Source organism: Clupea harengus, chromosome 12, assembly GCF_900700415.2.
Source record: "Clupea harengus chromosome 12, Ch_v2.0.2, whole genome shotgun sequence".
In the NCBI taxonomy this organism is placed as follows: domain Eukaryota; kingdom Metazoa; phylum Chordata; class Actinopteri; order Clupeiformes; family Clupeidae; genus Clupea; species Clupea harengus.
The window spans coordinates 21,699,854-21,769,548 of NC_045163.1; the positions used below are offsets into that span (position 1 = coordinate 21,699,854).

At 46.4% G+C, this 69,695-nt stretch overlaps 5 protein-coding genes across 8 annotated transcripts in view; 2 read left to right on the plus strand and 3 right to left on the minus strand.

The window, feature by feature from the left end:
- Nucleotides 1–13,796, minus strand: part of LOC105902545 (myotubularin-related protein 3) — a 14,206-nt gene extending 410 nt beyond the window's left edge. Inside the window, exons 1-18 of one of the 2 annotated variants that reach the window (XM_031577525.2) lie at nt 13,671–13,796; nt 12,651–12,740; nt 12,340–12,456; nt 10,240–10,322; nt 9,842–9,996; nt 9,314–9,410; nt 8,512–8,625; nt 7,849–8,042; nt 7,486–7,626; nt 7,102–7,213; nt 6,582–6,777; nt 5,314–5,499; nt 4,517–4,687; nt 4,261–4,406; nt 2,739–3,894; nt 1,823–1,933; nt 1,560–1,648; nt 832–858 (exon numbers count right to left, since the gene is read on the minus strand). In XM_031577525.2, coding sequence (XP_031433385.1) covers nt 832–858; nt 1,560–1,648; nt 1,823–1,933; nt 2,739–3,894; nt 4,261–4,406; nt 4,517–4,687; nt 5,314–5,499; nt 6,582–6,777; nt 7,102–7,213; nt 7,486–7,626; nt 7,849–8,042; nt 8,512–8,625; nt 9,314–9,410; nt 9,842–9,996; nt 10,240–10,322; nt 12,340–12,456; nt 12,651–12,740; nt 13,671–13,673 — 3,188 coding nt within the window. In that variant the 5' untranslated portion in view covers nt 13,674–13,796. The remainder of the gene's footprint in view (nt 1–831; nt 859–1,559; nt 1,649–1,822; nt 1,934–2,738; nt 3,895–4,260; nt 4,407–4,516; nt 4,688–5,313; nt 5,500–6,581; nt 6,778–7,101; nt 7,214–7,485; nt 7,627–7,848; nt 8,043–8,511; nt 8,626–9,313; nt 9,411–9,841; nt 9,997–10,239; nt 10,323–12,339; nt 12,457–12,650; nt 12,741–13,670) is intronic. The other variant, XM_031577526.2, reaches the window with a different exon arrangement.
- Nucleotides 13,797–19,480: 5,684 nt separating this feature from the next.
- Nucleotides 19,481–38,949, minus strand: cux2a (cut-like homeobox 2a). Of its 2 annotated transcripts, none has more exons than XM_031577709.2 (20): nt 38,830–38,949; nt 29,239–29,293; nt 28,374–28,514; nt 27,860–27,974; nt 27,642–27,718; nt 27,448–27,514; nt 27,217–27,268; nt 26,983–27,087; nt 26,657–26,824; nt 26,252–26,310; nt 26,009–26,057; nt 25,698–25,782; nt 24,740–25,357; nt 24,543–24,638; nt 23,152–23,987; nt 22,707–22,872; nt 22,287–22,559; nt 21,513–21,701; nt 21,065–21,329; nt 19,481–20,847 (listed from the first exon to the last, which is right to left on the minus strand). In XM_031577709.2, exons 1-20 carry the CDS (start codon nt 38,944–38,946, stop codon nt 20,154–20,156), a joined length of 4,227 nt encoding a protein of 1,408 aa, XP_031433569.2. In that variant the 5' UTR covers nt 38,947–38,949; the 3' UTR covers nt 19,481–20,153. The 2 variants fall into 2 exon arrangements, with proteins under 2 accessions (XP_031433569.2, XP_031433570.1); XM_031577710.2 differs by having other exon boundaries at nt 38,475–38,949.
- A 3,821-nt stretch (nt 38,950–42,770) lies between these two features.
- myl2a (myosin, light chain 2a, regulatory, cardiac, slow) lies at nt 42,771–45,182 on the plus strand. Of its 2 annotated transcripts, XM_031577711.2 has the most exons (6): nt 42,771–42,941; nt 43,684–43,759; nt 43,996–44,100; nt 44,458–44,536; nt 44,620–44,668; nt 44,959–45,182. In XM_031577711.2, the coding sequence occupies exons 1-6, from the start codon at nt 42,828–42,830 to the stop codon at nt 45,061–45,063; spliced, it is 528 nt and encodes a 175-aa protein (XP_031433571.2). In that variant the 5' UTR covers nt 42,771–42,827; the 3' UTR covers nt 45,064–45,182. The 2 variants fall into 2 exon arrangements, with proteins under 2 accessions (XP_031433571.2, XP_042565389.1); XM_042709455.1 differs by having other exon boundaries at nt 44,620–45,045.
- Nucleotides 45,183–46,712: 1,530 nt separating this feature from the next.
- LOC105902457 (coiled-coil domain-containing protein 63-like) lies at nt 46,713–51,260 on the minus strand. The gene is made up of 10 exons (XM_031577827.2): nt 50,657–51,260; nt 50,407–50,534; nt 50,071–50,193; nt 49,651–49,832; nt 49,135–49,319; nt 48,823–49,040; nt 48,563–48,637; nt 48,109–48,301; nt 47,491–47,691; nt 46,713–46,907 (listed from the first exon to the last, which is right to left on the minus strand). The coding sequence occupies exons 2-10, from the start codon at nt 50,512–50,514 to the stop codon at nt 46,753–46,755; spliced, it is 1,440 nt and encodes a 479-aa protein (XP_031433687.1). The 5' UTR covers nt 50,515–50,534; nt 50,657–51,260; the 3' UTR covers nt 46,713–46,752.
- A 4,287-nt stretch (nt 51,261–55,547) lies between these two features.
- ppp1cc (protein phosphatase 1, catalytic subunit, gamma isozyme) overlaps nt 55,548–69,695 on the plus strand; it is a 14,477-nt gene continuing 329 nt past the window's right edge. Inside the window, exons 1-7 of the mRNA XM_012830119.3 lie at nt 55,548–55,805; nt 62,440–62,571; nt 63,430–63,660; nt 65,407–65,511; nt 66,244–66,467; nt 67,658–67,792; nt 68,289–69,695. The exon at nt 68,289–69,695 is cut by the window's right edge and continues 329 nt beyond it. Coding sequence (XP_012685573.1) covers nt 55,751–55,805; nt 62,440–62,571; nt 63,430–63,660; nt 65,407–65,511; nt 66,244–66,467; nt 67,658–67,792; nt 68,289–68,378 — 972 coding nt within the window. The 5' untranslated portion in view covers nt 55,548–55,750 and the 3' untranslated portion in view covers nt 68,379–69,695. The remainder of the gene's footprint in view (nt 55,806–62,439; nt 62,572–63,429; nt 63,661–65,406; nt 65,512–66,243; nt 66,468–67,657; nt 67,793–68,288) is intronic.

Genomic DNA, 69,695 nt, shown 5'->3' on the forward strand with positions numbered 1-69,695 from the left:
GGGAGAAGGACAGAGCAGCGGTTCGTTAGGCACATGCTATTAACAATCTCATACATCCATTTCAACAACTCTAATAATCCATGCTCTGTTACGCAAGGCTTCTGACTACATCATCTCATCAGCCCGAGCGGCACAATGAGATGCTGAGGAAGCGCAAAACGGATGCTGGATCAAATGTTCAAGCTTTCACATCAACGGGGCAGTTATTTTGTACAGCGAAGCACGCTCAAGTGTGGATAAAGCTATTCTGCGTGGAACAGTCGGAATCCTAAAAGCGTGAGAATCCTAGCTCCAGTTTCGGTGGGTGCAGCTTGGCTAAGGGATTGGCTGCTCTCGGGCCAGCCTGAGAGCCCAGTACTTGGCGCTCACTTGCTCATTCTCTCATTCCCTCTCTCCCTCTCTCTCTCTCCCAGACCGTGAGAACCAGCACTTTATCTCCACCCTCCCGCTTCCTCTCAGACCCTTCTTTTTTCGAAAATGAATCCCTGCGTCTGTGGCGGTAATTTTAACGAGAGATCGACATCTTAAAACCGTGCTGGCGAGACTGTCGTCATGACTTGGCCATATTTAGGGAAGCGTGGGGGAGGCAACAAATCCACCAGCGCCGGGATGGATGGGATAATGAGGAGATTAGTGTATTAGCCAGGCGTGTTGATTAAAGCAAGCAGAGTAATTCAACAGACAAAAAGAAACAGACCAAGCAGAGAGGAGGGTGTGAATAGGTTTAGGGATGGAGGGATGATGAGTGGGTGGGTGGAGGAGAAAGAATGGATGGATGGATGGAGAGGAGAGAGGGAGGAAAAGGGGGAGAGGGGGGGGGGGATCTCTCACCAGGCTTCTTCAACAGGCTCTCTGGCACTGCAGAGGAGAGAGGGAAAGACATGAGAGGAGGAGTCAGAAAAGAGGAATGAGATCTAAAGAAAAGCACACTGCCCTGTGTGACCATCCAACTACACTTCACAGACTAGCACACCCAGACTAGCACCACTCTGGCCATAACACGACCTGTCCGAGGGCCAACACACACACACACACCCTTCAAACATGATCAAATTACATGAATTACTCTTACAAGCCAATCAATGACCACTACTCCTCTTGTCTGAGCCACTTCACACTGGGCCTGTACCAGTACAGACGTCACAAGATGCCCCTTTCTGCCAAAAGCAACAGTGCCTCATCCACCTTCTCTTCTCTTCTGCGTGCAGCAGAGCCTCACCTCAACACAAATATAGCCGTTCCCCTTCCCCTTAAATTCCCATCTCCATGTTTGGGAGCTGGCCAGCTGATTGCAAATGGGGGCTGACAGTTGAAGCGATTCGTCTCAGTGCACGGGCATCTAAACTGAACTAGGAGTATCCGCTCACGGGACAATGTAGAGGAATGGTGCACAGAAATAAAAACACACACATACACAGACCGAAGACTTAATCAGGGATTTCTGATGACAAATTGTGTTCCTTTATGGGATAATTATATGGGCCTACGGTTATAGTTTTCCCCAAAGGCATTCACAGTGAACTAAGAGGAAATATATGAGTGTGTGTCCGTGCATTCACCTGCAGTGGTGTTTCCTAGCCGCCAGCCAGAACTTGGTCTCGCATCCATAGCAGTGTGTTGCTAAGTGATCTGGATACCACCTGGTGACCTTCACAGACCAGACAAACAGACTTCAACAACAAATTCACACAGACAATAAGGGCTGACTTCTTCACCCGTGAAGTTCAGGGGAAATGTCAGCAGTGCAAACTCAGACACACACACACATTCACACACACACACACACACACACACACACACACACATGGGGCAGTGCTCTCACCTCCGGTTCCCTCTGCTCCACCTGCTCCCAGCTGCCCTCGGAGAAGAACTCCGTGCTGCAGCGTGACAGACACACCGGCTCCAGATTATTCTCACCGTCTGGGAGAGACGTCTGACAGGACAAGAGGAAGAGGGGGGGGGGGGGTCAGTCAAATCATTCAAAACTTGATAATGCAGAAACTGGACTGGACATGTATGTAACCCAGGCATCACTGAATGGTGTTTAATCTGGTATAACTTGGTTCTTTCAGCCCAAACACTTCAATGTCATCCTACGGGAGACGCCCCTTGGCAGCATGTGTTCCTGAAAACCTACAACCATGGCTGAGTGTGCTGGGCCGGGCTCCGTCAAAGCAGACACCATCACACTGAACTGTTGAAGCAATATGTCTGGCACCATGGCGGAACCATCCTTTAATTGAGTGTGCTTGGTCAGTGGTGGTCTGATTGTGAACCAGGTTCCCACTTGCCACTGAGGTGCGGTGGTATCCATATACTCGAAGTGGCTTAAAGAGAACGTTGGGTAGCGCATGTAACCTCGGTTCTCTGCAGGAGAACGTTATGTACGCGGAGGCGGTGCTCCGTGACGGACAGCGCACTCAGCCATTCAGGCGACGGTTGTAGAGCGTTTTCAGGAATGCATGCCAGAATCGTGTTTTCCTTCAGAGAACTGCATGTGTTCACACATAGGGCATGTGTGACAGTATTCTCACAAGTCTGCAATGGTGTGTGTGTGAGGGTTCCCAGGGGAAACTAAAAACAAAATGATCTCAGCTTGACAATGGCGAACGCTAGCTAGGCAGAGAGAAGCTAATTTGGAAAGGCACATCCGTCTTTCAAATCCATTGTGTGGGAACATTTTGGATTCAGTGTTGATGAGGGTAGGAACAACAAACGTGTGTGTGTGTTAGTCTCACCAGCTCAGCGGGCAGCTCTCCGTTGACTCGTAGCCGGCTCCACAGTTGCTGCACCTGCCACTTGAGGTTCTCCACCTGCTGCTGGTGGCCTGCCTCCATCTGCTGCAGACGCACCTGCACCGCGTCGCTGTGCACGCTCAGCCCGTCCTCCTCCATGTGTCCAGCAGGGGGAGCCGCAGCCCCAGCTCCGCGAGGTACGACCCCCGAGGCCCTGCAGGGGGGAAGGAGGCCGCACGGGGAGGTTCCTGACGTCTGCCTGCTGAGGGGCCGGCGGGAGCCATTGGGCGTGGGGTGGGTCTCCCCGTTGCACACAGCAGGGGAGGGGGAGAGGGGATGCAAGGCACCGTGGGAAGGCAAGTGGAGGCCATTGAGAGTCCGGGGTGGCTCCGGCAGTGCAGGGCAGACCGGGAAGGCGGGCTGTGTTTGGGGCTCTTGAGGGGGAGTGTGGGGGTGTGCTGGAGCTTCTTCCTCTGTCTCAAGGGGGCTCTGCTCCTCAGGGTGCCCAGCACAAGGGTTTGCGGACGGGGGTTCACCGTCCTCCTCTGATTGGCCGTTGCAGTGGCCATTAATTATGTGACCGGCGGGCAAGGGCATGGTGTTGGTTGGCTCACTATTGGCGAACTCTAGAGCCTGCTCGACCATCTCCTCGCAGAGTTGGGTGATGGGGTCCTGAGGACCCTGTGCAGGCACTGCGGAGGACACCTCGGAAGGAGAGGGTGTGGAGAGGGTGGAGGGAGTGATGTCTTCACTGATGTCCTCGGAGAGAGGGGCGCTGGACAAAGCCCCGCCCTCTTCCCGGGCTTCCTGTAGGATGTGCTCCATCTGAGCTGCGACCACGCCCTCCGCCATGGACAGGCCCGCCTCCTGGGATGTCCCCGCCTCCTCAGTCTCGTCGTCGATTGGCTCGTCGCTCGTCTCTGCCCGGTCACTCGGCTCCTCTCCATCTAACCTCTCCTCCAGTCCCGTCTCAGAGTCCTGCTGCTCTGGGCTGGGACTGGCCTCGTGGTCCAGACCGTTCATACTCTCAGCATCATCTGGCGATGTTGCCATAGCAACCTCCAGGGCCCGGAGGTTGGGGTCGCTGGAGCGACGGCTAGGTGGAGGTCCTCCCTCACAGGCTAATGTCAGGTCATCAACAGAACGCGTCTTCGGAAGCCTACGCTCACAAAAGCACGCACACACACACACACACACACACACACACACACAGAGGGAGAAACAAATTAGAGTGATCCGCTCACAGCCTCTACTGTTTTAATGGATTCTCAGAAACTCAGTAAATGACTCCTAGTAAACTGGTACCAGAAATCAGCTCTGATTCAACTACCCAGAGTGTCTAAGTGCTAATCTTCCCCATTACCAGTGGTATAGATGACATAAAAGCCTTTATAATGGATGAGAGAGGTTTATATCACCCCTGTTGTAGTGCTAATGTGCCCCATTACCAGTGGTATAGATGACATATAAACCTCTCATCCATTATAAAGGCTTTTATCACCCCTGTTGTAGGGCGTGGCCTCACCTGCCGTTGGGCGTGTCCTCAGAGGACGCTTTGTGGGCGGGGTAAGGAGCACATGACTCCTCGCAGGGTGTGGAGGGGGAGGAGCTGGCCAGGTAGACGCCGCTCCACAGCATCAGGTTGCGCACGTGGCATACTGGATGCAGCACCTACACACACACACACACACACACACACACACAGAACATTATTTGTCTTGAAACCAAGAGCAAAACAAGCGCATGAAGCTGGGTCTGAGTGTGTGTGGAGAGGAGCTCACCGTCTCGGAGTGTGGTGAGTAGAGAATGTTCCGGAAGGCTCGGTGCGTGGGGCGCAGCAGTGACCACACGGAGCAGGTCCTCTGCTGCACACAGTTCTCCTCCCGCTCCTTCCCACTGTTGCACAGGAACGTCCCAAACAGACAGGAGTACACGTGCTGCGCCAACTTCACCTGGGCACACACACGCACACATACATACAAACAAGCACACATACACACATTTCAGCATTTAATGACAAAAGGACAGTGACATCTTCAAAGATTCCAAAACAGTTTAAAAATAGCTCCTCAAAAACGTGACCTGCACCCTCAGATCAGTCAACAACAAGACAGGTGCACTTCAAACTGAAGCTAAATTTCACACTGATAAGAGGAAACTACTTTCACATTCAAAATGAGAGGGATGTGAGTAGTACAAGTACAAAGAGAGAAAAACCAACCTGATAAGACGGTCAAGAAGTGTTCACAGAAAAGAACAAATGATCCATTACCTACTAAACGCAACAGACTGATACTCATCTGCATTAGACTTTAAGGCTTTCCTAAACAGGACTGATATGAAGAACTAAACCAGAACAAATGTACCTTCTCTCGCTTGCTCTCTTTCTTTCTCTCTCTCTGTCTTTCTTTTTTTCTCTCTTTCTCTCACACACATACACACAGGTGTCATGACACCATAGCACTAATAGAGGACTATCTCTAGACATCAACTTGGACCTTCATTTCATGTTAGGTGCAGGCATGACACTGACAGCAGTCACTGAGGCGCCACCTGCGGGTGGTGCTGTGTATCTCACCAGGAAGGCCTCGTTGAACTGGAAGGAGCAGGGGAACTGCCTATGCAGCTGGTGCACGCAGTCCAACCACTGCAGAAAGACGGGGCAGCGCTCGTTCACGTCGTCCGCCTTCTCGCCGTGGCCGCAGCGGTCGCCGAACTTGTGGCCGAAGTCCAGCCACTCCGTCTCCACCAGCACCTGGAAGCCCTGCCAATGGGAGCGGCCAGGACAGGAGGAGGCGGAGTTAAAGTTTGTGATGCAGCCTATCGAAGCAATATGGTTTGCATGAAATATACTAATTCCATTTTACGAAGTTCCACTCCTGTTTTTCTCTGTGACTAATAAGACAGGACTATAGGCAGCAGTAGGGAGTTCTGGTCTTAAACTACCGAGCAGACTACCTAATATGCATGCAAAAACCAACAGCTTTAAACACCTTAACGGAAAAAAAACAACCATAAAAACAATTAGCCTTCCTGACACATTTGGTATGTGGCTACGCATAGTTAGAATGTTCTGTGCATTTCTTTCTCTACCTTCCTGTGCACACAAGTCTCTACCTTCCTGTGCACACATTGTTGAGGTATGTCTGTCTGGTAAACATACATCACATGTCTCTCCAGCCCTTCACTGGAAATACGTGCACATTTCTGAGGCCATTCTGCAGGTGCGATAGGAGTGCCTGTCAATGTTCTGGTCTCCTTGTGCTCAGCCTTGTTTGCATGTCACACCCCCCTCTATTATAAGCTCTGTGTGGGTGGATATGCTGTGCGGCTGGTCAGGTGAGAAGGCATGCATTTACAAACAGCATACTTCTACTGCTGCCTGGTCTGATGCTAGGGGCGATAGTGGTTCAGGAGGTAGAGGAGTCGTTCGGCAATCAGAAAAGTTGCTCTTTCGATCCCGACTCCTCCTGACCGTGTTTCAAAGTGTCCTTGAGCTTGACACTGAACCCCCAAACGCTTGCGTGGTAGCCTCCGCCATCAGTGTGTGAATGAGTAGATGTGTGAGGCATTAACCTGTAAAGCACTTTGAGTGTTCTATGAGTAGAAAAGCGCTATATAAATGCAGTCCATTTACCATTTACCAGTCCACTAGAGGGGCCACCCTGCTAATGGAAGCTAACTGAGCGCTCACTGGTCACTGGTAAAAGACTGTTTGGACTTGATCACGGTTTCAATGTCATGTCTTTACTTTATCGGCAGACCTAGGCATTTAAATATGACCCCTCAGCACCATGTTCTAAGTCTATATATCCCCCCCTCCTCTCCTCTCCTCTCCTCTCTGACCTCTACGGTGCGGTAAAAGGGATCCAGCAGGAGTTTGGACAGCGCCACGATCTGGGGCGTGCGGTCCCAGCCGTCGGAGCAGTGCACCAGCACGGGCCTGCGGTCACGGTCCACCGCGTTCACCACCAACAGCGCCGCCTTCAGCAGCAGAGACAAGTGCTGCAGCCATTTAGTGCTCTCCAGAGCAGACAGCCAGCTGGGGACACAGGGGGAGACAGATAGAGATGGAGAGACAGATAGAGGAGAGGAGAGAGAGGGGGAGACAGATAGAGAGAGAGAGAGAGGGGGAGACAGATAGAGAGAGGAAGAGAGGAGAGACAGATAAGAGATAAAGAGAGGGAGAGGGGGAATGTGACATGACGGAGGTTATTCAGACAACCAGTCGTGATAAAGTGTCTTTAAAAAAAAGGTTTTGATCTAATTTTGTTCTTCCATGATGTGAATGTTGAATAGAGGTTAGCACAACCCAAGTGAAGCCCAGGGCTGGAATGTGGGTGTGTGTGGGGGAGTGGGGACTCACTTGGCTGGGTCAGGCACCTGGGCACAGAGCGAACGCAGGCACTGGAAGCTCTTCCTGATGGAGTGGATGTTGGCCATGCCCATGAACACCACCTCACAGTTGGGGTAATACTCTACAGTCAGACACACATGACGAGACCTCACATGAGAGTATGCCCACATGACGAGACCTCACATGAGAGTATGCCCACATGAGAGTATGCCCACATGCACACACTCACATACCACTCCACACAGTTGCAGCAGTACTCCAGACCAGACCTGATTGGTGCTCTTCTAAAGAATTAGAACTGCAGACTCATACACACAGGCACCCAATCTATTTCTCCTCCTGTCTGTAGAGCGCTGTAGAGCGCCACGTTCAAACCCTTCCATTAGCCTGTACCTGGACACTCGCAGCCACCTCCTTTCGCCCGATTGGCTACTGCCGCAGCGTATGACCTGGCGTCCAATATCAGCAGCTTCTCTGGAGGGGTGGCTGCTGGCTCCGCCTCCGCCTCCACATCACCATTGGCAACAACGGTATCTGTGATAGACAACAAAAAAAAAAAAAAAACATTTCTGCCGTGTGCCAGAAAAACAGATGTGCGATATAAAGGGTAACCCTTAATTCTACTGTAATGCACCTCATTCTGAAATAAAATGATTTCTTTTGTGAACCTGTGTTCTCAAACGGTAAACTCATCTTTGCCGACACACAGAGATGCACACACATGAAGAGAAAGTGCATTTCTGTGCAAGTACAGACCTGCATTGCCATTTGTGATGTTGGTGTGTGCGTGACCGCAGGAGCCGTTGCTAAGCGGGGTGAGCGCGTTGCCATTGGAGGAACAGGCCTTGGCGATGGCCTGCACCAGCTGCTCATCCTCCGCGTTCCGCCACCCCCACCAGCTCACCTCCGGCTGCCCGCACCGACCAATCACAGCGCCCGTGCTCTGGTGCCTGGATGGGCAGACAGAAAACATCATCAGGCCACACATCCACACTCACACATACCTTTACACATCCACACTCACACATACACTTACACATCCACATCCACACTCACACTTACACATCCACACTCACACATACACTCACACATCCACTTACACATCCACACTCACACATACACTTACACATCCACATCCACACTCACACTTACACTTACACATCCACACTCACACATACACTCACACATCTACACTCACACATCCACTTACACATCCACACTCACACTTTCACACTCACACTCACACATCCACACTCACATTTGGATTTCATAATGTCTGTTCATGGTCAACGCTCATATCACTCATTGCCAAACTGATTTATACTTCAGCATGTAGATCTATTGCGAACATCTCACACACTGTTTTGTTATCCTAACAAGGCCAATACTTATAATACACACACACGCACACACACACACCTGTATACCACCACAGGGAACCTCTTCCAGGAGCGGAAGGCAGCCACATTCTCCAGCTCCTTGTCGGTGACCCACGCTGGCACCAGAAGGAGCTCCGGGTAGCTGGAGCAGAGCCTAGACCAGACACACCAGAGCACAGCAGGGCAGGAGTCAAACACCATGGCCCGCCTCATCAACTCCTCATAACCCTGACCACACTCGCCTCATCAACTCCTCATAACCCTGACCCTAACCCTTAACCACACTCTATGAGTGAGAGACAGCCAAACATCAGATCAGAGGCCTCTGCCTGACATCTGGGACAGCCCTGTGTTTGTTTGGCAACAGTGTGGAAAGACATAACACTGTCTTAACATAACACTTATTGTTTGCGTGAGTGGCTAATCCTACTGAGGATTGTAACTGAATTACATACAATAATGTGTCCGCTTTGCCCATAAATCATTTGAAAAAACTTAATTCCACACATTTAAAGATCATAATAATAATAATAATTTATGGAGGTGTTGTCCTGTGTAGCATTCCTAACAAGCGTGACTAATATTCCATGGTTGCAGCACAAAGTTCTCTGTTCTGTAAATGCCTAAGACAAGACAAAATGGTCTGGTTTAGAGATCACATATAAAGCGCCTGAGTGCTCTGACATCCTAAGTGATCTGTGTCAGAAAAGTGTAGCTGTCTGTTCGGACTCTCTCGTTGGTTTCTTATGTGAGAATCTTTTCTCGAGTCTGAGTGCTGTAAGTGCCTGTCTAGTCCTTCACAGGGACACACTGTCTGAGGGGCAGAGGGAGGCAGATGTCACCTGAAGCCGCGGTTGATTTCAGATATCCTCCATGTGCCGTGCGTTTCAAATCCCATGCGCTCCACCTCGTTCTTGAAGCGAGACGTCACATGGTCACCTAAGCGATGACAGACGAGGGGGCGAGGGGATTATGAGTGCTGGAACGCCGGAGATGTTAATAATGTGAGTGGGGATTGAGGGTGATTTAGCTTTTGGTGTGACGAGGCGTGAACAGGTATGCAGGCATGACTCACACACTCGGAGCTGACATCCGAGCTATAAGCCAGGTGCGGGACAGTGTGAATGTGTGTGCAGCTCTGTGCAAAAGATTGGTGTGTGTGTGTGTGTGTGTGTGTGTGTGTGTGCGTGCGTGCGTGCGTGCGTTACCCACTCTGCAGATCTCATCATGAGGCTGCTGTTGCTCCTGATTGTGAGTGAATGCAAGAGTGTGTGTGTGTGTGTGTGTGTGTGTGTGTGAGCCTGCTGCTGCTCCTCAACCTCAGTGTGTGTGTGTGTGTGTGTGTGTGTGTGTGTGTGTGTGTGTGTTACCTGCTCTGCAGATGTCACTGTGAGGCTGCTGCTGCTCCTCCGTGTGAGCGTGGAAAGAGAAGGCGAAGAGCTGGTCCAGCCGCGGCGGCGGGCGAGCCACGGCCCCCAGACGCTTGACCCACTCCTGGCACTGCTCCGCCTGTGCAAACTGACACCTGCCCCCAGGGTCAGAGGTCAGAGGTCACGCACACAACTCAAACACATCATGACTGCTAGCTGTCATAAGTCACCAAGGAAATGCATCAAACCCATGGAGCAGCTATGCATCTTCATCTCATCACAATGTTGCTTTCCGTTACAATCCATCAAATATTTATTGATCCATTAAAGTAATACATAAAGCAACAACGATGGAACCGTCTATAAGGCCTTCTGATGTCGCAGTGTTGGTTCCGTACCTGATGACCTTGCAGTCCTTGCAGATGACCTGCAGCTGGAACATGTCCCGGCACTCCACGCTCTCGATCAGCTGCAGGGGAACCTGAGAGAGAGAGAGAGAGAGAGAGAGAGAGAGAGAGAAAAAAAAAGAGAGGGTGGAAGGTGAGGGCTGGAAGCTGGAGGTGGTGCTTTATCAGAGCTGCGGCCCCTCTGGAGAACAGGGCAGACAGGCCTGCGTGAGAAGCCCCAGGCACAGTCTAGCAGACGCATTGGTGGCTCCACTGAGACCGCGCTAACCAATCAGCACCCAGCGGTCCAGACAGACAGCGGTCCAGAGCGAGCCGTGCAACACTGCTTGTCTGGGTGATACATTCTTCTGGGGGTTTTAATAGCAGGTTGAGCTAAATTCAACATAGACAGTCTTGCTGACAACAACCTGATGAGGAAGTGCCTTAACAAACTGTCAACTTGAGACAATCTCAATCTTACACCAGTGCCATCCCCATTCATTCCGAGCAGACCAAAATAGCCCTGAACACTCAAATGTCCCCCATGGGTGAGCTCATGTTGAATTGCTGAGATAGCTTCCACAAAAGGCACACACAAAGGCAAGACGGCATGATGGAGCCTGAGGTTTACTCCGCTCTCCCCACTCAGACATTCAGGCTGGTCTGTCTGTCTGTCCCTGTGTGTGTGTGTGTGTGTGTGTGTGTGTGTGTGTGTGTGTGTGTGTGTGTGTGTGTGTGTGTGGTCTGTGTGTCTGTGCGTTGTTGGCGCGGGCTCGACTGCTGTCTCTCTTGTCCCTGACACGCAGGCACGTGTGATGGCAGTCGCCTCTGGCTCAGCTGCCTGGCCATATCATGCACGTTGCACATGCACAGCCTCTCCTGTTCACACTGTCCAACTGTTGACTGTCTGACGCACAGCATGAGAACAACCCGCCGCATTCACACATGTGTGCGGTCTGTCTGTCTGTCTGTGTGTGTGTGTGTGTGTGCGGTCTGTCTGTCTGTGTGTGTGTGTACAGACTGGATATCAGTGGGTTGGTGATAAGGGAGTCATATTGGTGCCAACCACACTGATAAAAGCCTCTACTGCTTCCTGCGAAAAGCTTGCAAAACCTGTGTGTTCATCGTGACCTTCACGCCACTGGTTTTTACTCTGGTCTGAACATGAGCCGTCAGTCTGGGTCTGTGCGACTGCTTGTTAGAAGCCTGTGCCCATCAACCTGGTCTCTGGAGAGCCTACACAAAATCCTCACCTGGTCTGTGGCTTCTGCAAAGTTTTAAGGAACAAGCATTCAGGCACTGTCATTTCGAGAGTGTATCTCAACTCCTGTCATACTGACCGACCACCTCTCTCCTGTCTGCTTGTCTAGAGGACTCTCCCTCTCCCTCTTTCCACCTCTGCTGCAGTGCCCTTCACTGGCTGAGGCGTGACTCAGTCTCTGCATGACTCGCCTATTCCCAGAGCCTTACATCAGGCTCCAGCCATCCCACAGGTCTTCCCTGCCACACCGCGCCACGCATGCTGACAGCAGTGAGACACGCAGTGAGACACGGGGCAGACACACGGGGCAGGGCTGCTGAAGCTATCTATATCACACCCTGTCACGGCAGGCCTGTCCCTTACGGCCGAGAGATGCCACTCACACAGTAGGAGCCACAGACATGCCTACTGTACTGTGTTCTAAACAGCTGATGTCAGCTATGTAAAGAAGGAATTTGTTTTGCAAAGTGAAAGACCATGTATGTATGTGAGTAAGAAAAGTATATGATGATACATCATCTAAAAATAAACACAGTCTCCCAGAGACAGAGAGTTGCCTTATTCATTATGGTTCAGAAATGATATTTATGGGTGTAATGCCATGGTTTTGCAACATGCAAATACTGCTGTCAGCAGTGTGGCAGTTAACAGCAGTGATGTTATGGGCTAAATGTGCTGTGTTTAAAATGCTCTCTGTCTCTGTGGTTTAGGTCTGGTTTCCTGTGGTGTATTCTAAGAGAGAGAGAAAGAGAGAGAGATAGAGAGAGGGGGAGGAAAAGAGGAACAGAGGGAGAGAGAGACAGACACAAAGAGAGAGAGAAAGAGGTTCCTCCCATAAAAACCACACTCACATTGATGACACTCTCTTTGAACTTGATGTGCAGCCGGTAGCTGGACATGGCGATGATGGCAACCTCCGCTCTGCCCACATACTCCACACACTCCTCATGAAGCTCCGAGAAGGGGACCTACATGTGTACACACACACACACACACACACACACACTTAGAGTCTATTCAATCATTGTCACATTTGCATGCCTGCTTTATGTAAAAGGAATATTGATATGATTATATGCTTGCTTGCATGTTTCTGTATGTGTGTGTGTGTGTGTGTGTGTGTGTGTGTGTGTGTGTGAAAGTGTGTGTCTTTCTCTCCCACCTGCAGGTTGTCTTCCTCCAGCACAGGGGTCTTCCTGGAGAGGGGCAGGCTGGCCCTGCCTGCCTCTGGACTCTGCTGGTCCTCCTCATCCTGACAAACAGGAAGAGCTAAGTCAGTTCCGACACCCCCTCACTGCTGCCACCAGTCCAGCCGCTGCAGCGGCATCCAGACCAGATCACTCAGTTAATGGCAGGTAACAGTGTTCCGTACACAACAGGGTACACCGCAGTGTCCCACATAGTTCAACTAACAATCAAATATTATTTTAAAATGCACACGGGTAAGTGAAAATCTATACACCACTACAAACTGTGCCTTGTCTTCTTTGATATGAACCGTTCAAGGGAGGATCCACGTTTTGTGCTGAGAGTTTTAAGTAAATATCAGGAGACCACTGGTTTTTTTTTTTTTTATTAAAGTGGCAGTAGGTAGAACGTTCATGCCATAACCCTGGGTGTAGAGGAGCTTTCTTTGAATGAGATGATATTTCAGACCTCAAGATAAAACGTCAAGTAAGCTTGAATGTTACACTAAACTCGCACGGATAACTGTTACGGTTGGTATTATTTGTGTACAGGGTGCTGTTACCAATAACATTGATCTGTTCAGCAATTCTGGCATTAGGTCCAAGTATTTTGTAGCTAATCACCTCCCCAGACGAATGAGACCATTGGTCAATGTATTGACCAATCACACAGATGTACAGATGCTGTTAACCCTTCAGACTGCTCCTCAGAGGTTACGGTCATATCCTCACTACAGTACCGCTGTAGAAACAAGGCTACATTCATCTAATATCTCTCTAGCTAGACATATACACAGTAGTTGAATGTAATGCCACATCATTTTTGTGTTGTCCTTATGACATGCTGAATAAAGTATTTCAGAACCAAATGGCGCACAGTTTGAGACTGCTATGGCGGAGTAAAGGGTTTAATAGCAGTAAAGGATGGGAACATGGCCGCGCAGGTCGACCTGTGACACAGTGAGGGTGTAAGCCATGGCAGGAACAAGCGTTACCATGGCTCCCGTGGTGGAGAGAGGGGTCACACTCGTGAGAACACCAGCCCTTTGTGTTGCAGGGAGCTCGAGGCTGGCAGAGAACACGGATCCCGAAACTCAGGCAGGAGGGGTCACACGGAGAACTGGAGCAGACAGAGAGAGAGAGAGAAAGAAAAGAGAGAGAGAGAGAGAGAGAACGGAACTGTAAGGAATACTTCAGCATTACATCATACACCATCGTTTCTTTTAAACACATAATAACTCCAAACTCCATCATTTGAACAGCACTTCCTATATTCTGTCTGCTTCATCTCTATCGGATGAACAGTGGCGTGCCTCTGTGCTCAGTCTTAGGCCCTTGGCGAGATGAGTGGCTGTACTTGTAAAACTGTAAGCAAACAAGTCACTTCAACATGCACACTGGGAGAGGCCATCTCTATTCCCAGCAGCAGATTTAGAGAAACATACACACAAACACCCACACAGACATACACACAAACATACACACAAACACCCACACAAACAAACATACACACAAACAAACAGGAGGAGGGTGTGATACAGCCACAGGCAAAAACGGCTTTCATATAGATTGATACCACACAAGAGTTCCATGGCCCCAAAGCCTTACCTACCAAACAAGCCCAAACACCCAAACACACACACACACACACACACACACACACACACACACACACACACACACACACACACACACACACACACACACACACACACACACACACACACACACACCCCCACCACGCAACCATGCAGAAATTAAATATGGGTTGTGTCTGAGTAATGATACAGTGAAGCCATCTGACAGTGAACAACTTCATGAAGCTCAGATGAATCTCTGATAAACTACAGAGACTCCAGTGTAAGGAGGCACAGCTTGAGGAGGAGTGGTGGCGGTGCTGGTGCTAACCAACCACCAGCTGAGTTCCAGCTCACCCCCAGGTCACCCTGCTCCCACGGCCTGGCCACACAGCCCCCTGGCTGGGCCACCGCCTCCAGGCCACCTGGGAGGGTCCCCACTCAACCACCGCCCAGGGGATGAAAGTCAAGGGCCTGAATGGCACAATTAAATAAAAGGTCCCTTTTTTTTTTTTTAAAGAAACCGTTAAGTCAGCATTCCTGTAGAAAAACAAAGCATTGTATGCTCTCCCTTCTAAAAATATGTTAGTCAGGAATAACCTTCGCTAGCGAAATAAGAATCTTGTAGCTATAAAACCTTGGTACATACCCACTCCAAAAAACATCAGGAAGCAAACCAGCAGCAAAGGGGAGATAGCGCTTCAACAAATATGTTGGTGCAAGCATGACACTGAGAGTGAGATTACGGCTGACGGTACATGACTAATGCAAGCGCCGCTGTGGCACTTCCATGGAAGCTGACACACCTCCGCGTCGTGCTCGAGGTCACTGTACCACACCACACCCTTGTCTCACCAGGGATGAACAGGGAGCAGGAGCTAAATGACTGTACCAAGGAAATCCCATGTGGGGGTTTAAAACTGTTTTACGGGTAACTTTGTCGTCCTGCTCAGGGAAATAGCCCCAGAGGTTCTTAGCATCCCTTTACAATGACCTGACCGTATGGTTTCCTATGCATTAAAGAGGGTATTTCCTGCAAATGTAATATGTGTGCTGCGTGCATTTCCTTTTTCCTGCAAATGTTTGCATTGCCAAACTTCTCCCATCCTCCTTATAGTGCTCATCCTTGCATAGAGCATTCAGGTTTGTGTGAGACCGGAGGGTGACTCTACAACGACCCATCTTGCATTCCTAGATTCAGGTAAAGACTCAAGCCTGATGTGTGAAATCTTAGTGGAGAGCCTGAGCGAGCCTCGCATACCCACAGTTCCCCTGTGTTTCAAGTGCTTCCACTGTCCTTTCACTGGGCTTTAAATAAGGTGTGACTGCGATTGGGGAGAAAGAGAGAGAATGCTGAATCAAGAAATACTGGAATTCAGCCTTCCTCTCACTCGACTGGTTAAGTAGGTGCTGGCAACACTCACATCACAGGATCAAACTCCACAGAGAATATGCACTGATAAAAACCTCTCCTTCCATTCCTCTGGGTCTGCCCGAACAGCCTTAGTCTTGATTGCCATCACTGGCTCTCCGGGTATGATGGTCCACCCTCTCCCTTTATCGCTTTATCTCTCTCTCTCTCTCTCTCTCTCTCTCTCTCTCTCTCTCTCTTTGCTGTTCATCGCCATGCCACACTATTCATTAACACCAGACCACAATAAGCTCATTCACATCTCAGTGGATCTGAAAATATCTCAGCTATGCCAAAAGAATCACAACAACCCCCACCTCCCTAACAACAGGTCGTTGCGGCAACAACGCCTGCTGTTCCAGTCACAAGGGTTTGCGTTCAGCATTCCAGGGTTTTTGTTTGTTTGTTTATTTGTTTTGTTGTTGTTGTTAATGTTTCATTGCAGCAGTCTCTAACAGCCCTGGTAAGTGCATTCCCAGAGAGAGAGCGAGAGAGAGAGAGAGAGAGTGTTTGGGGTCTGGCAAGGGCAAAGTGCAGACTGTTATATAATCTGAGATCAGTTGTAGTAATTGAGCGCACAGACAGCAATAAAGAGCGGAGAGAGTGACAGTTCAGATACCCCAGAGCGCCAGATGAGACGCTACCCTTCCTAACGATAAGGCCAAGTGAGGACAGTAAACACACACACACACACACACACACACACACACACACACACACACACTCGCATATATACAATAAACAGACCATGCCATATGGTTCATTGAACACTGAGCTTAACAGTTTTACCAGCACTTAAAGTGAACATCTCAGGCGAAGTGCATATGAAGCACTTCCCATAGTTACAGCTACAACAGCAAACCTATTAGTATCCCATACATGTGCTGCTACTGTTCTTACTACATATAATAGGCTCAATCTGATTCATGACTGAAATAGTGCAGCATATCTATTTGCAGATTTAAACTTGCAAAGGTAAGAAACAGGATCTAAATGTTTGATTTGATCTTTAGCACTTGACGAGACGCCGCCTACCCCTGACAGTCCTTTGACCTATTCCCTGTGCGTGCCCTGCCTTCTCACGTAAAGCTGGATTAGAAGGGAAATCTGCCCAAGTAGAGTTGGAGAAGTGGCAGCCGTGGCTCACCTATTTAGCAACACCACCTGACAAATTCACCTGTGTGAATGTCCAGTGCAAAGAAACTAACTAAAAAGACATTAATGGAGGTATTCAGTGCTGAATAAACAAGTTTTTTTCTTTTCCCCAGCCAAGCCAAAAGGCACTGAATTAACGTGAGCTGGGAGGAAGGCGAGGTGAAATCCAGGTCACGAAGTCTCTCGTCCAGGCTTCTTGGAGCTGCAGCCCGATCACTAAGTGCTGGACCATAGGTACAGCCCAGGCTGGATAACATCTCTGGCACTAAACTGTGCAAAAGATCAACCTCATCTGGGAGTCTAAAAAAAATAAACGCTTCCAGCCCTGAGAGAGCTGGCTCGGGTCCATGCTTCAATCTCGGCAACATGTTAACCTGTGGGTAAACCCAGACCTGGACACATCCTGACAGAGAGAGAGTGTGGGGGGGGGGTCGGAGCGCTCAGCCTAAGAGTGAGCAGTGAAATAAGCAGCTTGGTGTATCCAGCAGCCTTCAAATCACCCTCCTTCAGTGCGCAGTCACTTGACTGCTTGAAGTTTTACAGAGGGATCATAATATAAAAGGAGGGGTGGCAAAAGCAAAAACAACCTCCATGTCATATGACTCTCACATTACTGCATTCAAGGGCTTAAAATTAGTTGGAGAAATGACCTTTTCCAACGTAAACATACATCTATCGCACCACACTAAATACAGTTGTAAAGACTTGTTTCTGTTTTGTTCTTTTGATGGCTTTGCTAAAAGTAAATTGCATTCAACACTATAATTCAGTAACCACTGCCCGTTCAACTTCAAAACAAATTCAACTTTTTTTATGCAAAATGACCGCAAGCACTTTATGATAACATAAAACTACAACCAAGGACACTCATCCTCCTAAAGCGTTATTACCTGGAAAAAAATCGGATTCTTGCTTGGTTCAGAGTAGGACTTGTCCCATCTTGCAGAACTGTTAATCGATCATTGTAGTCAGGCAATGGTGTAAGATGATATCTGTGAAACAAAGGAATGAGAGGAATGAGTGAAAACACATTAAAAGTATCTCCTGTAGATGCGCAGCTATACGTAAGAAATAAATCCTTATAAAAACATATTCTTCCTGGATGCAGCTGAATTCTAGAGTGAGAACATTCCCAAACTAAGCCTTTTATCTTGTATGCAACGTATAACTTAGGAGAAGGAATGCAAGTTGGCTGGCTAAAGATGTGAAACATCTAGCTAGCCGACTAAGAAGATGTGAAACAGCCTTAACATAACTTGAGCATAATATGACTAAGGTAACTTAATATAAAATGAAGCACAAATTATAGCAAGTGAGCCGTCTTTAAAAATGTGTGCATTAATCACATACTCACATTTTCACACAGTGCTATTTTAACTTTACAACCACACGATATGCACTAGTCTACTAGCCAGCTAAATTAACGTCAGAAACACTGACTCTTGTTATTTTAATATTAGTTCAATGAAAATAGTCTGCAGGGCGAGATGCAGCCAGCGAGGCAATAGTACCACATCATAAACTGACAATGGTTTTAAATGTATGTCAATATTTCTTGTCAACAGGCTCACGATTCTCCTAGCTAAATGCTAACTAGATAGCGTTATCCGTTTGACTAACATTAGCTGGCAAGCTAACCGGGCCAGCTAACGTTGCCGTTAGTTGTCTAAACTAGCGATAGCCTGCTAAACGTTAACTTCTTCAATGCATATCTATTCAGCGAGAATAGGTTTACATATTATCGACAGCATAACATTAGCTTGCGTTACAATAAACAAATAAAAGACTCGCGCAAAGTAAAGCTAAACACAAAGATGCCAATTAAATTAAAGATTGTGAATTTTTCGAACTTACCAAATCTGTAGTTTCATATTTATCCAAGGTTATGAAGCTAGCTAAATGGTTTTCTACCGGTTGACACTGACAGCCTCGTTATTGTTGTTGTTGTGGTAGAGGGCGGAACCCAAAACGGAGGCCGCAGCTTTAACACATCGATGGCGAGAAACTCCTGACATACTCACCTAAGCTTGCATCCTGCAAAATAATCCCCTTTCTCCACGTATCTGTTGAAATTAGGTATGAATATTGCAACTAAGGTATAAACAGTACTTTCTTAATCCGTCCTGTTGGAGCTAAGCCGCCGCCATCGCTTTCCACCAACACTAAAACGAAATGACGTAATGACGTGAAGTACACTGCTCTGACGTATCTACGTACGAGTACGCTAAGAGCGAAATGTAAACAGTGTCTGAGCATCAGCTGATGTATCCCAGCTGTTTACTACAAACAAAACTAAATATTAATTTTAGAAAACATTAGACACCTACACTTTTACAGGATTGCAGATATGAGCTTTCTAAACATAAAGATACTGCGTTGAACAGACGACGAGTCATTTCCACCGACAGATCCTCAAAACTTCAGTAACATCTACCAGCGGTTCTAGTGGCTAATCACCTATGCCCACATTTCAACAAGACTGAGCCTATCATTACAGTCAAAAACATGTTTTTAAAACCAATGCCAAGCTGTAAACAATCGGATTAGAGCCGACATGTTTATCATAAATCCATCTTTTTGCTTGGCAGTTGAAAAAGATAAACAGTTGGCTTAGGCCTATGGAACGTTACAGTCTAGTTGAGTAAATAGGACTGACACCAAGTTGATATGAAGAATCATGATTTATTATGTTGCCCTCCACGTTATTGTAGCCTAGTCAAATCCATCATGGAACCTACCAAACTAAATAACCAGAATTATTCAGTTACCATACACAAAAAAACAATACATATATGAACTTAATCAAAATCCATTTGTATTCCCTTTAGAGTCTTACACGACTACTTTAATCTAGATATTATGGAATAAAAAAAAAAGCTAAAAGAAATTAAAAGTGGCTAGTTATAAATACATTTTATTCAGTCTTTTTAGACATAGTGCTCATGGCTTACGACAAACGTCCCCTATAATCTCAACAAGTGGCAAACAGTGAACCAGAAGTCATTACATTTGACCATTAATATTTTTCTCCCATATAAAATGGCTGCCCTATATGCATATAATATTTTTCAGTACAGTGATTATTACACCAGCCATGCATTCATACATTTCAAGAATCTTCCACTGGACTTTCTAAGCCTCTTTTCTCTGCTATAATCTTAAATCCTTTTAAAAAGAATTTTAGAGGAGCACAAGAAACGCACACAAAAATCAGCACGGTGACAAAGTATTTTCCAAACAAGAACTTCTTTCCTGGTCATTTCTTTTTTTTTTTTTTTTAAAGAAAAGTCTACATCTCATCAGTATGGTCACTATTGGGAGGCCATCAATTCATCCTAAAACTCCCACTCCAGCATTTCCTCCCTGTTGGCTGCCCGCTCCAGCCGATGGATGATGATGTCCAGATTGGCCTTCTTGGCGCTGCGCTGCTGGGTGCTGTGGCCAGCCACAGGGCTTTGCTGGACGCTGGTCTGCTCAGCACCTTCAGAGGTAAGTGGTGTTGGTGTGATGCATGAGGGAAGTGGGGAGAGCGGAGGTAGAATGTGTGTTGGCGATGAGGCAGCGGCATTGGCTTTAAGTTCAGTCCCCTCAGAGCTTTGAGAAAAAGTCTGGTTCTCTGATGCATGATGCATTGGCGGAGTTCCACGAAGTGTGTCTGGTTTTGGCGGGCTAGTTGATGTTTCTCCACAATCTCCACTGACCTCCTGCTTGACTCCTGAACATGGCCGTGGAGACCGAGGACAATCTTCCTTCATTTCCAGTCTGCCAGCAAACTGCACGCCTGTGGAGATGTATTTGGTTGGGTGCGCGTGGGTCTCTGATGGTTCCTCCTCTTCCTCCTCTTCCTCCCTTGATTCCCAGGGTTCCTGTTTGACAGTCACCAAGCCTACAGGCATGAAAGAGCAGTCACCCTTAGAGGGACTTTGGCTACAAAGCATCTGACTCGTCTCCTGGAGGTCACCGGAGAGCGGTTTCAAGGCGTCTGCTTTAAGCATCTCTCCTTCTTCCGAATCTCTTCTCATACGAGACCTGGAACAAAATCAACATTTAAAATGTAGAGTACAGTTTTGGTGTGAAAAACATATTACTTTCAATACAAACAGATTTCTCTGGATTTTGTCACATTCTTTCACATGGATTTTACAGGTGTTATTTATTTTAGGCACAAAATGCCCCATCTAAAAGGTGATTTCGAAGGTAATTTGGGTAGACATTTGAATCTCCAAGTAGTCAGAGGCATGCTGACCTGTAGTTATGGAACCAATTGATTACTGTACTGATCCTGAGGCCGAGCTGGGCGGCGAGTCTCTCTATAGTGCTTTGGGAGGGGTACGGCTCCAGCTGGTAAGCCCTCTTCAGTGCCTCCTTCTCCTGGGTGGCAAGCACCACTCTGGTCTTCTTGGCTTGGCCTGGGTGAGAAGACTCCAGACAGGGACCTATGTCTGAGGTGTTGGCAGGGGAGTCTCTGTCAAAGCCCGAGCTCAGTAAATGATGGGCCCGTTTGAGGTATGCTGGAAGAGGAAGGACATTCCTATGTCAGGAAGAGTCATCTTACTTGACATGATATACGAACCTATGGACACAAATAGACCTATGTGACGTAAAAGCAAGCTCTTTTTGTACGAATCCTTTTCCTGTTTCTCAGTTGTTGTTTTTTCACAGACACTGTTTGATATTCCTACACGCACACCAACCTCTGTTGTCCATCTTCTTCATTTCTCGCAGCTTCTCAACATTCTGGGGGTCTTTGAGCCACAGCTGCATGCGGATGAAGGGCTCCCTGCCCTTGAGGCTCAGCTTGTTCCAGGGTTTAGGCCGAGCTAGCAGGTCCGATACCGAGCCCTGGGTCAGGCCCAGGATCATCTCCCCAAACAGACGCTGCCCTGAGAACACACCCACACTCAGAGGTCAAACAGCAATACGGGTATAGGGATCTCCACTGGATTATCTGTAGTGTCAAGGTGGGCTTAGTCCAGAATTAAATTTGAAGAGACTGGAAAGGCTTTTAATCAATTATCATCGATGCTACGCTAGGGTCACTGATTTCCACAAAATGCTTCACTGTGATATTAATCACTTAAATCCACCCCATTAACTAATTGGTGGGCTAGGAAAACTTCAATACAAAACTCCTTTCACCTGAGGGATTCCAGACTATATCCCTGCAATAACTGGGCTGAGCTAGTATGGCAGCACCACACTTTATTAAATTCAATTTTATTTATATAGCGCCAAAACAATTAAATTGTCTCAAGGTGCTTTACAAAGGCCAGGGCCTGAATCCGCCTTATGAATTGCCCTGCTTAATAATACATAACCTACAGATCTATTACTCTGTGTTAAAAAATACTTGGTAGAACAAAGAAAGACAAAATAATGACATTTCATTAAAATCCAGTCCTGTGCATTGGTCAAAAAATATGAATACCGATGTATTGTTCAGCCCCAACTCCTCTCTTTCCCCTCACCGAGGTTATTGCTGTTGAGGACCTCCTTCACCCTCCTGGTGATGTTGAGCGTGTCCAGCTCGGGGGACAAGATGGCTAGCTGCTGGACGTCCAGCGCCGACAGGGCAGGGTGGGGCAGCTCAAAGGGACCCAGGTACACCTGCCCGTCCTGCTGTTGTGGAGGCTGCTGGTTCTCCTTGCTGCTCTCCAGGCTCAGGCTGCCCGGCTCACTCAGCGGGCCAGCCCGCTCCTCATCTGAGCTGGGGGAGGAGCTCACCATTGCTGGGTCCTGCTCTGGAAGCAGTTGGTAAAGAGGCACAAGCATCATAATTGTCAGTGTGATTCAATGACTTATTGCTGCGGTTATAGTGAGCTACACAAGAGAGGTAGCGGACAGCGTTCCTATGAGAAGCGAGCTTGCTATTGGTCTAGACTACATACCGAGGGAGGGGTTGTTTGGGGCACTGGAGCTCAGGTTTTGCCCCAGCTGACCCTGCATCCAGAGCTGCATGCGGATGAACGGCTCTCTGCCCTTCTGGGTCAGCTTGCTCCAGGACTTAGGCCGGGACAAGATGTCACTTACACTACCTTGAGACAGGCCCAGGACCTGCAAAGATGCCCCAAGCTTGAATCACAGCCAGTGTGGCAAAACTTTTGGTTTCTACGTTTACAGAGATAAGTACAGCAAAAATAGTTTACCATCAATACCATGAAAACAACAGTGAGAATACACAATACAATACAATTTTAAGGGTCCGGTCTTAATACGTTCTAAAAAGACCTCTTAAAAACTTCAAGGCACTGAGTAAAATATAAAGATATACTATCATGTATGATTTATGTGGTAATTAAGTAAAAGTGGCATTAGTATTTCAGAGACACACACCTTTTCTCCAAAGATGCGTTGGCAGATGCCCTTCTGCGCCAGCCTGTCTTTGACCTGCCGGGTCAGTAGGACTGTGTCCAGCTGCTGGTGCGTGAAGGCGTCATACTGATCCAGGGTCAGAGGAGGGACGATGGGCTTTGGTGGGCGGGTCACATAGGCAGAACACGGCGAAAGATGCTCCACTCCCTCGTCCGGTTCTTCCTCCTCGGTCTCCACCTTGACCTTCACCATGTGCCCACCTTCACCCTCGCTGGACAGGGCATCCTCTTGGCCCCGCTCTCTATTGAACGGCTGACGTGACCAAGGGTCCATCCACGATGAACTCTGACCCGCAAAGGCGGAGAAGGGGGAAGAGGACGAAGCGGTGGAGCACAGCGATGGCGACACAGAGGTCAACGGATGTGACGTGCTGGATGTGGCCGACCAGTGACTGCCCTGGTAGGAACCAGCATCGCCGATTTCACTCTTGACTTTGCGTATGATGTTCTGGACAAAGTCTTTGGGGGAGATCACGCTGAGGGGTGTCTGCTGGAGGAGCTGGGGGTGGGACACGCTGACGCTGGCCCCCTCTTGCTTCACCGCCGGGGGCCGGGGCTCCGTAGAGGCCGGGGGGCTGCAGGCGCTGCCGCTGCCGCTGGTGCCCCAGTGACACACCGCCATCTCCCGCAAGGCCTGATGCTTCTGCTGGGCCACCATCTCGCGGCGCGCCTGCTCCAGGATGGCCTTGATGGTGTTGTCGCTGTCGCCCATCCCACTGCTGCTGCCTCGCCCAGCAGAGACCCTCCCACTGGGGCCGGTGCTACACACGGAGCTTCTAGTGGTGGAGATCTCTTCACCTGAGACAGATCAAATCCCTTACATCAGAAGATTTTCAATTGGCCTGCATCAGTAGTTACAAGGTATATATATGTGGAGTGGCTGAGGTTAATGAAACTAGTCCGCAAATTAAATGAATTCTGTACTGTAATCCTGTACCTGTGTTATTACTTTTGAAAAACTGTACTATGCTATTGCTTTTACTAGGGGATAAGAACAGAGCTACAACAGCTACAAAGATAAAAGGACAATAAACTTTCATTTTTCGGGTTCAGTTTCAGTTTTGCAAAAGGTTGTTGATATTTGAGCTCAACAGGCAATCAAATTATATCCCTCCCTTTCGTGTTGATTGGCTGGGATTGTTTATGGCTTGATCCAAGTCACTATGTTTGTTTCCCATTTATAGAGCCAGGACTGTGTATGAATATGAGAGACACTGAACGGACAGCTAGAGGAGCATGATGAGCAATTCACTGAATCTGACAAAAAGTGCATGGGATTAGAATCGCAGACCCCACCTTTAATGGCATTATGCTTGACTACTAAAATGTCAGCTGAACATCCCATAAACGAACCTCCTCCCTGGATCTCCTTTTTAGCCCGTTCCAAAATGTTCCTGATGGCGTCATCTGAGCCCGTCTCTGGAGTGCGAATGCGCGGAGTAATATTTCCTGAGGAAAAAATCAATAAATGAATCAATCAATCAATCACATGAAGAGTTCAATTTCCTTGATGCAACTCTGCAAAACACACCTAAAAACATTGTCCTCACCTCTCTGTCGGACCTGAATGTTGCGAAGTGCTAGAATGTTCTGTTCGTTGGACAGGAAGTGCTTCATCTTCAGGAAGGGCTCCTTGCCCTTGACCGTGAGCTTGCTCCAGGGCTTGGGCCGGGCCAGGATCTCGCTGACCGACCCTTGAGAGAGCCCCAGCACGTAGTGGCCGAACACCCGCTGCCCAATGTTGTGCCTCAGCAGCTGCTCCTTCACCTGCAGGGCGATCTCCGACGTCCCCATCAGCTCGCCATCCCCTTCCCCTTCTTCCCTCGCGCTCCCTCCTCCGCCCTCCCACGGCTCTCCCGTAAGGCCTCCATCCCCGCTCCCGCCGCCCTCGGAGCAGTGGCTGGCACGCGACAGGCTCCGGCTGCCCTCGGACAGGGCGGCCTTGGCGGCGTAGAGGGCCTCGGGGAAGGGCCCGGGCGGGCTGGGCTCTGGTTTGATGAAGGGGGACAGCAGGGACCTGTCAGGGGACTGCGAGAGGGGGCTGAGAGGGAGCGTGCGGGGCGAACAGCCCTGGGAGGAGACGGGAGGTCGCGGGCTGCCGGACGGAGGCGTGTCCACGGCGACTGGGAACCCCACTGGCGTCTGCGCCTCCCTCTTTACCTCCATCTCTATGGTGACCACAAACATAAACACTGTCAAGCTGGGAATGTCAGGCCTTCACAGTCATTTTGACAGGAGTGATAGGGAGATCCCGTTTATAGCTATTGTCCAAAATAAACAAAAAGCAAAAAGATTCCCTTCAGAGTGGCTCTGCCAAAGCCTGTCACACACTCCCTACATCAACACAAAGCTGTTTTGAGAGTAAATACCTATGATATGCCAGCGATAATTTTTTTGACAAAATCCTGCATGCACACATGACTAATGCAATCACAGTAAATTGATGTGTCCATCACTTTCTCTCCCCTGTTCACAGGAAATAGTTCCCTCTCCATCCCCATTCTTTACCTCTTGTGACAGAGACGGCAGGACTCTCTGCTAAGGGCCTCACAGACATCAATGGAGCCAGTCTCTCGGAGAGGGGGGAGCACAGCTGGGTGATGGCCACAGAGGGAGAAAGAGTGAAGGAATGAGAGGGAGTGGGAAGGATTTAGAGAGTGAGTGAAAGAGGGAAGGCATGAGAGAAAAGAAAGAGAGTAAGAGAGAGAGAGAGAGAAAAAGAGTCAGCTGGAATATTTAAGAGCCATTTGATTATTGTTTATATGCGCTGGTATGCGGCCAGCCACCTCTAACATCTGGAGGCACACCTGGTCCCTCACCTGAGAAATGCGGCCGTTGAGCGAGGCTTCTTTCATGGCTCGGAAGATTCTGGAAACAGTAAGAAAAACACAAGATGAGACAAGGCTTGCAGCGCTTCGCCAGTATGCATGTCGAGTCACAAGAAGAATGTCTGCTCCTAGTTCCCTCCTTATCTTTTCAGTTTAGCGTGGTCTTGACCTCAAGTGCATTCAATCAATACAGCGCCGGGTAGCATGACTCAGTGTGGTGTCTGCGTCTCTCACCTGAGCTCTGTTTTGAGCTGATCGTAGTCCTGCTGGGATTTTAGTTTCACCTGAAGCGTCTGCAAAACAAACAATAAAACAAAAAGACATGTATCGTATCACTAGGACAAAACAAACATCTCAAATATGAGCATGGATTAAGATCATATTCCATAGAAACGAATACTTGCAGGCGCATTTTGTCTGTGATAGTCACATGGTTAGAGAGAGACCTAGTTCCCTAGTTTAGTCCAGATAAGCCACATGGCAGGTCAAAGATTAGGTTACGTGTTGAGCTTTGTAAGAATCCATAATCAATTATAGAACTTGGGGAGTCATTTAGCTTTAGTACCCAAATCATACTTGGCAACCAGCATACATGAGACATTAGCATTGGAATGTAGAATAATGAGTGGTTTTCATTACCTGTATGCTCTCAATCTTACGAGCCAGTTGGCCCTCAAGTTGTGCGATCTGATTGGCCGTGCTCTCCTGGGCTTCCTGTAACATCAGCTGGAGCCTCCGCACCTCCTCCCTCAGGCGGAGGATCTCCCTGTCCCGGTCAGCTATGACCAGCTCCAGCCCCGCCCTCTCCTGTGATTGGCCAAATCAAGAGGATGTCCAGGTAAGAGCCACAACAATTCCACTCTTAAAAAAAAGACTAATTGATAACAGTAGTCAGCAGAGCCCTTAACACTGTGTCACTTTTAGATCCCAAAACGTTAAGTTGAGTTCGGCTCAAATGCTCTCACCATTTCAACTCTCTCCACTGGACTGGAGCCATTTTGGGCAGAGATGCAGCCTCTGTCCACGTCTTCACTCACACTGTCTGCTCCAATCACTGCTGCCTCCACTTTCTGACAGAGTAAGAGACAGAGGAGAGAGATAGATAGAGAGAGAGAGAGACAAAGAGACATCTTAGTTAAAAGAAATCACCAAACAAAACATGAAAGTGGATGACTTCCAGAAGTCCAAGAAAATCTCACCTGGTTGGCCTTTTCAATATTAGCAACCATCAGGTCGACCGCTTCCTTCGCTCTGAAAGTAAAGGTTGAACAACATCTCATAAGCAACAGAAACTATTTGTACGCTTAACAGTGCACAGTCTAATAACAGCCTTTCTCTGTATATAATGTGTTAAAAATGACAAAAATGGCTGCCTTAAGACCCTTCTCATTAACGTAAAGAACAGCTGGAACAGCTGGAGGAGATCTTACCTAGAGGTCCTCTCTTCGTCATACTGCCGCTGCAGGTTGAGAACCTCACTTTGAGAAGACGTCAAGGCTGTGGGGAAAGGGACATTTCACCTCCGACCTTTCACCCTAAACCCTTTTAATCTAGCATTCAGAATATCAGAATAGGCTCTTCATGTAAAAATGCTTCATTCGGACGTCTGGTATCGCGTTCTCACCTGACTGGAGTGATCGGATCCTCTCCTCCGCTTTGGCCAGCCTGAGAGAAAACGTCATGTCTGTTTGACCCGGGCTTCTAGCAAAGATATCACAACACAGACACGTTTACTGTACATCCACACACAGACACAACTATACCAAAAACCACACAGTAATCCGAGTGTGCTTCACCCTTGAGTCGCTGGCAGAGGAGAACCACTGACACACACACACTCACCGCTCCGTCTGGCATTGATCCCTGTGCCCGCGGGCGCTCGGGTCAGCGGGTGAGGAGGGGGAGGCTGGGGGCTGCTGAGTGGGCACCATCCTCTCCTCTGTGCCCTGCGGAGGATCTACAGGACAAAAGAATGGCACAGGTGTTTCCCTTTAACACAGTCACAACAGAACAATCTTTTAGCACAGCAGCTCAATTTCATTTTATTATATTCATTTATTGGCCTTTTGCCCGTCGTTGTGGTAACCTGCAAGTTTAACCAGCCATCACAAGGTGTTTTTAAGATACTATAACAAAGCGATGCAGACTGTAGTTGGGAAGATGTCCTCATTTCCAGAGGACAGTTCTTCTCTAAGGATCTTTTCTGATATCTGATATCCTCTCCTTTTTCAGTCTTTATCTGTCCATATGACCTGACGTGTCACACATGTAACGGAGGTGTTCAGTTGCTGAAGAGTGGTCTGTGCTTGTCACAGAGAATTAAAGAGTAGGGCTTATGACAAAAAGGGGTCCTGACCTAGACAAGCTGACCCGTTGAGCTGTCCATCCAGCTGCCTGTCGAGAACTTTGCCTGGTGTGCTATCTGAGGGGAAGGATTCTTGAAGTTTCATCTGTCTCTTCTCCAACATGGGGGTGGGCCCTGTGTAAGCAAATACACCTAAATACACAAGCGGCACAGGAGAATGAGACGGTTAGAGAGCACAAGATACCCACCAGAAACACGTGAAAATACATACACATGCTGCAGTGCTAAAAAGCACCACCAGAGGGCACTTTCGCCTTGGTAATATATAAAGCCCACCTTTCCAAGAAATTGAACACAATAACATCAATGAAACAATCACTCAGAGCACCCCAAGATTAAACTGCTTCTTCTCAGCAAAAACAGCAAACAGGGCAGGCAAATGAGAAAGAGGGGGTGGACCCAGATCAAGCCCATTGAACTGTGTCTGTTAGACTTGGGGCTCTAATCAATGGCTCGTCGGCCTGAAATGTTATTGCTGGCCGATGACATATTGAGTATTGATAAGCGATAGGTTAGCGTGAGTGCTGACTGGCTCATGATTTCACTCAGCATTAGGTCATTGCCTGGATATGTAATGACTTCTCAGCAACTAGCCACAATAAACAGTGTGTGTATTGTGTAATGTGTTGTGTTGTGTTGTGTTGTATCTGTGTGTGTGTGTGAGAGAGAGAGAGAGTAAAGGGGCAATCTTAAGTAATCCCAAGTAGAGTGTTAGGTTTAAATCTCATATCTAATTGTGCCCATTATGGAGACTTCACCCTGGTGGTGACATAAAAAACCTCGACGTGTACAAAGATCGGAGGAGGTGAACTTGACCATTACTGAAGCCCTGTTCAGTACCTGGAGGCGGTCTCACCTGAGGCATCAACTAGCTGTTTGTACACCTCCAAGAGGGCAGCTTCTGCCTTGTCCTGCAAAGAGAAGAATTGAGAATCGAGAGGTTAAGACATGCATTGGGTAAGATGCCTGACTAAACGAGAAAGGATGTGAAGGAACAGAAAAGGCTCAGATATATAAGAGAGAATCTTTAGCCTCGTTTGAACAGAATACGTTGTTAAATTGCTAAAATGGAAACATTATATTCATTTAAGATAATACCTAAAGAAAGAGTAGCCTACTTGGCATGTGTTTCAAGCAGCACTCAACACTGCAAGGACACATTGCAGCTTTACAGGATATAAGCATGTACAGGATATAAGCATGTACAGGATATAAGCATTAGGGGTGGGAATCTCTTGGCACCTCACGATTCGATTCCGAGGTCAACGATTCGATTCAAAACCGATTCTCGATTCTAAACCGATTATCGATTATCAATTCTAAACCGATAAAACGATTATCGATGCATCTCAATTTTTAAAACATTTGAGTTTGCTACTCAGAGTCTCAAATCACTTCCTACTTTGTGTTTGATAATTAAAGAACAGATCTATTTTTTTATTAGAGAAAAAGTTTTTCCTTGTTACAATTATGACTTTCTATGAACAATGCAATAATCGATGCAGCTTGCATTTCAAAACAAAATTAATGTGTACAAAAAAAAAAAAAAAAATATATTAATTTTTTTTTTTTTTTTTTTTAATTAAAAAATCGATTATGAACTTTTCTGAATCGAGACAGAATCGTTCTAGAGAGAATCGAGAGAAATCGAAAAATCGATTTTTTTCCCCACCCCTAATAAGCATGTACAGGATATACGGATGACAGGATGTATTTACATCCAAAAAGGTTTCTACAGGATTTGAGCAGATAAACAATAGTGAACCTCTAAACGTTCTTATTTACATTTTACAATCTTGCACCTCCGATATGTCTGATTGCCCACGACCTTTGAAAATGACCTCAGCAGAGGCTTTTCAGGCATCAACCAACAACCAACGTACTTGAGTCTTTGAGGTGTGGCACAATTCATTTTAGCATCAACAGTGATCAGAAGAACCCTGCTCCTGATTGCAGGGTTGTGGGGGTCCATCACTTGAGCGATGAGCTAGTGCAATCAACGGAGCATTTTGCGAAATTGCACTAATCAATCAGAACTCTGATTCAGAAACAGAATCAGCTCTGCCCTCTGCCATGACTGACTACAGAGCTTCTCATGCTTGATGAGAACCAAGCATCCCGGTTCTGTCTGCTGATCTGAGATCATGGGTAATGCTAACGCCACAGCTTGGTCTTAGGGGTCACTGAAAGACGTCATGATTGCGGGTTAATGGCCTAAAGGAGTGGTGGCAGTACCGTGACACGTCTGTCTGTGGGTATCTCAACCTCCACCAGCTCAGCGAGAAAGGGCCTGTTCCAACCCAGTGAACTTGGAGTAACAGAGACAGTTGACCCAATTAGTAAGCTAGTTTGCATTGAGTTATGGGGTTAAGCTGTTTGAATTCCTTCCAGTCAGTCAGATTTGGTACAATTTGGAAAATGTTCACTGCTTCTTTCAGAGACTGTAGTAAGCCTATGCATAAGTGTGAATATTTGTCATGATGAAGTTGATTAATTCATTATATAGCCTATGTGTCTTGTGGTGGCATGAGCTTTTGTCCAGCGGTCACCAGTCCATTGTATCCTCTTGCATCTGGTGAAGGTAATCAATGAGTATCATTGTGATGCATCCCTGTGATAAATCATACGCAACTAGAACAATGAAAAAATCCATCTCAGCTACTGTTTCCAAATCAGACTAACCATCTAACAGGAAGCAGTTGAGGGTACAGGGTCTCGCCCAAGGACACCGCAAAATGAAGCCAGGGGGAGACAGATAAGAACCAAACGATTCTACTTCCTGGACCACCACCCATTGTTGTTCACTCATGCACTAACAACATGCAAGCACTCTCATGTTCTTATGACTGCCATGACAGAACCGTATCTATATTGGGGTCATGGATATGTCACCTAGGAAGCACACATAACATGCACCAGTGCTGCGAGTCGCTTCGTATGAAAGCATCTGCTAAATTAACAAATATGTCCATCTGACAAGGCTTGTTATCCTAATTAATATGCACACAGATGTACTTCCTTGTGTTACAGCACAGATCGAATTATTATGAGTCTGCAGTGACAAACCATGGCATGCTGAGGTAATCACAGCACCTACAGAAACCAGCCGGACAATCAGTGGCTGTTGAGACTGGGCCCTGTCTAGCTCCTCCTGTAAGTGAACACAATATGCTCAGCTTCATCACATTTCTCCACGTATTGATTTTTTAGCCTGAAAGAGGAGAGAAAATGACAGAATAACAAGAATCTGCTGAGAGCACTGATGAAGAAAATCTAATTATCTGACCCGGGGGGGGTGTAAAATATCGCCACGGCCGGCTTAAAACCCACACTAAAGGATGGAGAAACAATGGGAAGTGGTATTTCTCCTTCGATTGGAGACCTATTGTCTGATCAATCCGCATTCATCACCGCAGGCGCACGGCCCACGTAAGCAGTCTGGGCTTTAATGGAAATAAAATTGATACGGACATCGAGACATCAAATCCCTTCTGCTATAGGCTAACCAGGCCATTCTGCTATCAGTGAGCTCTCTCCCGCGGAACATCAATATTCGTTAGATATCTAGTAGGAGGATGTAGAGGCGCTAACAGAATATTCTCCATTTTTATTTGGAATGTTGGATCTGTGTTAAACCCAAATTCCATTGAACTTGTTATGTGCTCAGCGTATCTGCTTAGTTGTGAAAGACTGAAATTACGTGAAAATCAGCCAGCTAATTTAGGATAAACAATGCAGTCATTTCAGGATTGCAAACTCTACAATGTCAAGTTAGCAAGGACAAACACAGTAGTGATTTATCATGTTACCATATGTAGATATGTACAACAAAAAATTGCTGTTAGTTACTATAAGTGATATTCTTTTTGGGCATGGTAGGTTGTCTTCATGGTCTCTCCTTTTTCTGAAGCAGTTCCCACACGACCTGAGGGGCCCCCCAGTTCCCCAAGAGGCCCCACTCATTCAACCACAACGCCACCTTCCCCCCTCTAAATAATCCTAATCGATACAGGCTAGCCAGTGACCTTTGACTTCTAGCTGTCTGGGTCACAGGGTCAAGGCACAGATAGGGCTGTGAGCGAGCGAGCGACTAGTGGGAGGGAGAGACTGGGGGTGGGGCGGGCGTGGGGGTGGATGCGTCACATCAACATACTAATACTAACGGTCGGGGCCCCCTGACAGTGCCAGCACAGGATAGTAAGCATGGCATATAGAGGTGAAAATTGAACGACATGTATTTGAGTACGTAGCTATAAAATCAGACATTGTTTTTATGGATAACTTAAAAAGAAAAAAACAGTCGCTTTCTTGACAGACACACACACACACACACACACATACACTGCTACAGTTAGGTTGAAGAACAACAACCCATCTTCCACAACAAACCGAGATGAGATCTCTCTTTCCGGAAGCCTCTGTGTAACTCTAGTCCCCTTGCACGGCTGAGCGAGGACAAGCTGAACAGGGAAAGGGCTTTCAGACGGTCTGCATTTAAACCGATCAATAAACTCACGATCAATACACCCCCTCAGCCGGCTATGGGCCTTGAGGGAGGGGGTGGGGGGCAGGGAGAGGGTGAAGAGTGGAAGTGAGAGAAGGGTATGGAGAGAGAGAAAAAAAATCAATAGCAGCATAATCAATGATTCAATTCATCAGTCATTTCATGTGCACCCCCCTGCCAGCATGCCGCACAATCAATCAGATCAATGCGTCAATGCCCCACCTCAGAGGACAGCTGCGGGAAACGTCAATAAATCAAACCAAACTCTATCTGTACTGAATTCCAAACTCCTTCAACTACAAGACAGCAATACAGCATTAGCAGTGCATTGTATGGAAGCATAGGGATACCAAGTGCTTTCTTAAAGGGCTATGGATTTATCACAGAGAAGGATTCTTCCATTTTAGCTTAAGTGAGTGAAGCAATCCATGTTTTCCGATGTCTCCCAATCCTGACCCATTACATTTCTTTCTTGTCCATGATTATAGAAGTTATGGGAAACTACATACCTCATTGCTTGCTAATGAAGAACTGTCTCTTTTTAAAACACTTTTTTTGGTAGCAAATTCTATAACCTAATTCTATAACTTTGACCTACCGTCAATTTAAAGGTTTCTATATAACACTCTACATTTAGGCTGTTGCAGAACACCCTCAGGTCTTTCATTCTTAAACAACTGAAACCCACACATTTGTACAAGCTCAGATCTGCACCAGCTTCAGACTGCTGTCACTGGTAACCCATGCCATTAAATATGTCATTGGCTGACACATATAACTGACAGTATAGATTACCACAGAATCTACTGTGTGGATGAGTTTACCACTTTTATTGTCACTGTGGGAGCATCAAATGATGTGGATTTTCCCTTTCTTTCAGATAGTTTTGCTTTGATCTGGCACCGGTCACCAATGCTTTCCCCTGCATGTGCCTACATGAGCCTCCTCCTCTGGGCACTGATGAAACCAGAGTAAGAGTGTATCCTCTCAGACCCTTTGGTCTAATAATAATCAGACATTCTGTGCACTGAAGTCTGATGTGATGGAGGAGTAAATCGATGCTTTTGGTTTGATGTTGTGATGGAACAGTAATCAATGCTTTTGGCTTCGAGAGTCATCAATTTATAGACTGCCCTATTCCATCCTGTCCTGGTAAGAGCACACCATGACCAAAACACACACGCACACAGATAAGAATATTTGCTGAACGTAACACATGTATTACACATTTTACTCCCAACACATGCAGTCAGACGAGATTCCTGCTGAACTGTCTACTACAAAACACAAACCCATTAATTCCCCCCACCCCCCAACAAAACAAACCAACCACTACCAGCAGGTCTCCATGGCAACCAGACACGGTTAGTTATTGAGCACTAGGCCAGTAGCCGTCTGGACCCTCAAATTAAATGGGTTGCCTACAAAAAGCACTGATAAGTAGGTGCAGCCGCAGAATAATGAAAAACTGATTAACCAAATAGATTGAAAAGTAATTAATTTTACCTTTTTATACGATCAGTTCATCTGACGTATGAGAAGACACGTCCTAGTCAGAGAGACATCCATGCAACATTTGTTAGCTCAAATCTCCTCAGGTTCTTTGTGTCAGTAAAGAATGGAGATGGTGGGGGTGTTAACTCAGTCAGACTATTATCTCCTCAGACTAATCAACAGGAGATTGTATGCCATTACAAGAAGGAGACGCAGAGGTTGGGCGGGCTCCAATGGGAGCAAGGAGAGCAGGCTTCAGTCATGGCAAATAAGGCTTGCTTAACAAAAATGATGAAGACTGACTAACTGGGACATTGCAATTCACCCTCTCTGAAATGTCAGAAAAAAAAGAAACAGGGACTGACAGGATCGTTACATTTTTCCAATGGGACCAATATACTTGACCAATTTTCAACTGACCACACAGCAGCTTTTCTCAACTGCACATTTCCTGAAACGTCCTCTACATTTGTAAGCATTCTTGTGAAAAGGTATAAAGGTGCATATGCTTCCGGTTATGACGTGGATGTGAGAAGTCGCAGAACCCAAGTGCTCCGGTAAAATATATCATATATAAATGTAAACCCGTTCGTTTGATTTTGTAAAAAGTCTTAGTCGAGTGATAAAGGTGCATATACAAAAACACACTATAATTACTATATTTTGTCTAGCAAAGGCAATAATTCACTAAAACATAATAAACTCAACTCAAAATTAAATATCTGTATCAATGACCACAACATCCACTACAGTCACTCCCTCTTTGCAGAATTCAAAATAAGCCATTATTTTCCAGAATTATTGATTAAGCCACAAATAAATCAAACAGTACAAGGCATCACACTACAATATGCAAAAGATCTCAACACTCACATTTAAATATATATATATTGCCACAGAGTCGACTATACCATACTATCACAATATTTGGACCACGATACAATATCATTGCCATCCTTTACAGAATACTATACAGCAAGTATTGAGAATCGATTCTGCAATGCACTGCGATTTTGCACACTGGGAGTCTTCTGCACCCGTCTTGGGGCGGTACATTTGTTCTCGACTCTGGCTTCCTTTCAAACTTCTGCTGTGACGCAAGAGAAGAACGAGGTCTTCTCAATAAGCAGCAATGGTCAGAAGCAATGTTATCGGAGTATTGAAATACAATTAAAATCAGAATATTAAATAAATAAATATTGCTTATAAATATATACTTAGTGCTGCTGTATTGCAATCGATTTTTTTCTCTCACCTCTAATAACTGGATTTTTTAGCCCACTGTAAACCAGTGCATTAATAATTTACATTCAATGCTGAAAAACACTTGCCGTTTGTGTGGGGGGAAAATGAGCCCACTGTTCCGTTGTGAACAAGCAAGGTAACGGTGTGTGCAGATGTGCACTATTTATTTCAACATTAATCCCCATTTATGTGTTGTGCAAGACATACTGAGACAACTGGCGTTTGATGCTGTGTCTGATGTCACCTCAGAGACAGATAAATGAAGTCTGTCTTCTTTTCTCAACAAAATATAAGCAGCTGTACTAACATCTGTCAAGAAATCTCGGTACACTGGTTCGCCTACATTTTTCCATCTAGGCTCAAGTATGAAAACTGGATATGGTTACTGGTGTCTTGGAGAACAGAGTACATTTACAGAGAACATTGAATTCAGTGAATCTAATACATTTCTCATTATTTCATATATCTGTGTTTTGCAAGGATGTTGGGAAATGGGTATATTTGATTGCATTGATCCATTGATTCCATTGATTGTCCCTAAAAGATTGATCCCATACCACAGATGGATCTGATTGATTTTTGGCCTCAGCACTCAATCAAAAATAAGTCAAATGTGTCACCATGGCAACAAGGTCAAAAGTGACCTGGTGTGACCTATGGAGACTGAAGCAGTCCCAAACATACAGAATGACACACAAAGAAAAGCACTTATAGATACTTATAGGACACATATCCTGTGTCCCATCATCACTCAATTTGAAGCAGCAAAACTGATGGGCAGCCAGTCTTTGAATAGCAGGACTGTAGAATAGCATGTTGAAAACAGAGCAGACTACTTCCGTTGCTTGATTTGGGAAGCCCAGTAGGATCAAACACCACACTGCATTTGCAGAGAGGCCCATATCAGGTCACCATTTTACAAGCTTTTCAATCAGATTAGGGGTCATTCCTAGAACAACAAAAACGGCTGGCTATATTATCTTTTGAGAGAAGACGGCTAACTGTATCCTCTTAAACACTCTCCTCAAGGCCTACAATACATTGGGCTTCACAATGAATATAGAATTCATCATATTTTTATAATAAGTATATATTGTATCCTAAATACACTCATTGTGGTCAATTACATTGGACCAGACCTGTTCTCATGAAAACGCTTTCATATACCGTAAGCTATGTAGGCTAGATACATTTTACATTATGAAACAAATTCCCCACTCAAAATGCAGTTTGATTAATACCACACTAAATGACTGTATCAATTAATATGTATCAATAAGATAACCACTTCAGAAGCTTTTCTATACAATATGTTTAAGTCCTACAACAACCGGCACATCTTCACTGTCCATTCTATAATACAGAATTAATCAACAACAAAAAAGCCTATGAACATTGGCACACTCTTTGTAGGCGACATGTATACACTTTTGTTTGTTCCGTGTTCTCTCAAATGTAAAGATGTGACACAGGCCGATAGTTGGATGCAGAGTGACCATAGCAGACTTGGAGGCTGCAGTGATGATAAGAGATGTTGCTCTTGGTAAGCCGTAAATTGTGACAAGACGCTGAATTGAGACCTCACGCCCAATAAACTCCCGGGCTACGATTGCAGACTTTATGACAGACAATTCAATTGATAGTCTAGTCTAATAGGCTAATTGATCAGACAGACAGATACATTGCCATTATTCGATGTAAAATTGGATGGCTACTGTTGTTATGCGGTAGTCTATTACACCGAATTGCCATAACATTATGATCTAAATGCGGCACTAGTTACAGCATGGGATGCCAATTAAACCACCGAGGCACATAATGACCCAGCTGTCTCCAGGGGACCGCTATTAACAGCTAATGTAACAGATTATGACACAACGCCCTAGAGACAAGATGATTTTAAAAGTTCTTTGCACGAAGAAATGATGTAGCCTACAAGTAGCCTAGAAGTGCATTTTCTGTTGTCCTTGTGTCTTTAAACTTGACGAAATGTCAAAAGACGTTCACAACATTAGCCGTCGACTACAATTGGATGTGATGTAATGGATTGACACATGAAAGCTAAGCTCCTTCACACATTGAAACGCAGCTTTTTACACCATGGGGCTGTTACGATTTAGTTTACTTAAATGGCTCCGCGGGTTGTTTGCCAGCCTGCACAGCGATATCCGCTACTGTCCCCTTTCGTCTGAACACCTGTCAATCATACGCCGTGATGCCCACCCTGACTCTTTTTGATTGACATGTGAGGAGTTAAACACAATAGCTTCCCCATCTGCTCCGTTCGTCCGCCGGTGATTTTAAGAATGTTGACAAAACAACAGAGAGACAAGCTTGTTTGGTTGGTAGGTTGTGTCGAATGTTTTTTTTTAATTTAAGAGTGCCTAATTGACACTGTCAAAACAATGCATGTCACTGCTAGATTAGCCTACCTATAGCCTACAGTTCAAACTGAAATCATACGCATGCACCCTTATTAGGTGACCTCTGAAAAATTGCATCGTCTGTTGAAAGACCAAGATTTCGAAAATATTATCATTTGGAAAATGAATGACTTTCTGTGGCGCGAAATGGACATAGCTACTCGAGCAAGCTGTAGGTTGCCGAAGAGGGTGCCTCGTAGTTCCGAACGCAGGTGTTCGAAGAGTAAATTTAGTTACGCTACAATGTGTCATATACTGGTTACGTGAACATTAAATTCCCATCTGTGTAAAATAACTAGGCAATTTTAAACGTATAGAATTGGCATTTAATATGATCATGTTAAAGTTATGGATAGTCAATAAATAAAAACACACAATTTGACTGGCAAGCAATGCTATGTGAATGAATTTAGGAAAGACACTCACCGATATGCTCTCAAATCATTGTCGCGACAAAGAAAAGGTAGTCCTCACAGCAACACTGTTGAAAGTTGTAATACGTTTGCAGTAGCCTATATTACAAATAAGCTACACGCGGATCTCGATTATCGCCCTTCCATTACACTTCCAACGCAATAGTAGCCTATGGTAGAGCATCCTGGTGGGTGTGAGCGAGCTTCTCCAGTGCCGATCAATGATTGAACACAAAGGCAAGTGCGCCGGATCAATTTCTAATATCAGCGGAATATCCGACGCATACAAATCCTACACACGTTCTATACCAATCTCTACAAATATACACACGCGACATTGCCTCTGAGGTTGTTAAAGTTACACTGACCTGCAATTGTGTGTCCAAATTTTTCCTATATTGAAACATTGATCTGGCATCAGCGGCCATCTTGGGGAATAGCCTACAACCTTTCAAGTGGGCATGGTTGTCGGCTATACAAAACATCCGGTCCGGATTCTGCACGTCCTCCTGCAGTTGTCCTGTGGATTAGAGGATGCTACTTTTTATGTGTGCGAAAAGTTTATTTCAACACCAAAAGTTGGCTTAATGTGAGCTATATGGGCTATGCACAGGCCGGCCCTACAATGGTACAAAACATCAAAAGGGTGATTTGTTGTCTGTTAATGTTGATATGGGCATATTAACCTACTTTATTTTAATTCCCAGTACTATTCCACTATTTATTTATTAATAAACTTTATTGCCCCTTGTTTTCATCATATCACCTTTCAATCAAACTTGACAGAATTCGAAGAGGCCAAAGCAGAGGTTGTTTGAAAAGAAAATATCTCACAATCATATCCAGTAGGTAAGCTATACTCAATAGGCCTAAACTGACAAAACAAACAATAGAACAAACTGGACTGAAAGTGCAAAGCACATCCACCAGTGGCAAGGAAAGCGAGAGTGACATAGAATGTCTTGATTCACCGGGAAATCATAGACACCGTTGCAGGCTACATCAATACTCCTGCTCAGATAAATAAGCCTTGCTCTGAGCTATTGATTTTTACTGCAAAAAAAATCCATTTGTGTGTTTGGGTGGGTGTGGGGGAGAAAGTTTTTGATTGCACCGAAAATGTGTGTGTGTGTGTGTGTGTGTGAGTAGTCAGTCACATATGGATAGGTGTACGGCACTGAGGAAGTGTGTGTGTGTGCACTTGTCTCTTGTGGGCACAGAATTGTATAGGCCTATGAGACATGAGCTTCACAGGAAGAGAAGAGGTTTGTCCTTCTGTTCACATTTCATCTGAAAAGAAAACGATGAAAGAAAGACAGACGGAGATTATAATGACCTTGACAAAAGCCAGTGAGACAAGTTGAAACAGCCAATGGAGACTGTCATTTCACAGCCCTGTCTCTCTCGCTCTCCCTCTCTCTCTCTCCCTCCCTCCCCCCTCTCTCTCTCTCCCTCTCTCTCTCTCTCTCCCACTCTCTCTCTCTCCCACTCTCTTGCTCTTGCTTTCCCTCTCTCTCTCTCTCTCTCTCTCTCTATCTCTCTCTCTCTTTCTCTCTCTCTCCTTCTCTCTCTGGTTCCCACTCTCTCTCTCTTTCCATTCCTGTTTTAGGGTCTTGCAAGGTTATGGTGGTTTGACCTGAGACACTTCTATTATTTTCCCTATCCGCCCCACCACACAAGCCAACCAGATTCTTTTGTTGTGGTAATAATCATATTCTATATCTAATTATTGTATTGTTGAACAAACATCAGACTCATCTCTGCCGTTTGAATAAGGGGTGTTGGTAATACTTGATTTACAACTCTGTCAATGTTACCTCTTTATTTTGGAAGATAAGCAAACTCAAACACAAGCACACACGCACACACACACATACACACACACTCACTGTTCTTGGTCTGATATTTTAGACATGCCTGCTAGCCTGCGGTGTTTCCCAGAGACCTATTGGTCCTAGCAGGTGTGTTTATATGTAACAATGGCAGCATTTGTTTGGGTATTTATAGCAGTTTGATCCCCTCCATTCCGCATGCTATTCCCAGTATGCCCCACTGCGAGAACGCCTAAGCAGTAGATCCTCAGGCATCTGAAGCAGCAACAGTGGTGATGGCTATTTGGGTCGTACTGCAAGAATAACTACATAAAGCCAAGGTACCTCTGGAGGAGCTAACGAGTGAGGAGCATGACTGGATGGAGGCATTCAGAGAGAGTGATGAAGTGTTAAATGGTTCCAGTGAAAAGAAACGCTAAGGCATTCCACAGGCAGTGATAACGTTGAAGCATGTGAAACTTCATGACACAACCCTGCAGTTTAACAGTTAAGCATCTGCTGAGCCACAACCTTCAAAGGTTTTTTTGGGTTTGGCTGCAGTGTTTTTGACCATTGTGTTGAACCTTGAGCCAACACCCACTCAGATCTTTGGGCAGCTAGGAATGATGATAAGGTGGATATCGCCCCAGGTGAAAGTGAGAGTAGCTCAGACTGTGTCCCATCGCTGTCCACATCTTTCATAAATGTTTGTAAAAGCATATTAGTTACATCATCTGTCAGCAATAGTAGTACCTGCAATCATCAACCATGTATCTCATCATTACTGCAATTGTGACACACACGTGTCGTGACCTGGATATGTATTTGACATCACTGTGGTTGTGTTGTGGTACACTTTCATGCTTTCGCATTGTCATCCGACTCACAGATTTAGTCTTTAGTGTTTATTGCACTACAGCAATGTAGGACACATCACACATGGACTGGATGTTAAGTCAGTTCAGTTATGCGTGGAGGTGGTTGCCCCTCTAATTAGATTTGATATGTGTTAGCATCTATGGTAGCTGGTTGTTATACTGGCTGCCTTAATGTGTCTGCCTCTTGTTCCTATGACAGGGTAATAAATTGAGATAATAGGCAGCAATTTGACACAAGTCCTTGAGTAGCTGGGGAGCCACACCTCTCTGGAGTAATGGGCTAACCGCACATTCCAAACAGGACCTGGAGAGGCAGTGAGGCTTACGGGCAAGCAGCTGTTTTACTTGTTCCCTAACTTGAGAACTAGCACCTTCTGACTTCACACACATGGGAGTGTGCCTCTCATTCTCTAAGCGTTACATACCTAATGTGTTAACACAAGTTCATGGGTGGTGAACTTGATAGAATGACAACACATACAAAGCAGATGCTTAGCATCGTGATCAAATTCATTTACTTCTCATTACACGCGTCATTTCTTCCTGTATCGATACAATTGAAATGGCCTCATGCATAGGGACCTTTAAGTCAGAGCAAAGCTTCACCCGAACAATGGCTGATGATCCATCTTTATGTTTGCACCGTGTCGTCCACAATGAGGTTCTATAAGTAGAACCGTGGGGCTGTGATGACATGGACGGAGTCTCCCTCTGCCAGCTCGTCTGTCACCCAGGCCATAAGAGGAGGGAGGTGAGGGCCACGCTGAGGGAACAACGGCTAGTGAGTCTTCCAGAGGGATCAAGTCAGATCAAGTGCAGGGTTCATCTAACCGTCATGATGCAGGAGCCCTGTCACCCTTAACCACTGTTCTTTCATGGTGCTGCTGGCATGAACTCTAAGGCTAAGTGGCTAGTTTGGAGGGACGGGGAGAAGGAGGGGGGGGGGGGGGGTTGTGGCTTACCTGTGACTTCCAAAGAAGGCATGGGTTATTTATATCAGCCAGTAGATGGGGGGGGGGGCACTTGTGGGGTACATAAGGCCACCAAGGCGTGCCCCATTGTCTCTTTTGGCACTTTGGGAGCCCCACACTATTCTCTTCTGTGCCCCTATTGAGCATTGACTATGGTGAGTAGCTACGTGGCTGTGCCTCTTAATCTCTGTACTACTGGCACTTAGAAGGGCAGGGCGTGGTGTGACCAGGGAGGTTCACTGCTCTGGAGTTATAGTCACTTGATAGTTCGATAAAGAATGTATGAGGAAGTTAAGACATTGACACAGACATTGTACGGGTGCAAAATATTTAAGAAATAAATGTAGAATTTAAACAGAAATGGAAAATGATTCTGGATTTGTCAGAATCAAAAGGAACTCTGTTAATTAAGTCTTAAGACCAGAGATGTCTAGGTGTCGAGACAATGTCATGATGTACACACATTTCTCAAGTAATTGGACTAAAATGAATTGCTTTGAGACTGTAGGACTTACAGGTTTCCCTGGAAGAGCAATATTTTCCTCAGAGAAAAAAACAACAGCCTGTAAATCACAACTGCAATTAAGAGATGTCTCTTTTGTTTCCCTGTTTGTAAGGAAAGTGATTTGAGTTTGCTGTGGTCATTTAGTCACAAAAGGCCATAGCTGATCACAGGTGATGCCCCTTCCTGCTAATCTCCCACCCCATGTTCCCTCCTTCCCACCAGGCACCCAAAAAGGCAAAGAAGAGGTCAGCGGACGGAGCGAACTCCAATGTCTTCTCCATGTTTGAACAGACTCAGATCCAGGAGTTCAAAGAGGTAGAGAGAAAGAAAGAGAGAGTGTGTGTGTGTAAGAGAGAGAGAGAGAGAGAGAGAGCCTCATTAACTGTATCTGCCTGCCCATCTACTCATTTGACTTATTGTGTGTTTGAACTAACCTCCTATGTTCAAACTTGCAACATTTCAATCTGATCCATTTGATCTGTATATGTAATAATGATATATTTGTAAATCTGTCGAATACATACAGAAATATATCAGTGCAGTACATTAACTGTAGGATTTTAACCTTTACCTGTTAAACTGACAGCTCCATAGCCTTCAAGGGCCACCATCAACCGGTTTATGGGTATCTCATTGTCTCATCATTATTTGTCCATAGAACTGTCTTTGTGTCATTTATCTTTACTCTGTCAAGTGATGGCATGTTACTGTTATGGAGAACCGCAACATGCCATAAATCTTACACAGACTGTCATCAGTGATTACCACTGGAATGCTGGTATGGGCTATATGTGTGTGTGTGTGTGTATGTGTGTTGTGTGTACGCCTTTGTGCGGATACCTTCGTGGATCTCTTGGGATTAGGAGGCTAGGAGTTTTTCCCATCTGAGCCATCCTCCTTAAAATACACAAACAGAAAAAATAGTTGCACAAGGCCAAAGATCCAAAGCCCCCCATCACACACAGCCAAAACACATGCCAGTCTTGTGTCGTGATGCCACTGTGAGGCTTATGTCGATTTCCTATCAGCTGTTAATGAATATCTTCATTGTTGGCAGGCCTTCACCATCATGGACCAGAACCGAGATGGATTCATCGACAAAAATGACCTGAGGGACACGTTCGCTGCTTTAGGTTGGTTTAGGCAAGTCTCTACTCTATCTGAAGTAATTATAACAAAAAACACCAAGAAGGCGAGTTGTATCAGTAATGTTTTCTATTGATCATTCTGGGGGAGTCGAAATGACAAAATGGCCTGTCAATCACGCAGGGGAGGGGAGCAGTCAGAGGAGTGAGGACCTGTGCAATACACTGATGGAGCCCCACGTTCATTTTCACTGTCAGCTCCTCCGGCTCTTATTATGTTGCAGGTCGTGTCAACGTCAAGCAAGAGGAAATCGATGACATGCTGAAGGAGGCCCCTGGGCCAGTCAACTTCACCGTCTTCCTCACCATGTTTGGCGAGAAACTGAAGGGTAAAGCGAAATTTATGCTACTCCGATTTCACGGAGTCGGACACAGGGAACGCCTCTCCGCTCTCTCCGAACCCTCTCCGAGCACCTCGGAGAGGCTGTCGTGCACCTACTAATTTTTTCTAACTTCCCGTACGAGAGCCTCTCCGAGGTTTGCTCGGAGAGGGCTCGGAGTAGCATAAATTTAGCTTAAGACAGAGAAAATATGAAAGATATTGGACAGGAGTAGGACAGAGGCTGAATGCAGAAGTTTTTATTATTATTTGTATTGACTGCATATCCCATACTATGGACAAGACTTTATTAATATGTGTTGTACCTTCCATTCTGATGTTTCTTGCTGTGGTTTTCGTCCCATAGGTGCTGACCCCGAGGACACCATCCTTAATGCCTTTAAAGTCTTTGATCCGGAGGGGAAAGGACTGCTGAGGAAGGACTAGTGAGTCTCATTTGTTTTCCCACATGCCATTTGAATTCTTATTTTATAGTGAGACATCTAATGAACTCTCAATACTCCCCCAGTGTGACAGAGATGCTGACCACTCAAGCTGATAGATTCTCTGTGGAGGAGGTGAGGCCACAAATACACTCTCGTTCTTTCTTTCTATCTATTGATCTGTCCATCTTTCCATTTATCTGCCTCCACGTGTTTGTCTCCCCTGTGTTCTCTCAGAAACCCTCCCCACACACACACCACTCATACACACACACAACCACACATAAATTGCATGACGTGTCCATTAGGACCCTCCAAGGGTGGTTTGTATTGGTGGTTTGTAGTATTTACAGGGGTACCCATTAAACACACCGTCTGCGTTCAGACCCACATTTATGGTGTGATGATTGCTGCCTCCTGTTCAGATGGAGCAGATGTGGAATGCCTTCCCTCCGGATGTGACTGGTAACCTGGACTACAAGAACCTGGTGCACATCATCACACACGGAGAGGAGAAAGATCAGGAGTAAGAGAGGGCCATTGAGTCGTTGGCCTGTCGGTCTAAGCTGCCAGTCTCATCACTTCCAGTCCACATCATGTCCATGCATTTGCCCCCACCCATGGCAATGCTCTGCCTTACAACAAGCATTATGTGACTTGAAATTATGGGGTAAATCACCCTAAAGTTCTATGTTTGTTGCAAGTTAGGGTATGGCCCATAAACTCTCTGGTGTTCTCAAATCATAGTCAGTGACATGAATGAACTCATTCTTTGAGAGGTTTCCTCTGTTGTTGGTGTGGCTACAATGTCTCTGCTTGTGAATAATTTATTGTGTAAGAAAGCAGTGTTGCACACTCTACTGGTCTTTTTCCAATAAATAAATCAATCAATCTGAAGTTTCTGTTTTGCTTCTTATTAAAAGCGCAATACTGGTGTAGTACAGAGTGCGACCAGTCCCTCAGACCCAGTACTCAACATGGATCAAGAATCACTACTGCCACCAAGTGTTACAAGTAAATAAAGCAACCAACCAGTATGACGTCAGTTTAGATAGACATCCTCCTGCATACAGTTCTCACTCCTCTCCTTACTCTTACTCCTCTCTGTAATAAGGTTTAAGTGTAGGTATTGTAATAATACAATAAGATCTAATATATGATGAATAAAATAAGAAATTATAATTATAAAATTGTAATCATAAAAACTATAAATACATACATTTATACAATACTTATATATGTCATTTGTGTGTATGTGTGTGTGTGCGTGAGTGTGTGTATGAGTGTATGTGTGAGTGTGTGTGAGTGTGTATGTGTGTGTGCGTGTGCGTGTGTGTGTGCGTGTGCAAGTGTGTGTGTGAGTGTGTGTGTGCGTGCATGTGTGTGTGCGTGCATGTGTGTGTGCGTGTGCGTGCAAGTGTGTGTGAGTGTGTGTGAGTGTGTGTGTGTGCGTGTATGGGTGTGAGTGTATGTGTGTGTGTGTGAGTGTATGTGTGTGTGTATGTATGTGTGTGTGAGTGTATGTGTATATGAGTGGTAGAAAGACAAGAAGAGCACATGTTTCCTCAGCTGAGTGATGGTGCCAACAGGTTGGGGCAGAGCAGCACTGATGGCTGTTGGAGCGCGGGGGGGGTAAAGACAAAGCCCTCTGATGTTTGTGACGGCGAAGTGACTCGCGTACACCGAAACGAAACACTTCATAACACATCACACTGAGACAAGGACTCACCCAGGACTGATCCCCCTCAGCCAAAGAGGACTGGGAGGCGATGCCCGAATGCCTACTCCCGCAGGGGCACACTGAGGCACCGTGCCAAACCAAAGACACCCCACTGACCGCCTGGCAGCCTCTTCGTATCGAGAAGGGTGACCTTACAGTATGAGTAAAGCACACACTCTGGACAAGACTGGACATACAGTACACAACAGGACAAGACATTCAATGACATGTTACTGTATCTGTGGTCGAGCCGCCCTCAGCCGCCACCTTTGAGGAGGCAGCACTGGACGTGCTCCAGGGGCCAGGTGAGCATGCAAACACACACACACACACACACACACACACACACACACACACACACACACTAGAATGCACCGCAAACTCATTCACAGACATACACATTTGCAAACACACAGCAGATTCCACACAGAGCTGTTGGCACAACACAGATGCATGCAGTGTTTGTGTTTATTGGGGGAAGGGGAGAGATGGCCGGCGCTCAGGCAGATTTGGGGGCAGCGAAGGTCGTCTTCTTCTTGCCCTTCTGGGCACTCATGGCCGAGGTCGGCTTCTGGCCTTTGCCTTGCTCCGCCTGCACCACACGCTTCACCGCTAGCTCACACAAGCTCTTGTAGTCCAGGGTCTTCTCACTGCCTACATGGGACAGGGTGCACACAGCGTCACTACTGAGAACATTATTAATAATACAAATACAAATAATAATGATAACAATAATACATGACATTTATACAGCGCTTTTCAACGTTCTCAAAGACTCTGTGAAATGCACTTTTGGAAGAGTACTTACATGTGGCAGTGTGCACATGCAGTACATACAGGCAGCTATACCAACACACTCATAGTTGCAATTGTTTATGAATGAAATAAGTCATAACAGCTCAATGTTTACACTTCACTTTACAATTCTTGGATAGATATTCCCTATTATCCACATCAAATCAGCCAAGGTATGTCACATACAGTACATTGTAAAAATCTGAGTGTATGTGTGTGTGTGTATGAGTGTGTATGTCTCTATGTGTGTAAGTGTGTGTGTGTGTGTGTGTGTGTGTGTGTAAGTGTGTGTGTGTGTAAGTGTGTGTGTGTTTGTGTGTGTGTGTGTAAGTGTGTGTATGTCTGTTTGTATGTAAGTGTATGTGTTTGTGTGTGTGTGTGTTTGTGTGTGTGTGTGTTTGTGTGTGTGTGTGTGTGTGTGTGTGTGTGTTTGCATGCTCACCTGGCCCCTGGAGCACGTCCAGTGCTGCCTCCTCAAAGGAGGCGGCTGAGGGCGGCTCGACCACGGAGGTGGCGAGCGTGGGCAGCAGGCGGCAGCTGTCCAGCAGCATGTTGAAGGCAGGCAGCTCCAGGTCCTCGGCCCGATTCCAATTGCACTGCATCATATGCATCAGCTGCTCATGCAGACTCTCCTCCAAAATCCCTGAGAGCGGGAGAGGACATGAGGAGAGCAGGAGGAGGTGATATTAGGAGAGGAGAGGAGAGGAGAAGAGAAGAGAAGAGAAGAGAAGAGAAGAGAAGAGAAGAGAAGAGAACAGAACAGAACAGAACAGAACAGAACAGAACAGAACAGAACGGAACAGAACAGAACAGAGGAGATAAGAGGTGAGGTGAGGGGAGGAGCAGAGAGGAGAGACATAAGATTGTTTAATATTCTGTATTCTCCAGTTTGGCTGATTTGACAACACTGACACTTTTATCATGCACAGCATCACTTTAATTTCATTCTATTGGTAAATAAGAAATTGTGCCAGTTTATGAAAATTGACATATCCCATTGAATTAGTCTTACTAATAGTAGGCCTTCACTGTTGGTGAACTGCGGACCAAACTGGCGTACCTATGAACTGGGTGACGTTGTCATCAGTGACCTCAGCACTGCTGCCCAGCTTGCCGGTGATGGGTGAGGGGTCACACTTCATCTTGCTGAAGAGTTCAGCGATGGCTATCTTCATCTGGTCAAGGGACTTGCACACCAGTTTGTGCTGAGCCTCCATCTCATTGGCTTCAGAGCGTTTCTTCTCAAGCTCAGTCTGAGAAATGCAAACCACAGATAGAGCATAAGGTGTGAAACACATTTCTATTTCTTTAAGCATGTGTGCATTTCACCAAGAACACAGTATACTGAGAATATGTGCGTATCATGCCTCAAGTGTCCATTCAAGTCTTAATTCCAGAGGCATCTCAGTGAGGGGGACAATGAAAGTGACCAATCATAGCATCGACATTTATGTATAAGTATTTTGTTCTACAGGGGAGATGTGTAGATTTGGGGCCTAGCGGAGTTCTCTCACCTCCAGCTCTTTCAGTTGATCTTGCCACTGCTTGCCATGCTGATTATTCTGCAGCTCATAGTGCTCAATCTCACTCTGTTGATGCAGGACAAAGAAAATGTAAACACCAATCAAACCATTGATGTCCACTACCCACAAAACTAACCACCGTATATATAAAATACATTGCTTGAGAAACGTGACGCACACATACATGTCATTTCTGTCCTTTCTCACCAGAGAGTGCTTTTCTGTGACTGACCTTAGTGCCACTCGCTCACCTTCAGCTTGTTAACGTGACCCCTTAGCATGGTGCTCCTGTTGTTCAGCTCGTTGATGTAACTGAAGTAGCCGAAGCTCTTCTCCTCATTCACCTCAAACTTCTGGGCAATCTTGCGCAGGCTAAGCTCTCCGGTGACGTTCAAAATGTGTTTGTACACGGCCTGGTACACCTCTATACCCTCTCCTCCCATTCGCTCCCGTTGGGCCTGCTCTGCTTCTGCACCAATCACAGAACACCACCGTCAGTTTCAACGCGGCCATTGGGTTAACACAAGCTATGACATAGTAGAAGAAAAAAAAACATGTCGTACTCTTCCTCTTGCCCTCCTCATCCTCCATCAGGGGCACATACTCCTTTGACTTCTGGAACATGAAGTTGCGGAGCTTCGTCTCGTGGTCGATGACCCTCTGCAGCTCTGTCATCTCTGTCTGTGCCTGAGTGGTCTCTTTCTTACTGCGATCCCGCACAGCCAACATACGAGCCTGCGCCTGTGACCTGTCACACACACACACACACACACAGAGAGAGAGAGAGAGAGAGAGAGAGAGAGAGAGAGAGAAAGAAAGAAAGAAAGAGAGAGAGAGAGAGAGAGAGAAAGAAAGAAAGAAAGAAAGAGAGAAAGAGAGAGAAAGAGAGAGAGAAAGAGAGAGAGAGAGAGCGAGAGAAAGAAAATATAAAGGACAAACTTGAAACGAAAAAAGAGCTGTGAGGCCTCATTTCCAATAACCTGACAATCTGAGTCTGAAATAGGACCATATAGGATTGCACACACACAAAAACGGGCACACCCACACACACATGGGCACACACATGACTGTACACACACCTCTGGTCATAGGCGAGCATTGATTTCTCCACCAGCTCGTCCATGACCTGGTGCTGCATGGCCACCTCCTTGTTGAGGCGGCGGTAAATGCTGTCCAGCATTCTTCTCTGCTGGCGCAGGTGGTCGATGCCATCCCGTATGGTCTTGTTCTTAGTCAGCTGCTTGTCAAACCGTAGCGTGGCCTGTCATACACATAGCAAGCATGCCGAGATCATCAGTGCACCCTTGCTTGTTGAAAACTCTACCATCAAAATATGCCAGGATATGTGAAATATTCCAAAACTATTGGCTTTCACTTTCAGAATCATTTCAGTCTGCTAAATTGTGACCTTTTCACATCCACGTGTGCCATACACCTGGGTTGGAGTACTTGTGTGTTAGTTAGTATGTGTGCATACAAGCAGATGTATGTTGTATGACCTGGCTGAGACGGCCCTCCAGGAAGCGAATGTGTTTAATCTGTTGAAGAGGTTTGCTATGGGTGGAACTCAAGCGTCCCAACTGCTTCTTCTTCTCCCAGATCCTGCTTTGCATTGCCTTCATCTGCATGACCGGAAAGAAATGTTTTTGTCTAATTCCTCATCTGTCCAACTCGTATCTGGGTTCTCACATGTTCACCTTGATTCACTTCAAATGTATAGATGTGGGTCACACTGCAATGACTACAGTATTATGAAGACGAGATACTCTGGTCGTACTTTGGAACACAATAAGACAATAACGCAGTGTGATAAGAGTGAACTGTGTAAAACTAACCTTGGCCTCCACTTGGGCAACTTTCTCTTTCTCTTTGCGGTTGAGCTCCACATAACTGTCGGTCTCCAGCAGGAGGTGCTGGTGCTGCTCGACAAGCCTCTCCTTCATTTTCCTTATCTTTTTTTCTCCTGTATAACAATGATATGAGTTGCACCGTTAACATCGTCTGTGCAAGTATTTCCTACTTATTGTACACCAGGCCTACAATAATACTGAAAGCATGGCGTAGCGTTTCCATTGCGTTTCTCACCGTTTTACTTGACCTCGTCGGGGAAGAAAATATTTTCGGTATACGTCTGGAACGAGAATTAAATGCGCGCGTGTTCCAAAAATCCACTTCATTGTGATGCAATAGTCGAATTCACTCATAACGTAAAGGAATGACGTCACTAAATTCTAATCAGCGAGCCCGAGCAGACATTGCTTGGCCAAACTGTTCTGTATTCTGTTTCAAAGTGGTAAATATCTGTATAAAATACTGCTGTTTACCAGTAAAAGAAAGAAAGCATATACTCATTTATGAAATTCAAATAAATGACAAGCCTGCGTGTATACTGAAGGCTAAATGTTCCTTCATATATTTCTATGCCAAGGCTTATATGCACAACGCAACTCTCCCTTTTTGTGCAGAGAAAGATAATCCCCTTATATAAGAGTCTTTCTGTTGGTGCTGGGGCACTGGTGCTGCTGATCTGGCTATTGTTGGATGACACATTTGTGTACTGTACAGTACCGTGGCGCTATTGTTGCTGAGAGAGTGTGAAACATGAAAGTACACACCTAAAAACAAATTGGTTTTAAAAATGACTAATATTATTGGCTAAGGAAAGTGGTGGAGCTAACAAGGGTGGAGGTAACCAAATGTAAATGGTAAAGTGATGCATGTGAGTGGTGAACTTGATTTAATATGAAACAGCTCTGACAATCAACTCAACTGACATTTATCATTTACAGCAAACTATTTTATTACCTCTGCCCATTGACGAATTAATCGAGTTTCTTGAGATATTTCCTAGACATATATGGAACAGATAACCGTCAAAATGAATTTGAAAATTACTTTTGAAAAAAGACTAGTTACAAATAAGAACACACCTCAGAAAGAAGTTAAAATCTGCATATTTTTGCTCTTTCTCTGCAGCTCAGAGGCGATTCCTTGTGGCTGTTGTTCATGTTCATGCAGTCACTTAATGCATGCGATTGGCCTAGAGTGTCGAATGTCAAGGGGTATTGTTATGGCAACACCAAATCTTGACCGTGGGCCTTTGAAGGCTCCCCATCCCCCTGATGCTGAGTCTCAGAGCCCATACATGAAGAAGGTCTAGGCTTCCGTGAGTGCGGGTGAATGCGTGAGAATAGTTCATGGTTGTAGAGCCACCATATGTGAGCAAAAAATGTAGTGCCACATGTGTGACTCAGAGCTCGGCCACCTGCAAAGCCTGACAGTACAGAGGAAGGCTAAACATGGAAAAGGCAACAAGGAGCTTGGCCATGAACATCCCATCCTTTCCCCCCAAGCCCTGAAGTACTACTACCCCTTAGCATCCAGGACCTGGGTCTTGACATATCTGCTATTACCACACTCCCTTTCAGTTGCAGGTGTACAGGACAACGTCCAAGACTCAAGGGTCCACTGTGAGTTGACGCCACAGGCGTTTAAAGTTGTAAAAAAAACTGAATAGATCGACAGGCCCATTCCGGACACATCTCTTCTCTCCTCACCTGTTCACATCCCAGTAGTGCAGATGGTCTCAGAACATCATGACATCAGTGCGATTGGAAACTAGTTAAGTGAATGGCGAACAAACCGGTGATGCTGCGCCATCTGAAGCTGCGAGTGGATTCTCCCTTGCACTGTTGGGAAGACTCCTCAAGGCTTTTACCACCTGCCCTGACCTGAAGGTTTCCATCCTCACTAGATTAAGCAAGGCAGAGGATTCGCTCAATTGCCATTGTTGCCCCTCAGTGAACCTGATGTCAATGATGAGCGAGGCATGCCTGTCAGTTCTGAAACCTGCTGACCATTATAAATCTGATTCTGAATTCTGATTCTGATTCTGATCGCCAAAGGTCAACCAGCTGAGAAGGGGATGGGTCCAATGGCTGAGGAGAGGAAGGATCCAATGAAGGAGTGACAAACTGATGTTAGTTAACTGACATTAAGTCATTCATTCCATATCCAAAAGAGGGATTCATTGGTATTGTACACAATGATAGACAGTAATACAGTACACTGAATTATGTTTCTCTTCTCTTATTGCTTTTTAAGAGAAAAGGTTTATGTTGTGACCTAAGGAGACACTCCCAATTACGAGACCGGGACGGTCACATTTTAACTCCCATAAAGATGAGTTATGTTGCTCTGTTGTTCCAGTTCGGTTAGTATTCTAAAATCTTTGGTTGAACTTTTGTCCACTTTCTGCCGCAAGCAAAGTGACGCAACAGAACCACAATTCAGTTGGGCAACGCATGATGTCACCCCATTGAAAGTGAATGAGAAGCGTCTCTGTTGACGTGTGAGCATGAATAGGCCATATGATTGGCTAATGAGAGTGTGTCCAAAGGGACCATTCACATTTTGAGATGAACTCTGAAGGGGCTATCTGAGGCTGAGTTTCTGCGTTTGTTTGCGGTTTCAGTTTAATAGTATTTTCAATTACTGATATTTTATACTCTCCCTTCTAACTTTGTAAGTGTAAAGTTCGGTATCAGAGCACACATTTAATGATGTTACTGCAACATATGTACCCACCGTTTTACACAAACACACACACACTTCCATTGCCTAATGCAGGTTTCTTACTCCAAATAAATGGTACCTTTCTAAACTGTTATGGCATCCACTCAATATCCAGTGTGAATTTGTTAGATTCCATTCAGGTGGCAAAGGACGACAGAACTCAGGTAAGGTCATTGTAGTGACACTGGGAGCATTACAAGGGTTATTATAAAAAGTCATATGCAGTCAAGCACATATTACAGGTAGGCATGTGTGCAGTTTCAAACTTGCCCAACAACCCTTACTCATCGACTAGGATTCAATCCCCTGCCATACATATGACCTTTACAGTGACCTTTACCACCACCATCCAGCTATACTACTTTCGTATTTGTACTCAATATCACTTGCTTTGTGCACTTTTATTTCTGCTATGCCCGAGACAGTGGAAACAAACAAAGAGGAGAAGTCGTAGCACAATATTTATTATGTTGATAATGGTCAAGAGGATTACCTGATTTAGTGTCAAACCTGGGTAAGTTAACTTATAGTAAATGGTTAACCTAACAGAAGAGCTCTATGGCTTCATTCTTCAAGAAAAAAAGCCATAGGGCTCTTCTGTTAGGAGGTTTACCACTTACTTGGAGTTAACTTTAAGGTTAAGCCACATAACGTTACTTGGAACGCCTCCAGCTGTACTTCAAATATGCCAAAGCCATGAGTAAACACAGATAACTGTGTCTGAGTTTATGTAGACATACGGTACCTTTGAATGTACATCTGACTGACAGGCATTTTCAATCATGGGGTAGGAACATTGACAGCCATGTTTCAGGTCAAAGATTTCATATCTCTGTTGTGAAGCGTCAGCTAAAGGTTCATCAACAACGACTGCAATCTTGATAACGCAACAGAATCGACATGTCTACAAGTTGTAGTCAAAGTGTGTAGTACAGATTTTTGTTTTGTCAGTGGTTCACGTTCAACACAAATAACATTTACTGACACGACGGGCGTCTCTTGTTGTAGGCACCAGTTAATTAATCTAATTTAACATATTTGTTGCAGCTGTAGGCCCTATATGTCCATTCGTTTGATTGCAGGAAACATACGCAGTACCCATTCACTCAGTTAATTGGCCTCTCAGCGATTTGGCCCATTTCAGCGCACAACAAACATGTGGATGATGATGTCACCTTTTTTACATAAAATACACCACAATAAAACTTAGAAGAATAATGAAGCACAAATGTTTGTTTTGCGTGCACAAATTTGCACAAACGATGCACAAAAGAATCAGACCACTAGGGAGTAATTTGGGCGTTAATGCCAAATGTGGATTATGGTTGGCACCCCTGGTATTCCACTTCTGGACCACCATCATCTTTAGCTGGGCGGAAATGCCAGCGGAACGCTAGCTGCACCCAGTGGTCCGACAGTGGTCTACTGGCCTTCTGCTACCAGGGTGGGGTGCTGCTGAGTGACATCACTCCATTGTAAAAAACCTAATATTTCATTTCTCTTAAACGGTTTGAGCATAATTGTTTTATTTTACGTGCAAACGTGCACAAACGAACCACTTTGGAGTCAGTTAGGCCTTAATGGGGTGCTGAATAACGCCACTCGTCAAGTAAATAACGTTTAATAACTTAAGAAATAATTATGCACGTATGTTTATTTTCCGTGCACAAACGAATCGGACTACGTTGGACCTATTTGGACATTAATTGGGTGCTGGGTGACGTCACGTTTTTTTTTTTCATTTTGCGTGCACAAACGTGCAAAAAAATATTTTATTTTACATTCTCATCATATGGGGTGTCAACTTCATGGAGGTGCAGGACCTATATTGTAAGACCTTTCCTCCCCTGTACACACACTGAAATAAAATATAACAGGTCGATAAAAACACTTTATATAGGCTGTATGATCTTTTCAGAGAAGTTTATAAATTGACAGGATAATGATACTTCCTAGAAAGCCAAAACACCGGAGGAACAACAAACGGAGGCGCGAAGTGGGCACCCTGATAAATGAAGCATTCTCACAACAGTGGCTGCTATTTTTGTCGCTGCAAAGTTTTGGTAATAACATGACATTTCTGTCCATGACATTCATGCAACTTTGATGTGATTATGTGTGCTTTCACTGGGAGCAAAAGGAAGGTTTGATGGTCATCAACAATATTCTTAAAATAGGTCATAGACTACATTCACATACTATAAATACAACATGCAAAAACTTAAATAAGGTCTTAACATCTAAGAGAAATCTGCAACATGCTTTACCAGACGTCTCTACCTGAAATGCACAAGTACTATTTCTACGCAAGGAAAAACAGCGTACTTCGGTTTGCGTTTGCTTCCCCGCCCAATGCATATATCGCTCCGCCTGCCGGCATCACCCTGCAAGCTCATCCAGCACTGGCTAGTTGTTGTCACCGGTTATCACGGAGTCGGCTGTGCAGGAGTGGCACTGCGGAGTTATTTTAAAACAACATTACTTTGGTACAACCAATTTCTCTTGGTTTGTTTTATTTAGTAATATTGCTTGTGGATTTACAAATTGTAAAGTGTACCATTCAGGTAGCTAGCTTAAAAACTACAACGTTAGCAAGGTAACGTGATGGCCGACATCGACAAGCTCAACATAGACAGTATCATTCAGCGGCTCCTGGAAGGTAAGGAATTATTGACTAATACTTAGAGGGTTGGTTGGCAGGAACCGTTTTCCGTGTTGTATTATTACAGGTTATCCTCTACACACGTTTTGTATGTTTCGAAATATTCTTTTACACAACATTAGTAATACTGTGAAGCTAGCGGAATGGCACATAGCTAAATACACCGCTACAGTTGCAACATTGCTATCTAGCGTGCTAGTACATCTAGCACCCTGCCTGACAAGTAATATAGGAAGCCCCGAAAACAGCTAACCAGCTCGGGTTCTTTCCTGCCAGCTAACGTTAGTAGTTCAGTATTTATTTTATGTTGTGTCCTTTTAAAGTTTGTATGAAAAAAAGAGATCGATAAGTAAACGTTACAAAGCAACAAGTTATATGTGATACGTGATAGGGTTGACACAAAACACAATATTGATGTGAAACAGGATCTCCCAGTCATGACTTACGGTCGACTGGCTGTCTTCATGCTAGCCATAAAGCTAATGTTGGCTAAAAACGTGTTCGCCCTCCTTCCGACAACCAATATCGGCGCGCATTGAAGGTTGCTATCGTCAATAAGCGGGATTTTCCCCCTTGCAAATATCTAAAATATGTGCAGTTAAACGTCTAAGTTGTTAATCAATTTGCTCGTCTGCGCGGGTGACATTAAGCCTCAATCTTATTTGCCCCAATTCAAGGGTTCTTAAATCCCGCGAAATTCCCCACAGCTAACGCACCCTAAATGTGTTTACATTGTAGGTAGCATACCCGGCAATTGGAATTTGCCGTCTGACGTAAGATAGCTTGCAAGCCAATTTAGCTTTTATAGCTAGAATTGCAGAGAGGGTTAGCTTAGTCAGTTTTTCGCAAGGTTGTAGAATGACATCATCCCATCTGGAATGGGGAGAGGTAATTTCGATATATCTTTCGTCTTGGCTGCAAATCGGATATCGTTTTCTTGAGGCATGTCATACACGTCTGACAAAATGAACAGCTTTCTATGTGTAGGCTGCACTGCAGGGGGAAGCGACCCACTTCCACATTTGGTTTGCCCTCGTTTGGGTGCGTATGGGATGGGTGTGTGTTAAGCTCCTCTAATTTTCAATAACCATTTGCGTCCATATGACCTCAAATACACGTTTCTGTATATCCATTTATTGCACAGCTGTTAAAACACGGAGGCTGCGAATGTATGCACAACACTCCCCAACCTGATAATGAAATCCGCGGTATGTAGTTCACCTATTCATTATTGTGATCTTGACAGTACAACTGTTGTATACGTCATCGGGACGTTAGCGGGATCTGTTCCAAAACACCTGGATCACAGCACAGTCTATAACCGTGGTAATCAGTAGGTTACCTGTGTTTTACGACATGGGCCAGTATTGATTCCATTCGGATGGGGGGCCTTTTTGCCTCTAGCCAGTGTTGGAGTCATCAAAATCCAAAGGATTTTACGAACTCACTCCTGCTATTCAGAAAGCTTGAGTGGAATATCTGGTGGTTCTTCATAATGATTCAGTGTGTGCCTGCCTGGTGACCCTTTATAGATTTGCCTCCTTTAGGCTTATAGGCAAGTTATTGAATAATCTGTACAAAGGCCTTTTCAACCATTTTTTTTTAAAATGAGATGAGCTGGAGCACTATGTTGCTATATGATTTTGACTACACTGAATTTTGGGTACATGTAGCATATAGCCTATTGGTGAAAAGGTGATTAAAAGATAGCATATGTCTCGTCAGTGGATCACAGTGTAAACACTGCCTGTGGTTTTTGCATTCACAAAAGTAAACCAGTGTACAAGTTGGTACACCAAGTTATTAATTCTTGAAACAAATTGCAGACTAGCATTAGGTATCCATCTGTAAGTGCCATAGGAGTCTGATACAGTGTTACTGAGATCATGGCCTCAAGGCAGTGTGCGGCACACAGCACAGTGGTATTGACAGTCCATGAGCGGAATGTTTATTTCTTGTAAACTGTAATCAGTAACACACATATAAATTCAGACATTGTGGAATTTTGATTCTAGGCCTTCATAGCTCTTCATAAATCTCAGTTTCCCACTTATCATGTTTGTGGCCTATCTAGAAGCATTGTTATCTTGGTTTTGTAGTCATAATTTCATAGTGTACATTTCTGTAATCCACTGGAAAAGAGGACAGGCCTACACCCAGCTCATGGGAAGGAGGCTTTTAATCGAGCCGCTGTTCATTTTTATGGCCAGAGTTACAGTCAGCCATAACTCCTGGGGTCACTGAGCTGCTCACCTTATGTACTCTCGCTTTGACACGAGCTGTTCCCGCAGCAATCTGGTCATGTTGTATAACTGCACCCGCACGACGGCCCTTTGAGGTGGGCGGCAACAACAAGGCTGGCACCTGGCATATCTGTTGTTTTGGAGGTCGCAGATCCTCTCCCCAACCACAACCCTCTGCCTGCCATTTCCCGAAACCTGGGCCCATCCCTTTCCTCTCCTCTCCTTTCCAAACCTCACCTCACCCGTCCCTTATTGAGAATGGCAGGCGGGGGGACGTGCCAAGCCTGCACGTGGATTATGCATGTTTGTCTCCGGGACCAGCGCGTGCTGATTTCTATGGGCCAGGAGACGAGGGGATGGCACATAGGATTAAAGCGGAGGGCAGCAGGGGTTGCAGCAGCCGGGACAGTCCGACAAGGGCGAGGCTCACTAAGGCCTGGGCCGCCTGGTTGTCTCTCAAACGGTGACTATCCAGCACACCTCGTAAGGCTCCACCACAACCGGGGTTGCATCTTCATTTGATTCTGGTGAATTTGAGTGACACGATTGAAGAGTACAAAGTGCCATCCGTGTCGGATGAGGCTTGATGCAGTTTGAGAGCGAATCTTTTGAGTGATGTGGGTATACACCATGAGATTAGTCATATACACGCTCACACGCAGGCTGTGTCTCTCACATCGCTCATAAACACACACTCAAGACACCCCCAGGATGGACTTTTTTTTAGGACACGCTTACTTTAGGAACTCCTGCTGTTAAAAGAAGTGCTGGCAATCCTCAGTGGTCCACCCATCAGAGAGATGCATAATACAGTCCTCTTACATAAGAGAGCGGCCAGCCAGCACACACACACACACACACACATAAACACACACTTGGCGCCACACAAACACGGGTCATTCACTTGGATGCCGTCAAGTCCACCAAGACCGCAGAGACAGCCGTTAGTCGGGGCCAGTCTGCACGCATAGCAACTGGCAATAGCAGAGGAGAGTAAATATTTGACGCGGCTGAAGAGGAACAGCTGAATGAGGTGAGACAGGAAGTGAATTAGCAAGGCAGCGAGTCCACAGGTAACGGCTAACGGCCACACAGGGGGGGCAAAATAAAGAAATGGCCTGGCGGCAGCTTATCAAGACTTCTATTGTTGCGTAACACTGTGCCTCAGTTCTGTAATACAGTTATAACTTCATTAGCACTGCATTTGTTTACGCCAGAGAACAGGCCCTTAAGGCTTTACTCTCTCCATGGAGAACAGTGTGCTGTTGTTGTTGTGGTGGTAATGATGGTGGGGAGGGAGAGATGGAGGAGAACTGAGGCGAAGAGGCTGAGTTGTTTTTGCCCAGGCTTCTGTTGTGTGTGTCAGCCCACAGACAGACGACTGTGTGTTTGTTTGTGTGTGTGTGTGTGTGGCTGTGAACGTGTGCACACAGACAAATGCATGTGCACACTCGCTCAACTTGTCTCAAGAAAAGGCGGGGCATGGAATGTGCCAGCCACTCCTGTGTACGGGATAATTTGCAGTGAGAGCCAGCGTGCGATTGCAATGCAATCTCCAGCATGACGAGCGTGTTAGCAATGCGACGCTTTCCCCATTGATGGGTGTGTGTTGATGGGGGCAGCTGCTTCCTCCCCCTGCCTTTCAATCACACATTCGGCTAAGATAACGCTAGTGTGGGCACTAACCAGACACTATATGGCCCCAGTCCACTTGACATGTGCTCAGTGCCCTTGCTGATGAGGGCCACATCACAGCTTCGACCTCCGGGGGCAGATAGCTGCTTATAATGTTTATGTCGTATGCCTTACTCGTCTCTGCCTTGTGGATGACTAACCACAAAGAACAGTGTGGTGAGAGTTTTAGCGGTTTAAGCCACTTCTCTCTCTCTCTCCCCCTCTACAGACACACACACACACACAGACATTTTATTTTTTGTAGCTTGGCCACCCATGCCACACAGTCATGCCAGGCTCCGACTGACTGTGTCCCTTTCAGTATGTCCCCACCTCGTCCTAATCTGATTAGTGAAGCGGGCCATGAGAAACTCATTGAGTTTTAATGAGTGGGTTTTATTTCTTCCTTTCATCCCGAGTTATGATGGCCCTCTCTGCCTTAATCCCACGCACACAATAAAAAGTCATTTACTTGATAACATAATCCACCTTGGAGAAGGCCAGCTGGTGTCTCTGAGCTGTCGTGTCCCGTCACCGCCTTCCTGTTAGGGTATAAATAGACCCGGGCAGGCCCAACGAGGGTGGTGCTGGTTGCTCAATTCGCTGTCGCAGTTGGGCTTCCAACACACACGCACAAACAGAGTGCCCAGGCTGTGACTAAGGGTGCGTTCATGTGTGTTTAGAAAAACTAGTGTGGGAAGGAAAGTGCTGGACACTTGGATTGATGCAGAGTGTGACTTGGGCGGTGAGGTGGGGGTTGATGCAGTCATCGGACTGACACGGGTCTGGGTTTTATTCCCCCTTACTGAGCAGCCCAGACACAGTCATTATGTGTGTGTTAGAAAGTGTGTGAGTCAGTGCACTAATGTGGAAAGCATGCCTTTATAGGGTGTGTGTGTGTGTGTGTGTGTGTGTGTGTGTGTGTGTGTGTGTGTGTGAGTGATGATGATGTCTATGGACTAATGCAGATAGCACGTTTGTGGTGTTCTGGCCCGGGTAACTGCAGAAGGCCGGCCAGCGGCGGGGCTGATTCTGCCATTAGGGCGGCAGCTTCAGAGTGGGCCGCCTCAGCACAGCAGAAGTAGGCCACGGTCGGCGCCGCCAACCACCTCCACCCCTCTGCTCACCTCCCCTGGGTGCTAGGAAGACAGAACAGAGCACCCCCCACACACACACACTCGTCTTCCCTCCCCTCTTCTGCCCTGGTGTCTTTCTGATGAGCTTAGGTTGTTATTTCTGCCTCTTTTTCTCTTTTGTTAGATGGCAGGAAGGAGCTGGAAAAGCTTCTCATTCTGCCCCCTTCCTTTTTGGGTTTTTCTGCCTTTCCTCTGCACTTCTTACTATCTGTTTCTTTTGTTCTCCTCTCTTCTCGGTGCTCCTCTTCATCCTCCTTTTTCTACCATGAGGAAGGAGCTGGAAATCCTCTCCTCCCACCTCTGACATCTCTCTCTCTCTCTCTCTCTCTCTCTCTCTCTCTCTCTCTCTCTCCTCTCAGAGATGCTAACCTACTTCTCCTGTGCTGGGTGAAGTGGGTCTTGCTGACTGTCGTGTAGTAGCTGCGTGTTAAATTTTTCACTAGGCTGAGTGGAAGCCTTGCAGTCGAGTCCCCGCCAGACCTCGCTGCCGCTCTAGGACGAACGCAGGGGGCGGGCATGGGGGGGTGGGGAAGAGGAGGAGGTCATATGACCCAGCAGAAAGCGTCTTTACTCTGCGTATTGTGCCATCAAAAGGGAGCGGCTTTTGTAAATTGGTTCTATTGGGGCCCGTATCCATCGCCCCCCCCCCCCCCCCCCCCCCCCCCCCCAACCACACACACACACATACACACACACACACATACACACACACACACAAACACACACACAGAATCAGAAGGAGGTGAGTAAACGGGTATTTTGGATACTCTCTGTTCCCTTATTATTCTGCTACACCAGCATTTATAGGAGGACCAAAATAGTACCGAGGAGGAGGACAGTGAAAAATGTGCACCTAGAAACACCAACAGTGCTGAGTAGCAAGGGATGTATTTATCCCTCTGCGGGAGAAAGATCATCAGAATGTTGTGGGCTGCTCTGCACACAGCCAGAAAGATATGTTCACACCTTTTTAAGAGCTGCTGAGGACGAGGGAGAGACAGAACACATCATGCTAGCGCACGGAGGAATAGAGTGCGTGTGTGTGTCGGAGCCAGCCGGTGTGGTGCGGTGTGGTTTGGTGTGCAAAGCGAGGCTCAGCTTGGGATGTGGTGATTAGGCCTGATGAGGTTTATGCTGGTGTCCTTATCTGTCTGTCTCGCGTCGCTGTCTTGATTGTGGGTCAGGCTTTGATTAGGTCATGTGTGTATCTGTCTGACAATGCATGCGTCTTCCTTAGGGTTGGGTAATAGCAGGAATCGGGCAATATAATGCGTATCATGACACAGGGGCTACTATTCAGTATTTTGCGATACTGTATTATTATTGCGATACTGGGTTTTTGAAATCTTATTTTAGCAGGACTGTCATAGTATAAAGATGGTTAGCAGGGCTGTAAACACAACACAACACAACATGAACCACTGTGTGCCCTGAATCTTTGCATGTAAACTATTAATTAAAAATCAATACAGGGTTTTGAAAAAATATTGTGATACTTTTGAATATTGATCTTCTCTTCCACCCCTAGTCTTTCTGCAGGATCTCATTCTTCTGTTCCCTTTGTGTCCCTCCCTGCAGTGCGAGGCTCCAAGCCAGGGAAGAATGTGCAGCTCCAGGAGAACGAGATCCGTGGACTGTGTTTGAAGTCCCGTGAGATCTTCCTGAGCCAGCCCATCCTGCTGGAGCTGGAGGCCCCACTCAAGATCTGTGGTGAGAAGCAGTACAGAACAACACGCAAACACACACACGCACACACACACACACACACACACATGCATACACACACGCAAACACACGCACATACACACACACGCACACGCACACACACACACACACACGCACATACACACACACACACACACACACTTCACAACCGGTCCGCCACCCGCTAGCCTTTACTGGTGGTGTGGGAGGTTCTGCCCACAGTCTGTGGCAAGCAATCACAAACACCCACTCTAGTTGGCAGAAGGATGAGTTCAGTGAAGGAACACGGGGGGGGGGAGACCTTGAGATGACGCACATCGGAGTGACTAAAAGAACAGGCATTCAGACGCACGACACGACACACGCACTTCCTTCATATTGTAGATGTGATATGAGAGGTGGGAGCTCACAATTCTTTGGCCTCTCGCAGTTACCCAGCAGGCTTTGTGCTTTTGCTGAGTGTAGTTGGTGTAGTACATTTTATCATAAACGAGGAGCTTGTAGTTGAACCCGTGAGGTGGTTATTGTTATTGTTACCTCTCCAGCTCAGCGTTTGAGCCTAAGGGACTCTCTGTTCTGCCCGACATCTGAACTGGATGAATCATGTAGTTGTCATCTTACCTCAATACAAGCTTCAGGGCTAGTCATTTATTCACTTCCAGCTTTTCACTGCAGTACCACCGTCCCTGCTCTTTGATTCTGAACGCTCTCTCTCTCCTTTTCTCTCTCTCTCCTCTTCTCTTCTCTCTCTCCTCTTCTCTTCTCTCTCTCCTCTTCTCTCTCTCTCCTCTTCTCTCCTCTTCTCTCTGTCTCTCGCTCTCCTTTCTCTCTCTCCTTTCCTCTCCTTTCTCTCTCTCCCTTCAGGAGACATCCACGGCCAGTACTACGACCTGTTGCGGCTCTTCGAGTACGGTGGCTACCCGCCCGAGAGCAACTACCTGTTCCTGGGCGACTACGTGGACCGAGGGAAGCAGTCGCTGGAGACCATCTGCCTGCTGCTGGCCTACAAGATCAAATACCCCGAGAACTTCTTCCTGCTGCGCGGCAACCACGAGTGTGCCTCCATCAACCGCATCTACGGCTTCTACGACGAGTGTGAGTGTCCAGGGCTGGGTGATGGGTAGAGCAGGGAGGGGAGGGGTGGGGTGGCACCCTAGACGACAGGGCTGGGTGGCTTTCTGGGGTGTTTGATCAGTGTTCTGCATGGGGGGGGGTTTAATGTCATATTTTGTCATTGAGTATGAAGGCTTACATGGTTGTCTAACTGTGTGTAAGAGAAAGAGTCATGTGCGAGAGTGAGAGTGTGTGTGTGTGTGTGTGTGTGTGGGAAAGAGTCATGATGGAGAGGGAGAGTGCGGGTTCAAGAGGCCTTTGTCATCCACAGTCTGTATTGGGGGGGATAGTGTTGAAACTTCAGAGCTTATGAGCTTATTTGATTAAAAGGAGATTATAATACTCACAGAATCGCCCGTCAACCCCTGTGTACATAGCCGAGTGGGACGAGTGCACACTCTCCCTCCAAGATTTAGCTTCACCGCACTCCCAAGATTTACCCTCTGTGAGCGTTGTGACACACACACACACACCGAGACTTTGGGCAGATTGTCGTCAGTACAGCCCAGTGATTTGTGTGAGTTTGAAATGAGTGTTGTGACAGCTTAGCTCTCGGGCAAGTCTCTGCCATGAATTATTGAACACGGCCTCAGTTGTGTGAGTGAGTGTGTGTGTGTGTGTGTGCTCCTCATAAATCGCTGGGTGCTACAGAGGTGAGGTGAGAGCAGAGTGTGTGCATGTGTGTGTGTGTATTTTTAGACTACAGTGCTGTTGGAGTGGCTGTTCACCTTGCAGCACCCCCAGCCTGGCTAAGCGCAGAGAGCTGGGTGCAGAGTGCTGAGTCTGGCTGCACCACCCTGTCAGTGGTGGATTCTGGCTGCGCCACCCTGTCAGTGGTGGATTCTGGCTGCGCCACCCTGTCAGTGGTGGAGTCTGGCTGCGCCACCCTGTCAGTGTTGGAGTCTGGCTGCGCCACCCTGTCAGTGTTGGAGTCTGGCTGCGCCACCCTGTCAGTGTTGGAGTCTGGCTGCGCCACCCTGTCAGTGTTGGAGTCTGGCTGCGCCACCCTGTCAGTGTTGGAGTCTGGCTGCGCCACCCTGTCAGTGGTGGAGTCTGGCTGTGCCACCCTGTCAGTGTTGGAGTCTGGCTATGCCACCCTGTCAGTGGTGGAGTCTGGCTGTGCCACCCTGTCAGTGGTGGCCAGTGGTCTCCATGAGCTGCCAGCTGTAGAAGCCATACCTATGGAAATCCTGGCAAGATGGGTTTCAGATTTCAGAAATGAGATTTAATCAGGTTGGATATTAACAAGTTACAACAAAGACCTTCTAAGAGACCCTGTTTATGGTAGAACTGGGTGGTTGCTTATATGCAGTGCTGCAGTGCCTGTTTGATTGACTGATAAATTAATTTCAACTCTGATGCATCGGTTGATGATTTAAGGTGCTCCTGACATTAGCTATACATTATCTGGTCTGCCATGAAACCATCTTAATGCGAATCCACAAGACCTCTTTTAGAGTTACTTGACTGTTGAAAGCTGAGGCCATACCCACACAAAAGTGTGTGTGTGTGTGTGTGTGTGTGTGTACGGTAGGGTCAGCAGGTGTGATGTTCCAGTGGATGAGCTGGCTTCTGTGATCTCGCCTCTTTCTGGGAATGGGCAGATTAGGCTGCTGAGTCACCTGCCCCCTAAAGGAAATGCAGATGATGGCACTTAGGTCAGAGATGTGTATATATATAAAAGCTCTAAACTGACGTGTGTGTGTGTGTGTCATGTTCCGTCATCAGGCAAAAGACGCTACAACATCAAGCTCTGGAAGACCTTCACTGACTGCTTCAACTGTCTCCCCATCGCCGCCATTGTGGATGAGAAGATCTTTTGCTGTCATGGGGGTGAGTGTGGTTCCAACCAGCCTGCTCACACACACACTTACACACATATATGCAGGTGTACACACACACACACACACACACACTTGCTGACAGAAGGGGGAAAAAAAAAACAAGAGGACAGACAAACAGAGCTGTCAGATTTCTGTTCACACAAATGGAGTGCTCATCCTTTATACCCTCACTCAACAACTATACTGAGTTGTAGTCTTTCTGGTGTCGGTGCCAGCGTTTCATATCTATTTCATATCTCCACTCTGGAGCAACAGCTGTCCTCCTGTCAGGTTCAGCCCCCCGAGCACGTCTCATTTAGCTCCCCATAAAACCAGCCCTTTGCCTGAGCCTGTGGCCTTAGCTGGAGAGCCCTGGGGTTAACAGTGGATGGAGGGCTTAATGGTGCCCTGGCTTAGTGGTGCCCTGGCTGAGGGGGCGCCACAGTGGGTGCTATATATAGGAGGCTGGATCTCCCAAAGCTCCCCTCCACCCTTCACCTCCACACCCTCCACCCTTCACCTCCACACCCTCCACTGAAGCTCAACTGCTACATTCAACTGATAGGGCACACTGCTGAAACCCTCAAGGTCATGGGTTTGATACCCAAGGGAGCACAGCACAGTAAAGCACAGCACAGATGAACCTTTTCATCTCTAAGTAACATTGGATAGAAGCGTCTGCTAAATGATACGTCACTCTTGGTCCTGAGCATGGCGCCCCCTGGTGTTCGTCCCCCTGCAGGACTGTCCCCCGACCTGCAGTCCATGGAGCAGATCCGGCGCATCATGCGACCCACCGACGTGCCCGACCAGGGCCTGCTGTGCGACCTGCTGTGGTCCGACCCGGACAAGGACGTGCTGGGCTGGGGCGAGAACGACCGCGGCGTCTCCTTCACCTTCGGCGCCGAAGTGGTGGCCAAGTTCCTGCACAAGCACGACCTGGACCTCATCTGTCGAGCGCATCAGGTGAGCGAGACCCCACACACACACACACACACACACACACGTTTGATTGTAACGGCATCACACTACAACTTTCCTCTTAGACCTACGCTGTGTATAGCCAATTTTAAAATGTATCTATTCTAATTGTATCTATCCAGTTCTAAATGTATCTACCTGAAATTTTCCTCTAGGTGATTTGTCTGTCCTGTCCTGTCTGTCTCTGTCTGATGAGTTTGTACCTGCACACATGTACATGTGTCTTCATTGACGCTCACATGCTCACACCCTTCATCTGTGCGCGGCCCGTCTGTGTCTGTTTGTCCATCAGACGATGGGATTGGGCAGTAATCCTGGGCCCCTCTAGGATTGATATCTAATCTGAGATTAGAGGCCTGGTGCAGGTGTGTTTGTGTGTGTGCCTGGCAGACACAGACAGAGAATGCTGGCATAGAGGTCGAGTAGGACTTGGTTATGGACTGTCTGTACTAAAAGCTGTCCTGTACACACACCCTCACAGGCGCACACCCACACCCACACACATTCTCTCTCTCATACAATCACAAACCCCCAGATTATACTGTAATCTGTCCCCATTTTGAAAGGGTGTTCTTTGACCTTAAGTGCTGCAGCTTCCCCACTCCACCAGGTGTTTCCCTGTAGGTCTGTGTTGGTGAACGTTCCCTTAGCTGCTGTCAGTTCTGCTGTGTCCCTGCTGGGCTGTTTTAACACTGGACCTCACTCACTCTCAACAAGCAGTGTTTTCTCCATGTGAAACCTTGACCCTTAATTGGGGTTATTAAACAGATGCTGGAGCTGTGTGTGTGTGTGTGTGGTAATCAGATGTCGTGGCAGAATCATGCTCCGCTGATACTGGCATGAAGTCAGACAGCAGAGCAACAGCAGTGTTATGCAACAGAGCTGTGTGTGTGTGTGTGTGTGTGTGTGTGTTCGTGCTCACACACACACACGCATGCCTAAAAAGGAGGGTTTACCATGATCTGACAATTTGAGACTGCATGCACACTCACACACACACACACACACAGCCCCATGCAACCTAAAGTGGGATACCAGCAGACTCTTGAGAGAGGAGCGGTCATGAGTGTGTGTGTGTGTGTACGCCTGAAGGAGCACGGTCCTGTCTCAGGGGTGTCACTGCTGCAGTCTCCGCCCCTCTCTCTGACTCCCCGTCTCTCTGGCTCCCCCTACAGGTGGTCGAGGACGGCTACGAGTTCTTTGCCAAGAGGCAGCTGGTCACGCTCTTCTCCGCACCCAACTACTGTGGAGAGTTCGACAACGCGGGAGCCATGATGAGTGTGGATGAGACGCTCATGTGCTCTTTTCAGGTATGTTGGGATCACTGCCACCACACACAGACACACACACACAGACACACACACAGACACACACACAGACACACACACAGACACACACACACACAGACACACACACAGACACACACACAGACACACACACAGACACACACACACAGACACACACACACAGACACACACACAGACACACACACAGACACACACACAGACACACACACAGACACACACACAGACACACACACAGACACACACACAGACACACACACAGACACACGGGGTAGTGTGAAATGACGTCTTCACTTGGGAAGCTCTAGGTGCGGTTTTAAATGAGCTCTGTTTCCTCTGAGTAAGTGGGGTTGGGTAATACTGGGCTGTTTCATTGCTGAGTAGCTCTAGGAGCTTAGTCAACACTTGTGAAACTTTCTTTTGTGTACACATGAGTACACTCACACACTCTCTCTCAAATACTTACACACACTTCTGTTTCTCATTCTGTGTTATCGGACAGATCTTGAAACCAGCAGAGAAGAAAAAGCCCAACTCCAGCCGTCCAGTGACCCCGCCCAGGAACATGGTGACCAAGCAGGCTAAGAAATGAGGGGTCCCCCCCGCAGGCGTTGGGGGTCATGACCCTAAAGTGTGGGCCATGCTGGACTCTTCTCATGTGGTCTTCATCTGTCTGCTTGGAGCTCCACTTCCTCTCGGGTCTCTTCAGCGGTCGCTTGAACTCACTCGAACTGTCGACTGCCTTTTATTTTTTTTTCCCCCTCTGATTTTTATGGTTTTTATTTTGTTTGTCTGATTTTATTTTTTTATTTTTTGTGTCTTCATTCCGTCCCCCTTTTTTTGCAGCGACCCAAGAAATACCACACTGCTCCACCGAAGGGGGGGGGGGGCACATTGTATAGTTTCCTTGATTTTTGTTTTTAATGTTATTGGTTCATTTGCATTTTGGAAAAATCTTCAGAGACTCCAATGGCTTTTTCTAACCTTGAATACTTCAGGATCGAGCATTTCAGTCTCCAGCACCATTTCACACACACACACACACATACACACGCACACACGCACACACGCACACAAACACACTTACACGCTTGCTTGCAGCAGGATGGCAGGAACCACGCTTTCAAGCGCTCCCCTCTGTGGCTGGGAAGACGTCACACACCGCCCACAGGACTTTTGCACACTCCAGAGCGCCAGCCGCCAGATGAGAGGAAGGGGAAAAAGAAATAAAAAACACAAAACAAGAACCAAAAAAAAAACCTACGCAAAATGACCCATACTTCTATTGCTCCCAGATGTAGTCATTCAAGCCACTGTGATCAAACCATACTCCGTTTATTCACTCTACAATGAAGCTGAGCAGAATAGCTTTTCTGAAGCGCAAAAGGCTGGCTGTTTGTTTTTCCTCCTGTAGATTTTTAGGCCGTCTTTCATTGTTTTTGTTCCAGTTATATATTATTTGTTTTGTCTGGTGTTCGTGCCATGAGATTTGGGCTACCATCTGCTCTAGTAAAACTATATTTTTTTTGAACGTCGTTGGCTTGTTTTGTATTTTATTTTTCTTCTCAATTGTTGGCGCCATCATTTGGCAGAGCGCTTTGTGTTTTTAAGAACCCCCCTCACCCTCCTCACCATGTTTTTGGTTGTAGCACTCTTTGTATGGATGTCTGCTCCCTCTTTTGATTTTTATAATCCGTCTAAAAGGTGGGGTGGCTTTGAAGGACAGCTGAGACTCTGATCAGGTTGGAAACACACTTGTGTGCCCAGTGCTGTAGATCTTAAGTACTGTTTTCATTTGTATCTTACGATAACATGATGCCTTGTTTCTTCTACAACTCCTCATATTTCTTTCGGACACGCAGACGAGGCATTTCATGCTTCCAGAAGTGTTTTGCATCCTGTTCGGGCA

What these genes read in the sequence shown, in the direction of transcription:
- cux2a (XM_031577709.2), bottom strand. Translation starts at nt 38,946, where the DNA reads ATGTTTTGTATAGCCGACAACCATGCCCACTTGAAAGGTTGTAGGCTA. An exon ending in AACGCATCTTTGGAGAAAAG is followed by an intron (nt 22,873 to 23,151) that starts GTGTGTGTCTCT and finishes GCATCTTTGCAG; the next exon opens with GTCCTGGGCCTGTCTCAAGG. An exon ending in CCTCAACAGCAATAACCTCG is followed by an intron (nt 21,702 to 22,286) that starts GTGAGGGGAAAG and finishes GTGTGTTCTCAG; the next exon opens with GGCAGCGTCTGTTTGGGGAG.
- myl2a (XM_042709455.1), top strand. Translation starts at nt 42,828, where the DNA reads ATGTTCCCTCCTTCCCACCAGGCACCCAAAAAGGCAAAGAAGAGGTCA. An exon ending in AGATCCAGGAGTTCAAAGAG is followed by an intron (nt 42,942 to 43,683) that starts GTAGAGAGAAAG and finishes CATTGTTGGCAG; the next exon opens with GCCTTCACCATCATGGACCA. An exon ending in GGACACGTTCGCTGCTTTAG is followed by an intron (nt 43,760 to 43,995) that starts GTTGGTTTAGGC and finishes ATTATGTTGCAG; the next exon opens with GTCGTGTCAACGTCAAGCAA.
- LOC105902457 (XM_031577827.2), bottom strand. Translation starts at nt 50,514, where the DNA reads ATGAAGGAGAGGCTTGTCGAGCAGCACCAGCACCTCCTGCTGGAGACC. An exon ending in TGAGGAGGGCAAGAGGAAGA is followed by an intron (nt 49,041 to 49,134) that starts GTACGACATGTT and finishes TGATTGGTGCAG; the next exon opens with AAGCAGAGCAGGCCCAACGG. An exon ending in GTCACGTTAACAAGCTGAAG is followed by an intron (nt 48,638 to 48,822) that starts GTGAGCGAGTGG and finishes CTGCATCAACAG; the next exon opens with AGTGAGATTGAGCACTATGA.